Source organism: Lycium barbarum, chromosome 11 (genome assembly GCF_019175385.1).
Source record: "Lycium barbarum isolate Lr01 chromosome 11, ASM1917538v2, whole genome shotgun sequence".
NCBI lineage: Eukaryota > Viridiplantae > Streptophyta > Magnoliopsida > Solanales > Solanaceae > Lycium > Lycium barbarum.
Window position 1 is genome coordinate 30,127,302 of NC_083347.1, and position 72,089 is coordinate 30,199,390.

Here is a 72,089-nt window from a genome sequence, read left to right on the forward strand (position 1 = left end):
TCTCCATATCATATTATCACAAATCCAAGAGGAATTGAAGAGTAAGCACCAAGAAATTATTAGAATCAAGTGCAAGGATGTTCAATAGGGCTTGTGGAAACCAAGAATCTCTTTGGTATTGAAGTAGGGTTTTCTCTCAAGTGGAGTATTTTCATCCAAATCCCATTCCTATGTGATCAAAGGTGAGTTTCACATTTAATTCATGTCACTAAGAATATTGGGTAGTTAAAAGGCTTGGATTATGGAAGAAAGTAGAGTATGAAGTTCAAATATGGAAATAGTGGAATTCTTGAATGGTAACTTAATTTGAGTCATAGTTCTTGACATACCATGAGTGTAATCTTGTTGTGAATGATGAAAATAATGTTAAAAGTGTGTTATATGAGAATGAATATGAAGTTGTGCTGCAATTATGATTATGGGTGACTTTGAAAGGGAATGTTAGGAATTGAATAATGTTTAACTTAATGAAGTTTATCGATTGTAATATCGTGGGTGTTATTATCGACGTTTGGGAGTTGTTATATTATATGGAGAAGTTGTATAAAAAAAGGAGATGATGCCCAATTTTCGTTAGCTTAAGCTTAAGTATGTTTACGATTATCTAATCCTATTACGAATTCTCTTGAATGTAGAATCGTGAAAATTAGATGAAAGCGATTAATTGATAAATTTAGAGAGACTTAAAGGTATGTGAGGCTAGTCACTTATTTTCCAAAGGCATGATTCTTATATATATATATATATATATATATATATATGGTGACTTCTTCGTGGTAATTTTCATGACCTTCTTACATTCCAAAAGATGAAAGCTAGAGAGTATTAACAGTTTCCCAAGAGATAGAGATGAGATATGTTTCGTGATACTGATATGATGCTATTATGATACTAATGATCTTGACATGATTCCTTGATGCTATTCATTGTTGATTCCCTCGCCTTATAATGCTAGTTCCTTCAAGGTGAGACATGATGATCACGACTACTCCATAATGGAATCGGGGGTTCTCGACCTTACGTTACCCGATAGAGTTGTAGTATTTAATTAATTTCTAATGCATGCATTATGATAAGTATATAATGATGAGATTACACCATGCCTAGTTGGCCGGACATGACACTATTAAGGCGGGCGTCTTATGATTACACCGTGCCTAGTTGACCGGACATGACACCGCTAAGGCGGGCGGCTTATGAATACACCGTGCCTATGTGTCCGGACATGACACCGCTAAGGCGGGCGACTTATGATTACACCGTGCTAGTGGGCGGCGTGCGATAGTTACCCGGACGCGGGCTAACGATGATGGTATATTTGATATGCATAATATGTGTTTTCTTTAAAAGTTAAGCAGACATAGTATTCGTCCAAAGAGGCAATTGACGTTCAAGTTTTATCTTCGCCTCATGTTTCATTATTTCTTTATTATGCAAGTATTATTCATGCATTACATACTCAGTACATTTTTCGTACTGACGTCCTTTTCTTTTTGGACGCTGTGTTCATGCCCACAGGTAGGCGGGGACGACCCATATTTATAGGAGCTACTGAGCAGATTTATAGGAGCACTCCACTACTCCGGAGGTGCTACTTATGGTCATATTATTTTGTGTATATATTTGGGTATGACGGGGTCCTATCCCGTCCTTATGTCTCAGTACTCTAGTTGAGGCTCGTAGATACGGATGTGTGGGTAGTTGTTGTCTTATGGATGCTTCAGTCTATATTCTTGTATATCTTTTTGCAGCCGTGAGGGCTTATGTATATTTATGTATTGCCTTGGGAATTATATGTGGCTAGGATGATTATGATGACTAGCGTAATGAGTGGTACTCGATAGTCACCTCCGGGTACCCGTCATGGCCGCTAGACGGGTCATCACAAAACAACAATTCTAGATAAGACAACAATTTCAAAGGGAAACAAGAGGAAATTGAAGATAACAATGGATATCGTACCGGATATTTGCACAATCTGGATTACAGAAACGCAAAATGCGTTCTTCAGCTGCAACATTCGATCTAAATGGGTACCGATCTAGAGTATCTTTATGAAAGAAACTCAAATAACTGAGCTTAGATGGGAGAATTTCTATAGATTTAGGTTTCCATTTTTGTGTGGTTAGTTGAACTGCACTTTCCCTTTTGTTTTTTTGTCTTGTGGACCCTTTGTTTTAATATTAATAAAATCAGCCCCTTTTGGGGCCTTTTTTTTAAAAAAAAATAAGTTATAATTATTAGTATGTTTAAGCATAATCTTGTTATGAGGGATAATAATGATGTTAAGGAATTGTTGTATACGAGTATATAAGGGGTTGTATTAAGTTGTTGTTATGGATTGATAATGAAAAGAAGCTTTGGGATTGAATTGAGTATAGTTTGAATGTAATATTTTGATTATGGAATTATTGTTGTTTTATTGGAGGGAGTAGAAGATATAGGGGAGATGTTGTGCGAATTTCGGCAGATTCTAAAGGGTTTTAGTTTGAAGCCTTAAGATAAGCATGTGACGATAAGCCTAACAATAGTATGAATTCTCTTGAATGTATATTTACAAGCTCGGAAGGATAAGCATTGAGTAGTTAAGGAGACCCAAAAGGTATGTTAAGGCTAGTCCCTTTCTTTCTAAAGCCATGATTATTTTCTTATGAACCCATACATGTTTTCCATAATATCCTTATTCACAAAAAGCTACAAGTTCATGATTCTCAAAGTTCTTATATTGCTAAAGATAGATGTTTCCTAGGATGATAATGATGATCCCATTTCTAGAAATTCCAAAGTTTATGGCTTTGATGCTAGTATGAGATTGTCGAGTTTATTTCATGAGTTTCTTGATTTTGTCCATTGTTTTTTATCTCATCTTATGTTACTTGTTCCTTCAAGGTGAGATATAGCGATAATGATTGTTCCATAATATAAATCGGAGGTTACCGACCTTTCGTCACTCCGATAAAGTAGTAGCTTTTATTTGGGTTATCATGCATGCTACTTATATTAAATATGTATATATGGGATATGGGGAAAGGGCAGGCATTATATACGCATAACCACCTGATCAGTTGATATATTATGATATCGTCCCGGACACGGGATTTATGGTTAAATGGATCGGGCCGTTCGTTCCTCGGCAACATATGTAATGATGATATGATATATAGAATGGGCTGCATGTTCCGCAACACTATTATGTTATATATGTATGAAAAATAATTTTTTTAAAAAAAAGAAAGCTAAGCATGCATGATGTTCGCCTCAAGAGGCAATTAGATGTACAGGTTATCCTTATCTCATGTTATGTTCTGTATCTCTTGTTATGTTGTTATTCATGCCTTACATACTCAGTACATTATTCGTACTGACGTCCTTTTTTGTGGACGCTGCGCTCATGCCCGCAGGTAGGCAAGGAGACGGATCAGATCAGTGGGTGCTTTATCAACGGATTCTCAGGAGCACTCCACTTACTTCTTAGCTGCAATCTATTGGTATTGGTCTTTATGGTCACTTGTATTCTATGTAGAGGCTCGTAGACCTGTGTGTACAGTTAGACGTTTCATAGCCCTACCGGTTCATATTGTTGTATAATATTTTAGTAACCTGGTCTGCTAGTGATGACAGGCGTAGTTGTTGAGGATTATATAGAGATGTGCTATTATGTTGTGATATATGTCCTTATAGATTATGATATCCATGAGCTATCTTTATGGTCCTCCCAAAAATGATTATGAGATGTATGCTTAGAGGTGCTTGGTATGTTAGCTCTGGCTGTCCGTCATGGCCCTTTGGTTGGGTCGTGACATATATATCATGAGAGAATACTGATAATATACATGTGATAACATCAGGGAGGACTCAAGATCTTGTCGCCCAGCTAGTGTATAGATGCGGTTATGAGGACCGCTCAAACTATATGCTCCTTCTCTGCCTCTACCACGACTTACTGGTATCTATGAACTCTGCCCCAGAGGCGCACCGACGATGAAGAACCGGTTGCTGACCCCGTGGGCTGAACCATACCTCTACCACCTTTCGATGGACAGTCACACATCATATGGCCTATCTGATCGCAAGCATAACAAGCATATGAACATAAGTGGCACTGTCCTGAAGGCAGCCTACCACACTGAGTGTATCGTGGTAAAGGTGGTCTCATCTGGACGGATCACCCCTATACTGAGAATGCGAATCTCTGGAACTCTAGCCTGGTCCGGAATAAATAGGGCGATCAAGTCTCTTGCCTACAAATTGAGGAGGTGCACTAGCCGCTGATGGCTAGAGTGCCTAGAATACTGCTGCCTCTGACCCCCTTTGAAGTCACTAATAACACCTGGAAATCTGGCCCTCTTATTGTAACCCCTACCATAATCACGCTCACTCCTGCACTTCTGCTGTCGTTCGTCCAGATTCTGGGCATGGGCCTGAATACGAGAAATATCCATACCCGCCTAAAGCGAGGCCATCAAACAATCATCAATCAAGTAGGGTCCCAATCCATTCACAAACCGATGAACGCGATCTCTCATATCAGCAACCATAGCTGGAGCACACCGAGCCAAGGAATTAAAATAAAGGCTATACTCCCGAGCACTCATTTTCCCCTATCTGAGGTTCAGGAACCTATCGGCTCTAGCCTGTCAAACCTCTAGCGATGAATAGTATCGGAGAAAAGCATCTACAAACTCTTGCCATACCAGTGGAGGTGCATTTGGCCTTCTAGAAGATACCCAGGTACTATACCAATGAACATCCACATCTCGCAATCTATAAGAGGCTAACTCTACTGACTCAATATCTAAAGTGTGCATTACCCGCAATGTCCTCAACATCTCATCTATGAAGTCCTGCGAGTCCTCGTTCGGTTTTGACACAAAGAATTCTGGAGGGTCCAAACTAATAAAACACAGACACTGGCACTGACAGCTCTATCTCCATGACCCATACCTTGCCGCTGAGGCTGAGCGGCTACTAACTGGGTCAGCAACTGAATAACCTCCCCCATCTCCTGACCTGAAGCATCCGGTGGAGGAACCAGGGGTGCTGGAGCTGGGGCTGAGGCTCCTCCATGCTCCTCTAGAGAGGGAGGAGTGTGAGAGGTCCGAGATGTAACCTCATTCTAGGACTCGTCCTCCTCTATATCTGTAAGCGGTACCCACTCAGTCCTCCTACCTGCCACTGACTTGCCCTTCTGGGCCGCCGTAGCTTTTCTCTTCACAGACATCGCTGAAAACATAACTCACAGTTGGGAAAGAAGATTCCTTATAACATGACTCTATCGCACGATCTAATATGAGATAGGAAGGTCAATCATTCCTAAATGCCCTACAGCCTCCTGTTTATAAGTGTTGCGCACTACACACCTACTCTATTGGACCTGGCTAGTACACATACCCTAGGACGAACTTCTCTGATACCACTTTTGTCACGACCTAACCAGAGGGACAGGACAGGCACCCGGAGCCGACCTACCGAGCATCTCTTAACATGATTCGCATTATCATTCTAGGTTGACCATAAAAGATAACCTATGAATATTATAATATATAAGGGCATAAATCCACAAAAATAATAACTCATCTATATGATCATCATCAACTATGCCCCTATATATATATACAAGCCGACAAGGCCACTAAAAATGATATATAGAAAATTAACCGATGAGGTTATGGAGCATCAAGCTATATACATCTGCCTGCGAGCCTCTATAAGAGTGCATAACATCATAAAGACGGGACAGAACCCCGCCGTGCCCAAATATGTACACAAAAGGATAATACCACTAGAATGCAGCTCCGAAGCAAATGGAGCGCTCCTATGTAACAGCTAATGAAGCACCTAGGGATCTGATCCGTCTCCCTGCCTACCTGCGGGCATGAACGCAGCGTCCACAAGAAAAAGGACGTCAGTACGAATAATGTACTGAGTATGTAAGACATGAATAACAACATAATAATGATATGGAAGGTAACATGAGATAAGAGAGATAACCTGTACATCTGGATACCTCTTAAGGCGGATGTCATGCATGCTTAGTTTTTTTTTTAAATAACATTTTTCATACATGCATATATATATATATATATATATATATATATATTGCTGCGGAACTTGCAGCCCGATCCATGTATCATATCATCCTACGTCTGGGGTAACATCATATTCTGCCTACTCCAGTGGTGTGCACATCTACGTGCCTGCTTGGCCGACTATAGCGCGGTGCTGTGTGAGAAAATACATACGTATATATAAAGCATGCATGAGAGCCCAAATAAAACATTGTAACTCAATCAGAGTGATGTAAGGTCGATAAACCTCCAATTTTTATTATGGAATCATCATCATCGCTATATCTCACCTTGAAAGAACAAATACCATAAGATGAGATCAACAATATTGAGTAAAATCAATAATCATGGACCAACTCAACAATATTATGAAAACATTAAGATCTATAAACTTTGGTATCTTTAGAAATTGAATCATCATCATCATTATCATCATCAATATAGAGAATATTTGTCAACAATGTCATGAGAACCTTGAGAATTATGAGCTTTTAGCGTTTCTAGGAAATAGGATATTATGGATATCATGTATGGGTTCACTATAATGGAATCATGCCTTTAGAAAGAAAGAGTTAGCCTTACATACCTTTTCGTCTCCTCAACTACTTAATGTTTCTCCTTCCAAGTTCACAAATCTAAATTCAATAGGATTCACACTAACGTCAAGTCTTAGAATACTCATAAGTTCAAACTAGAATAATTAATAAACTAGCGAAAATTGGGCAACACTTCCCCTATTTCACCTACTTCCACCAAATTCCAAATCAACTCCCAAACAACAATGACAACTTCAAAAATACCATGATTAAGAGATTTCATTCATATTATATCCAATACAATCACCAAAAGTTATTCTCATAATTAATTTGTAACAACAACTTCAACACAACCCCTTATACACTTGTATACAACACTTCCCCATCATCATTATTATCCCTCATAAGAAGATTATACTCAAAGCATTCTAATAATTATAACTCAAGTTAATTTACTACACAAAATATCCTTAAATTCATATTTGAACTTCCTTTTTCTCTTTCTTTCCTCAATAAAGTTGTATAACAATCAAACATCTTCAACAACATGCAATAGATGTAAAAACTTACCTTAATCACACAAGAGCAAGCTTTAGATCAAATTATTCCACTCGAGTGAAACCTCCAACTTCAACACCAAAGGAATTCTTGGACTCTACAAACCCTAGCGAGCCTCCCAACACTTGAATCTCTTGATTTTCACCTTTTAATCCTTGATTTCACTTGGGTTTGGTTAGATATGTTTGGAGGAAGATTCTATAGCTTTCATGGACTTGGGAAATGTTGGAAATGGGCTAAGATAAATAAGGCTCAAGTATATAACATAAACAAAACTGCCACCGCCTCATATATACGGTCCAATATACGGATCGTAAATAATTTACGGTCCGTATATTTGGACCGTAAATCCCCAAAAGAAAACACCAACCATTGATTCAATTCTATGGTGGAGATCATTGAATTTATGGTCCGTATAATATATACGGTTCGTAAATCCAACCTTAAATCCCAATTTTTTGCCGGAACGTATTCTCAGTCGATTCATTGATCCTCTAATCCTTCCAATACCATCTAAACATGAACTTAACCCCTTATAACTATAAGATAAAAATTTCTAATCTCATTTAACCTTAATAATCCTGGTGTCCAAGACTAGAACCACTACCACACTACGAATCTCAATGTACAAAGCCACGAGGTGTAACACATACGATATTGAAATATTTGCACCAAAGTTTAAATTGACAGACAACTTTAAAGTAACATTCTGTGTAATATTTTAGCATATTGCTATTATGAAGGGAAAATGTAGTAAACATACCTCACGTAGAATTGATAAAATATAACTCAGATCTAAAGATTAGTGTCATGACCCAATCGGAGGGCCACGACGGGCGCCCGGAGCTAACCTACGGAGCACCTCTTAACATATCCTCATAATCACATCTAGGTGTGCCACATGGCTAACTCATATTTACCATGTACCAATTAACACAAATTTTCATCGAAAGTAGGCACCTTTATATAAACATCACTAGCAGTGCCCATATATACACAAGCCGGCAAGGCTATCAAAATGATATACAAAATATGAGCCGGTAAGGCTATCAAAATGATATACAAAATATGAGCCGACAAGGCTGAGGGATATCTAGCTATAAACATCTGTCTACAAGCCTCTATGAAGAGTATGTAACATCATAAAGATGGGACAGGACCCCGCCATGCCCATATATGTACGCAGCTCCGGATCAAAAGGAGCACTACTATGCAATCTCTGATGAGGCAGCCTATGGGTTGAGCCTGTCTCCCTATCTACCTGCGGGCATGAACGCAGCGTCCATAAACAAAAGGATGTCTGTACGGATAACGTACTGAGTATGTAAAGCATGGGTAATAACATGATAAGAGTATAAAGGATAACATAAGATATGAAGGCCATTTATATCTCTCGAGACGTTCATCATACTTACTTAACATTTTTCTAAAGAAAGCTTTCCATACATGTACATATAATGATACCATACTCGATCATGTAGGTTCGGTGTTATCCATACCCGGCCATAAGAAGGCTTGGTGTTTTCCGTACCCAACTGCAGTGGTGTACGCACAATAGATATCATACCCAGCCATATAGGCTCGGCGTGACAACATAGCTTTATACATATATATTTACACATAAGAATACATAAGTGAAAACAACGTCATTAATATCATTATCACAATATCTTTCCTTAGAGGATTAACTATCGTAGGATGAGATTAATGATATCATGAGAGTATCAAGAACTACGAGCTTTAGCACTTCTAGGAATGGAGTCATCATGGAAGACATTATGAATTTCTTGTATAGGCTCACAACAACAGAATCATGCCTTAAGAAAGAAGGGTTAGCCTTACATACCTTTACGTTTCCTTAACTACTTAACGCTTCTCCTTCCAAGCTCACAATCTACATTCAAGAGGATTCACACTAACGTCAAGTCCTAGAAATGCTCATAAGTTCAAGCTAGAATAATTAGTAAGCTAGCGGAAATTGGTCAGCACTTCCCCTATTCTATCTACTTCCACCATATTCCAAATCAACTCATTACAATCCTTATGCACTTGTATACAACACTCCCTCATCATTATTATTACCCTTCATAACAAGATTACACTTAAAACACTCTAACAATGATAACTTAAGTTAATTACTACTCAAAATATCATCAAATTGTCACACCCCAATCTTGATAGGGCATGATGGGCACCCGACCCTTACCTAGAGCCGACCGAACCCGCTGGTTCTCGTTATACTCATAGTCTCACTGGACTCTTAAATCATGAGATGAAATGCATGATGAAAGCTTTTAAAAAACACATTCTTTCTGTCTTTCTGAAATCAAGTGAAATCTGTAATGTAATGCATAATGATATATCGGCTTACATAGCTGCTTACAAGGCTGACGTACTGCATACATGATTCTGTCTGCAAAAGTCTCTAACGTAAGGTATGACATCAAAACCTAAGTTGGGACAGGACCCCAACATACCCATAATGTATATAACTCAGCTCATACGAGAATACTCCGACGCGGCATCACTCCGAACCAAATGGAGTTTACCAATCCAGCTGATAGCCTGGAACATCTTACAATCAAACTCCTGGATTACTTTCCTGCAAAGCAATATAGGGCTGTGTAGCATGCAACACAGCGCCCCCAGGCAAAGGGACGTCAGTACAAATAATGTACTGAGTATGTAAAGCATGATCAATAACATAATGAAAGCATAAGAAATAGCATAAGATGTACGAGTTATGAAATGAAAGAGCTAGGTATACCTCTAGCGACGTTCGTTAAATTTACTTATCCTCTTTCTAATGGGAAACTTCCATTTCATACATTTGTACATATAGTAGTATCATACCTGACCATAGAAGTTCGGTGTCTTACGTACCCGACCATAATAAAGCTTGGTGTTATCCGAACCTAGCCCTACCAAGGCTCAATGTTATCCGTACCTGGTCGTACCAAGGCTCAGTGTCATCCGTACCCCTGCAGTGGTGTGGGCGCGTTAGATATCATACCCGACCATACAAGCTCGGTGTTATGCAATAGCCATACATACTTATATATATATATATATATATATATATATATATATATATATATACACACACACACACACACACACACACACACATACATAGGTGTGCTTAAGTCATGTCAACATCATCATCATCCTTGCCATTATTACTATTATCATCATCGTTATTATCATCATCACTTTGAAGAACTTTCGTCGGAGGTATTTTAAAATATCGAAAGTCATGAATATTCTAACATTTCTAGGAATAGAACGTTTCGAATATCTTAGATGGAATCCCTAGAGTTCACCTTGTCATCATAATCGTTATCATTATCATCACGAGAAACATTGTCAACAATATCAAGAGAATCTCGAGGGTCATGAGCTTACAACATTTATAGGAATAGGAGTAGCGTAAATATCTCGTATAGACGGAAAATGAGGAAGACATGCCTTTAGAAAGAAGGGTTAGCCTTACATACCTCTTGTCTTCTTAACTACTTAACGTTCACCGTCGTAGCTTGAACAATCTACATTTAGAAGGATTCATACCATAGTTAAGCCTTAATGATATTCTTAAATTCAAACTAGAATAATTCATGATCTAATGAAATTTGGGCAGCATTTTCCCTATTTTTTCAACTTCCACCATAGTACAAAACAACTCCCAACAACCACAATAATGCCCACAATATCATAATCAAGTAATCACATTCCATGGAGCTTTCAAAATTGATTCTCATGCTCAACTTATACTAATAACTTCACACCCATTTTTAGCACATTTTCCTACAATGCATCCTCATCACCATTATTACCTTCCATAACAAGATTATATCCATATCATACTAAGAATCATGACTCAAGTTAGCTTACTAATCAAAAACATCATAAAAGTTGCATTTAGCCCTCATTTTCTACTTTCTTCTTCTACCCAAGTTGTTCAACAACCAAGCATTCATGATAGCATGAAATAAGCATGAAAACTAACCTTTTATCTCATGGTAATGAGATTTGGAGCAACTATCAACTTAGGTGAAAACCCTAGCTGAAATACTCAAGAATTCCTTGTAGTCTACTAACCCTAGCAAGACTCCTAACACATGGGTACCTTGATTCTTGATCTTTGTTTTCTCTTGGATAGGGGTGGAATATGCTTGGAGAAAGGTTTTGAGCTCTCAAGACTTGTGGAAGATGAAAAATGAAATAAATGAACAAAGGCCATCTATTTATACAAAACATAAAAATTCAGCCCGATGGACTTATATGGACCACTTATACGGTCCGTATAATATTATACGGTATGTATAAGTGGACCATATAACACCACCATGAAAATGACCCTTTATGTAAAGGTCCTGTTATACGGACCCTCCTTATATGGACCGTATAAAGTTATGCGGAACGTATAAGTGGTCGTATAACTCCCAGTTGTACGAAACTTTCTCTCGTTGATTCGTTTGACTTCCAATCCTCGTGAAACCTTCTTGGCACTTACATAAAACTTCATTAACCATAAAATGGGGTCCTATATCAGCCACTAAAGAGATTACCAAGTTAATATTAGCTCCATCATAGCGAAAACCTTTCCGAACACGACTTACATTTCACTTCCTTCAACAAACTAAATTTCACATGTTCGTATGACTTCAAAATCTTATAGTATGGCACTTTAGGCTATCTAATACTTACCTCAATCTCGTAAGGATTTCATAACCACCTTGAGCTCACATTTTCCTATCCACAACGCAAACAAATCCGAAATTTTTGAGGTGTAACACAAATCCACATTTGAACTTCCTCTTCCACTTTCTTCCCTCAATCAAGTTGTTCAACAATCAAGCATTCTTAATAACATGAAATAGATCTGAAAACTAACCTTTTATCAGATAAAATAAGATTTGGATCAAATTATCCACTTGAGTGAAACCCCAACTTCAACACCAAAGGAATTCTTGGATTCTACAAACCCTAGTGAGCCTCCCAACACTTGAATCTTTTGATTTTTGCCTCTTGATCTTTAATTTCACTTGGGTTTGGTTAAATATATGTGGAAGAAGGTTCTAGAGCTCTCAAGAACTTGGTTAATGTTGAAAATGAAATAAAATGAGTAAGGGTCGGATATATAACTTAAAAAAATTTCTCAGCTGACCCGAATTTACGGTCAAATTTACAGACAGTAAAAATTATATGGTATGTATAACTGGACCATAAATCCCACTAGTAGTTCACCCTTTTCTGGAATCAATTTATGGTAGAGGTCAGCCAGATAAACAGTCCATAAAAATTATACGTTCCGTATATCTGATCGTAAAACCCATTTTTTTCCGAAACATATTCTCGTCAATTTGTTTAACCTTTCATCCTTCTAATACTTACTAACTATGAACTTAACCCTTTTTAACTATAGGATAAACTCGTCTAACCTCATTTAACCATGGTAACTCCCGTATCCAAGGCTAGGGCCACTAACACACGACGAATTCTAATGCACAAAAACCACGGGGTGTAAAAATCAGAGTCTTGTGGAGTAAGCCAAATGGCTTCTATTTGAGCAATTCGTGTTGATAATGTATTGTAAATTGAAAGAAAAAAAGACAATAAAAAACAAGATATATAGACAAGAGATATGGGAGAGAACACCTTTATTATTTATTTCTTCTGTGTTCATAAAAGGATGAGGAACATCTCTTTTATAGGATATGCAACCACCGAATGTTACATCTCTTTATGAGAATATTAATAAGATATGTTAGATAAGTATTAATGTAACACCTCGTACCTCCTAATTGAGTTACGTTCATGATTCAGGACTTAGAAACCAAGACGGGAAGTGTTACGATTAGAAAATTTGCCCCATAATGATAATTGTACGCTTTATGTCAATCGTACGGGCCGTACATTATTCCACGGGCCGTACTTTTAGGATGTACATTGCATGTGAAAATCAAAATTTGCTGGAATTTGCCAATCAAGATACGGGATAGATGTACGGGGCGCACATCAATGGATGAGACGTACTTGTGTCCCGTACTAGTCATGCTAAAAATCACCGTCACTGAATTTTGACAATCCAAGTACGGGCTACAAGTATGAGCCGTACTTTAAAGTACTGGACGTACTTTGAGCCCTGTACTTTCTCCGCTTCTGTAAAAAGTATAAATACGTGGGTTCAGTTTTTATTTCCACTTTTCACAGTCTCAAGCCCTAGCCCGAAGTTATCTTCTTCCCACCATTAGAATACATCAAGGTAAGCCAATTCTAAGCATCTCAAGTGAATTTTAATATATATTCATGAATATTAATTAAGGGTTCATCATTCCTAACCTAGGGTTTTCAAGAAAACCCATCTAAAGGATTCAAGACTAAGGCTTTTGGGATTCTTCTCAAGTTCAGACCATTAGTTAAAGTTTTGGAGCATTAACATGTATGTAGGGTTTCTATCTACGTGTGGGAACATTATTGTTCTTTCCCACACCACATTCTTCCAAGATTATACAAAAGTTTACCAAAAACTAGGGTTTTAGACATGTCCATGATAACCTTAATACATGTACTAGGATATACCATATTTGTATAATTACTTCGTTATTGTGTTTTTGATACTCCATTTTGGTTATTGAGAATTTATCCGTAATCCATGAAAACCCATGCTTCGCATTCCATAGGTGCAAGATATGAACCATTACGTCTATGATCATGAAATTCTACATGCTTCATGTTCTCATACAAGTTATACTATGTATCTATATTCATGTTATATTACAATCAAGAATCATGTTTACAATCAGGATTATATAATTCATGGGCTATTATGCCAAGTATATCCATGTTCATGTTTTGGGAGTTGTACAGATTACCGAGAAGGCTCAGATAGCCTAAAACTACGAATGCCAGCGTAGGATAGGATAGCTCCGCCCAGTTAGGACGACACCTTGATGTTTACCCCTTGCGGGTTATTGGATCCATTTATGTTCATGTTCATGTCTTGTACCCCGGCAAGGTACGGGATGGCTTAGCTGGTCGGGCAGAGATCAGATGCCATGTACTTACGTGGTGGTTACATATCGGTTATACTAAGGCTATCCACTTAAAATTATTTTACTCATGTTATATGTATACTCATGTCAGATATGCTCATGTTCATGCGCCGCTTACAGTTTAAGTTTTAGTTCTATTATTTCATATGTCATGCTTTATTTCATTCAATTTCTTTACATACCAATATAATTCAAGTGTACTGACGTCCTCTTTATTTTCCCGGGGAACTACATTTCACGATGCAGATTTACATGACGACGGATCGGCACGTTAGGACTGCTCGTATCAGCTTTTGGTGAGCCTCATTCTATTTAGGGTGTTATCTTAATTTATGTTTATTTAAGTCATGCAGTTAAGGTATACCGGGGGCCTTATCCCGATAAATATTTTAGCAGTCAGACTCATGTCAGAGGTTTCATAGACTAGTCAGTCATGTTTATGCCAGATGTTTAGAGTCGTATAGCCAGCATTGGATCAATATTTATTATGTTATTTTCAGATTATTTCCGCACCATGTTTAAACAATATTTTCAGTATTACTATGACGTCACATGTTTTACTCAGACTATCCATGTTTTATAGTATATTCTGCATTAGCTCATGCCCCATATTGATTTAGCAAGCCATGTGGTTTGCTCAGTCACATGCATTAAGGCACCGAATGCCGTGTAACGCTCAGGTCATGATTCGGGGCGTGACAAAGCTTGAAATCAAAGCCTAGATTCAAATGTCTTAGGGAGTATATGAAACCGTGTCTAGTGGGATCACCTTTACATGTTTGTGGTGCCCACACATATAAACAGTTGACCACCAAGACATCTAGGATTGTCTCACTTCTTCATACTCTAGATCGTGCAGTTAGAACTATGCTTTTAGGAACTCTTCTAACTCGTGTGTATTACGTATTTTAGACAATGCCTGCGAAAAAAAAGTACACCAAGAGGACTACAGCTACCAACCAGAAGGCTACCACTGACGTTGCTCTAGAAGTGGAGCCTTACACTCAGAGGGTTGCATCAGATACTGCACCCCCAGCTACAGAGAGGACTGCGAAGGTCCGTTCCCCAGTTAGTCCATAGCACGATGCTTCTGACATAGATATTAGGAGAGCTCTCCAGCTGCTCACCTAGATTATTGTTAATCAGGCACAACGTCAGGAAACGGCTCCTAGTACAGGTGCTAATGGAGGGCAAAACAGTTCTGGGACCAAGGAATTTCGTAACATGAAGCCTTCAGTGTTCACAGGGTCTATCAAAAGAGAACATCCCCATAACTTCATCGATGGGCTTCAGAAAGCCTTTAGTGTTATGCATGCTACGGAGATAGAGGCAGGAGAGTTGGGAGCTTATCAGTTACAGGATGTTGCATATTTGGTATGAGACGTGGGAACAGTCCCGCAGGAAAGATGCATCTCCAATAACTTGGGATGAGTTTGTTGATTCTTTTATTGATCACTTCCAGCCGACTGAGGTTAGAGAGGCGAAGGCCTACGAATTTGAGAGACTCAGGCATAATAGTATGAGCGTGAATGAATATTATCTCAAGTTTGTTTCCTTGTCTATGTTTGCTCAGTATATGCTTCCTAACATGAGGGCCATAGTTAGGAGATTTGTGCTAGGCCTTACACCCGACTTGTATAGTGATGCAAATATTGCTACTCAGAATGCGAGGATGACTATCACCAAGATGGTTGCCTTTGTTCAGGGTCTAGAGGACTAAATGAAAGAGAAGGAGGCTCTGTAGAAAGAGAAGGAAAGGGAATTTAATAAAAGAGGGAGCTGGAGGCAGGAAATTCTTCAAGAACAGATCATTAGGACTCGCTCCATTTGCAGCCAGTGCCCCAGCCCCAAAGTTCAAGAATGACAAAGAGAGACAGAATTTCAAGCCAACTTACTCCTATTCTCAGGTAGTGTGGGTCAACATACTTATGATAATCTGGTTTGCAGCAAGTGTGGTAAGAGGCATCTAGGGGAGTGTCGTATAGGTATGGATATATACTATGGGTGTGGCCAGCAGGGCCATTTTCAGAGAGACTGTCCATCAGTGAGACAAGGTACTAGAGGTAATGTGGCCCGGTCCACAAATTCAGCAGCTTCTCATAATTCTCAAGCCCAGTCAGGGCATAGTGCAGTTAAGTCTGGAAACACAGCCGAAGGACGGAACCATTTGTATGCATTAGCAGGTCGTCAGGATAAAGAGGCACGTGTAAATGTTTTCACAGATACACTAACAGTCTTCACTTTCGATATTTATACCCTTATTGACCCAGGATCCACCTTATCTTATGTAACCCCATTTATTGCTATGAAACTTGGGATCAAACCAGAAAAGTTGCACGAACCCTATATTGTCCACACCAGTAGGGGAATCAGTTATAGCTAGACGTTTTTATAAGGGTTGCCCAGTTTTAGTCTATCTTCGCAGAACCATAACAACTTAGCAGAATTAAAGATGGTAGACTTTGATGTAATCATGGGTATCGATTGGTTAGCCTCATATTATGCCACAGTGGGTTGTACAACCAAAATTGTAAGGTTTGAATTTCCTAACGAACCAATCATAGAATGGAAGGGTAATTCAGTAGCACCCAGGGGTAGATTTATTTCCTATCTTAAAGCCAGAAAGTTAATTTCCAAAAGGTATATCGATAACTTAGTTTGAAGGAATTCAGATACCCAGACCCCAACTCTCCAGTCTGTACCAGTCGTTAATGAGTTTCCAGAAGTCTTTCCAGAAGATCTTCTTGGAGCTCCTCCTGATAGAAAGATAGACTTTGGAATTGATCTACTTTCCAGCATTGAGCCGATATCTATTCCGCCATACAGATTGGCTCCAGTAGAGTTAAAAGAGTTAAAAGCCCAGTTGAAAGATCTCTTTGACAAGGTATTTATTAGTCCTAGTGTCTTACCTTGGGGTGTGTCAGTCTTGTTTGTCCGAAAGAAAGATGGTTCCTTACGTATGTGCATTAATTACTGTCAGTTGAATAAGGTCACCATTAAGAACAGATACCCTCTTCCCATAATAGATGATTTGTTTGACCAACTTCAGGGTGCCCAGTGTTATTCTAAGATTGACCTCAGATCAAGATATCATCAGTTAAAGGTTAAGGAAGTAGATATTCCGAAGACCTCTTTCAGAACCCATTATGGTCATTCAAATTTCTTGAAATGTCATTTGGGTTGGCAAATACCATCTGCTTTCATGGACCTTATAAATAGGGTTTTCAAGTCGTATCTTGATTTATTCGTTATTGTGTTTATTGATGATATGTTGGTGTATTCCCGTAGTGAGACAGAACATCTCAAAATAGTGTTGCAGACACTTCAGGATCGTGAGCTTTATGCGAAATTTTCCAAGTGTGAATTTTGGCTCAAGTCTGTGGCATTTCTTGGCCACGTGATCTTAGGTGAAAGTGTGAAAGTTAATTCTTAGAAGATTGATGCCGGAAAGAATTGAGCTAGACCCACCTCAGTTTTAGACATAAGAAGTTTTTTGGGTCTGTCAGGCTATTACAGACATTTCATAGAGGGGTTTTCCTCTATCTCATCTCTATTGACTAAGTTGACACATAAAAAGTCAAATTTCAATGGTCAAATTCATGTGAGCAAAGTTTTGAAGAGTAGAAGAACAGGTTGACTTCTGCTCCAGTTTTGACACTACTAGAGGGAATCGAAGGGTTCGTAGTTTATTGTGATGCTTCAGGAATTGGTCTCGGATGTGTCTTAATGCAGCATGGTAAGGTTGTAGCATATGGATCCTATCAGCTTAAGGCTCATGAAAAGAATTATCCAACTTGGAATTGGCAGCCGTGGTTTTTGCACTTAAGATATGACGTCATAATTTGTATGGATTGCATGTTGATATTTTCACCGATCATAAAAGCCTACAGTATATTTTCAAGCAAAGAGAGTTGAATCTTAGGCAGAGAAAATGGCTCGTATTGCTTAAGGATTATGATTTAGATATTCTCTATCATCTGGGGAAGGTGAATGTTGTAGCTGATGCTCTTAGTCAGCATTCCATAGGAAGTTTAGCTCACATTGAGGCAGCTAAGAGAGTTATGACAAAGGAAGTTCATCGTTTAGCCAATCTAAGATTTCGACTCTTGGACTCCGAAGAAGGTGGTGTTGTTGCTCAGAACAGAGCTTATTCCTCCTAAGTGGTTGAAGTTAAAGAGAAACAGTTTAGTGATCCCTATTTGTTACAGCTGAAAGAGGGGATTGACGAGCATAAGACAACGACTTTTGAACAAGGGGGAGATGATGCTACCTTGAGGTACTAAGGCAGATTATGCGTTCCAGATGTTGATGAGCTTAGAGAGCAAATTATGTCCAAAGCTCACAATTCAAGGTTGTCACGACCCAATTAGTCGTGAGTGGCACTCACACTAATTCTCCTAGTGGGTGAACCATCCCCTTAACCAATCACTTAATCATTTAAATAATCATAAATCAATAACCAGAATTAAATCATAAATCAATAACCAGAATTAAATCATAAATCTGTCTAATCATGCCATAAATAAATACACTGCGGAAATCCTATCTATTATAACTCCAAAATCCAAAAGTCATCGTACAAGGGCTCTAAAACATAATTGTCTAAAGAATGAACAATTGTCCGAAATAATCATAAATGTCTAAAATGAAATAGACATCCAAAATAAGAAAGATCTTCAGGCGGTATGGAATGGATGGGAGCTCACCCTCGGATCTGATCAGGAACTGGCCTCAAGCTAAATATGAGGTCTGGACGAAATCTCTGCCACACAATCTGCACTCAAATAAAAAGTGCAACATGGTAGTATCAGTACAAACACTATGTACCGGTAGATATCATCGGCCGACTAAAATTAGTATCATGCATATGTTCATAAAATTAATAAGATATGTAGATAGGCACAACAACACATCACCAACTAATGTAATCAGCAGAAATCAGCTAACACAGGAATATGATAAGTCCAGCCACAACCATCAGCAGGAATAATATAAGTCTGATGCAATGCAATGATAGTATCTCAACTATACACACACGCTATTGGAAATTTTTGCTCAATAGTCATGACCTGCAGGGGACCCATGGTGTCCATGTATCAGTCGCTCTGGAACTGACCTCGGATCACGAGCCCATAACTAGGCCACATCCTCACCCCTTGTCAAATGTGCCTTTATATATATATATATATAATCTTTGCATCTGATCACAATATGAATCCCAACGTATTTTCAGTTCAACAGTCAATATGGAATATGATCAGTCAATAAGTTCAATGTCAGGAATTACAAGGTACCATGCCACAAGTCATAACAAGACTCAGATTATTCAATTCAACAACAGAAAGAATATGCAACCATCTCAATCAATAAGAAGAGTATATATTGACTCTTTCCTTCTCAAAACACAACAATTTCATCTCAAGTTTCGATATATGAAGAAATGGCAACAAGGCCCACACAATCAGAATTCATACTAACCAAATCATACTTTCTCCTATCAACTTTACTATATATACAATCAACTAACCAAAGTCTAACTCAAGTAAATCGTAACCTACCTCAGATGCAGAACTGGAACAATGCAAGCTACTATGCAATAGCTTTTCCCTTCCGTAATGCTTCGGAACGTTCAAAGTATAGCAATGTAATGCTAAGTGAGTAATGAATCATCTACTCAAACAAGAACAACAATTGGGGAAGAAAACCCAATTACTTCTACCTTTTTCAAATGGGTGAACTATAACTTATTGCAATTTCATCATAACCTTGGTCCCAATGATCATACTATCCCCAATTCATGGGTTGCTAATCAATTCAACCCCTTTCAATGGATTTTAGGCTAAAGCTTCCATTTTTATGCAAACCTTAAGTCTCAATATGCAATTTCCACCGTAAATAATCAAGTTCATCCTAGAAAGTGATAATCTACACTCTTAGATGAACAAACAACAATAAAATCAACCACCCATAAATTATAAGGGTCTACAACTTCTAGGGTTCTACCATTTTTCTCCACTATTAGAGGACCTTCAATTAATGTAGGAACTTAAGATGGATAAGGAATGAATAATGAAAAGGGTTGAGACTTACCTTCAATGGAGAACCCACCAAGACTCCAGGAATTTCGCCACTTACTTTCTAGGAAACAGTTTCTGTTGTAAAGTGGTGAATGACTCGAAATCCTACAATATAAAATCAGTTTCTGCCTTCCATTGACCGCTGCAGCGGTCTTACTACAACGGAACTTCTCCCACTACGGCGGACCTCATTAACTCCCCGACTCCCCACGGCGGCGACAATTGCCCCGCTATGAAGGGCTCGCTACAGCGGTATGACACCCGCTGCAGCGGTCACATCCGACTAGTGAGTTCTAGCTTTTCAACAGATTTTTACCCAAAATCCCACATCAATCTGAGGCCCTACAGACACAAACCAGACATGCACATCAATGTAAAAACATGCCACGGACTCACCCGTGGCCTCAAAATTCCTAACGGTGGTCAAATTTACTAAGTCACCCCCCAATGGAGATGAAATAAGTTTTCAAACAATGCACAACATACTCACAAGGATAAATCAAGGCCTCAATTTTTAGACTTCTAACTCTTTGAGCTTTCATTAGGCTCATTCCTAGTCTCGGAAGGGTACGGGTAGGGGTAAAATGGTCAAAATTCCCATAACGACCTAGCTTGTCGTTACATCAAATACCAATTAAACAATCGTTCGTCCCCGAATGGACAAGGAAAGGAAACAAGGGGAAAGGTACCTGGCTCAGTGAAAAGTTGGGGATATTTATTATGCATATCTGATTCAGTCTCCTAAGTAGCATCCTCAATGGAGCGGTTCTTCCACTGAACCTTAACGGACGCAATCTCCTTAGACCTAAACTTACGAACTACTCTATCTAGAAGAGCAATATGTTCTTCCTTATAAGAGAAGTTCTCATCCAACATGACTGAATCCCAACGAATGATAAAAGAACCATCACCATGATATCTCTTCAACATAGTGACATGAAACACCGGATGAATGCCAGACAAACCTGATGGCAAAGCCAACTCATAGGCTACCTCCCCCACACGACTAAGAATCTCGAAGGGACCGATGAACCTAGGACTGAGCTTGCCCTTCTTCTCAAACATCATCACACCATTCATGGGTGAGACTTTCAACAAAACTTGTTCCCCAACTATGAACACAAGATCTCGGACCTTCCGGTCCGCATATTCCTTCTGTCTACTCTTTGCCGACAAAAGCTTTTCTTGAATCACCTTAACCTTGTCTAGTGACTCTCTCAAAAGGACAGTTTCCCATGGTCTTAACTCAAATGCATCAAACCACCCAATAGGATATCTACATCTCCTCTCATAAAGAGCCTCAAATGGGGCCATATCAATGCTCGAGTGGTAGCTGTTATTATACGCAAACTCCGCCAATGGTAAAAACTGGTCCCAATGACCACTGAAGTCTAAAAACTGGTCCCAATAACCAATGAAGTCAATCACATAAGCTTGGAGCATATCCTATAGAACTGGAATAGTTCGCTCAGACTGACCATCTGTCTAAGGGTGAAAAGCTGTACTAAGATCCAATCGAGCTCCCAGCTCAGACTGCAAAGTCCTCCAAAATTAGGACGTAAATTGCATGCCTCTATAAGATATGATGGAAATAGGGACCCCATGCAAATGACCAATCTCACGGATATAAATCTGGGCCAACTTCTGAGCTGTATAGGTGATCTGAACGGGTATGAAATGAGCAGACTTGGTCAATCTATCAATAATGACCCAAATCGAGTCAAACTTGCCCAAGGTCTTTCGAAAGACCAACGACAAAGTCCATGGCTATTCTCTCCCACTTCAACTTGGGAATGAGCATCCTCTGAAGCGTACCCCTGGGTCTCTGGTGCTCGTACTGAACTTGCTGGTAATTTAGACACTGTGAAATGAACTCAATGATATCACGCTTCATCCTAGCCCATCAATAGTGTTGTCTCAAGTCACGATACATCTTGGTAGCACCAGGATAGAGTATTAAGAACTATGGGACTCCTCCAGAATTGTCCGAATCAAGTCATTAACGTGAGAAACACAAACACGCCCCTTGATCCTCAAGACCATTTCACTATCAATTGTTTACACCTAATTTTTGACCTCCCATAATTTGCTTTAATTACCCAGAGTCATTGAATATTAAATAGAGTGAAATATGTTTTTTTTTTCAAAAAAAGTCAAAATAATTTTTGTAAAAATTATTTAGAAAATATTTTATCAATTTTGTTTGATGAAATAATTTCTATAATATTATAAATTAATTTAAGTATTTTCACAATTATAATATGTTTGCTAAATTAACCAGAAGAGAGGATAATTTGCCATAATTATTCACTTAGTTGTCTAAATTAATTAAAGTGTCAATTTGCAAAGTATTTTACTGTGTTTGATGCAAGGGATCTGGTTAATTAAATAAATTAATCATTTTACCCTTCAATTCTTGTTTAATAAATTTATTAGAATTTATCATAATGAATTGAGCATTTAATTGTGATTTTTTCTGTAAACTACCCATTAAATGACTATAATTGAAATAATCAATTAATAGTCAAAATTATAACCGAATTGAAAGTCAATTCTATGAATTGAGGTCATTATTGTAAAAATTAGCCTTTTTATTTATTGTCATATGGTTTAATTTTGACCTTATATGAAAGGGCCAAAATCATTGGTCTGATTAATTAAGGTCAGTTTTGCAAAGTCTCTTTAAAATGGCTAATGTAGACCAAATGAGGCTATAATTGAAATAGCTTGGTCTTAAGACTAAGTCAATTTAAGGACGTATTTGCAAAATTATTTTTTTTTTGTTTAAATTAATCTTTTTAAACATGATTTAGAGTCTAACTAATTAGGCTTTGCCTAATTTTAGTTATTTATTAAAATAAGTGTCGAAACTCGGTGTATATACACATGTACACACGGATATACATGTGATATACATGTATATCACATGTATACATGTATATATATTAAAGGGGGCCCTTTGTCTTTTTATTAATAGACCGAGTCCAGCCCAGTGCAGGGCATGACCCGGCCCAACGTGTGGATAAGAGGGGAAACGGCCCCTTCCTCTTATATTTTCCGCCCTAAACTCACCCTGCCTCTTCCCTTTCTCTTTTCCTTTTGCTAACCCTAGCTGCCAACCCTTGTCTCTTTCCTCGTCACCATGCCTAAAAATGGCAATATGGCAGGTGTACGATGCTTTTTCAGTGATTTGCAAGGCCGAAAGGGGAAATAATGAATGTTTCCACCTTCTCTCACCTAACGTCACCCCAAATAGGGTGCTATCTCGCCTTTTTCACTATTTTTTCTTTATTTTCTGAGTCTTAAACGGTACTACTCCACAATTCCTTAATTGTTTTTGGTTGTTTGTGGATTTGAATCCATGAATCTCATTGGTTCATGAAGAACCAAATGGATCGACCACTTGAGGGTGAAATCTGACCCTTTGTTCATTTTTGCACTTAAATCCTAACCCTACAACATGGGATGTGAGGAGGGAGTCCCATCTTTGGGAGTTATCCCACATTGATGTGATTGGGGTTTTGGGGATTCCTACTTAAAGGACCCTATTTCTTTGTTATTTGACAAGTTTGAGCATATAAATTTTGATATACTCAAAAGAACTCGAAAATACCTGAGATTTCCAAAATATTGGAAATCCTTAACTTTTTTGAGTTTTAAGTAAAATTTTAAAGAGTTTGTTTTCTCTTGTTTTTTGGGTTTTGTGGTTGAGTTCTTGGGATTTGAGGAGTAAACGAATCTCCAAGTCCAACACTCGACTAAGGCTGCACACGAGAAAGGTAACACTCTTACCCTTTCTCCTTATTATCTTATTTGGTTAGTTTTTTATGCTTGTTTGTCTCTAATATTAATCATTATGTGCTTAGCTTCTGCTTGTTTTTTTATACTGCGGGCACAGTTGAATGTAGATATCATGAACGCAAGGTGCATCTGTTAGCTGCTTATTTAGTTTAATATGATAGTTTAGTGTAAGTCATGCTTGGTGTGATTGGCTTTATATGTTTAGCTAAACATTATGTTAATTGTGTCTAGTCTATTTTGGTTCAGTTTCCCTTGTTTAATTTAGTATAGTAGTATAAAGATGTGCTTGGTCTGTATAGATTGGTTCTGTTAGAGTTAATGGGAGGTTGTTTTTGAATCATACCCATGTTATTGAGATCAAGAGTGTGCTAGAATGCTATAACTATTGGACACAACTCTATTAACAAGTTAATTAACTATTGTTGTGTAACACTAACTGTTTCTACATTAAGCTGTTTGTTTAATCTTAAGAAGGCCAAAAATTGTTTTAGGTGGAGATATGTCTTGAACCTGATTAATTTGCCTAGATCTTATTTAGGTCATGTCTATTTTGAAGAAAATGTGCTATTTGAACACGGTTAAAAAAGTATATTGTCCCATTTTAATTTAATCTTCTTGCCTATTTATGCCTCTGTGTGATTTTTAAAGATAAGATGTGGTTCGTTGAAAGCTCTAAATTGTCCTCATGAACTGTCTAACTATTCAAGCTGGTAAAAAGAAGGTGGTTCCATTTTGTAAAGTGTTTTGAATCAGCCATGAGTTTCATCTGGTATTATTTGGTCACTGGTCTATTTGTTTGAAAGTTTTCTGGATATCCAAGTCCTTTACATGATAATATAAGGAGTCTTGAGCAATCAGCTAATCGTTAGTAAACATGTTAAAGGATCAACCAATCACTCTTTGAAATTGGATTTTAAATCAGGCATTTCTTTGTGGCCTATTGCTATATTTAAAATAAGTGTAAGTTGAGCCTGTTTTGAAGATCAACACTTGAGTTATGATATATAAAAAAAACAAGTCCCTTGACAAATTTATGTCACATTCTGGGAAGATAAAAAACTTTGCCATATTAAGAAGGTCTTGTTTGTCTAACAGTAACTGTAAGTTGGAAATATTGGCATGCCTTTTCTCTGTGAAATCCTGAATGTATACTAGCATGGTTTGTTAGATGTAAATTGAGTAATAACCATGAAAATCCTGCTCTTACCTGCTATGTGTCATTTATACTTGTGTCTTGAGCTGGGGATATACAAAGTATACAGGACTTCTATACATGGAAATACATTCAAGTATACTTCCTCAATCAAAAGAAGTTGTCCGTCGTCCAAACTTTCAAGTAAAGGTTGTCTCAGAATAGCTAACAACAAGAAGCCATGAAAATGTCACATCTCAGAAGTAAACCAATTATATCTCTGTATCTTCAATTGCCAAATCTTCATCCATCAAATAAAATGACAATATAATTGTCATCAAGTCATCAGTTTTTTCTTTTGTGTTATGATCAAAGTTGTTGGCCTTAATTAATCAAACTATCTGTGGCATTGTCACAGAGTTTGATGGTATAGTTTAAGGAGGATAAAACACATTCTAGTTCGAGAAAGGAACCATTATGCATCAAATTCAGTATATGTATGCCAGATGTTAGTTAATGATACCAAAATTCTAGCCAATAAACCAACAATATGCAATTTACATTAAAAACAAAAACTATTTACGAAGTCTTGAATTCAAATTCCACGTGTTTCCATGTAGCATTCTACTATCTAGAAATACAATACAGAGCACAGATAATAACAACTAAATCAAAAGTCTGCTTTTCTTTCTCTTTAAGAGCCTATACTTGTTCAATCCACTAAAACTTTTTCTTTTCTCATTTAGTTTCTTAATTTTGGCCTCCAATCTGAAGATTTGTTTAACTCTAGTCCAACACAAATGAGGCATTAAGGGGTCGTTTGGTGCATGGTATAGGCTGGGATATCCCAACACTAATTTTTTGTACCCTATTTGGTAGGAGGTATAAATTTATCCCAGGATAAATTTATACCTCCTACCAAACACGGTACAAAATGAAGCCTTATCCTAAGGGTGGGATATCCCACCTTATCCCACTTATCCTGGGATAAAATAATCCCAAGAAGTGGGATAAATTAGTCTTGGGATTATAAGCCCGGGATAATTTTGGCTAACTACCAAACGACCACTAAGGGAACTGTGGATGGGGAATGAAAGAGACCAAAAAGGGCAGTAACTTACAATCAAGACATCACACGGCAGAGAGCTGAAATTAAGGAAAAAGGTCATTCGCACTTCAAATTTGATGAAACCTTAGTTGAATCACCTAACCAAGGACATGACCTTAAACTACAATCAAACCCTGAAGCCACTAACGCCAGTTATAGAATAGTCAAGTGTACAATAAACCACACAAAAATGGGCAAACCGTAGAATAAAAGAGGGGACGGTGGGTCGTACCTGGGAATCCACCGAAAAAAAAACTACTATGGGAGAAACAGACAGAAAGAAAAAGAGGAGATAAAAATCGTACCTGATCGCCAGTGGGTGGTCCGATGGAGGTTTTGCCGAGGGGGGAGGGGGGTTTACTGTTGAGCGTTAGAGAAAGCGGGGTGGAGAGGGAAAGTTGCTAATGTCCAAGGAAACAACCTTGAAATTGAGTTTCGTCAAACATACAATACTTTGTCAATTTTCACAATGTGGATCAAATCATGTTTTCTTAGTTAGCGTTTGGCCATAGATTTCGTAACAAAATTTGAAAAATCTGATTTGGTAAAGTTTTTCAAATTTTAAAGATGTGTTTGGGCACAATTTTTCAAAATATATTCCACATTTTTATTTAAAAAAACATGCAACATTACTTATACCCATAAATTTTAAATAGTTTAAAAAAACTTTCAAAATCTATGGCCAAACTGGGAGCTTAATGAACGGGAGCTCTACAAAATGTTATAGTAAAAGCTTGTAATGATCTACAAGTAATAGTCTGTTTGGCCAAGTTTCTAAAATTAGCTTATTTTGACAGGTAATTTTTTCAAAAGTGTTTTTCAAAAAGTACTTTGAGTGAGAAACAGTTTGTGTTTGGCCAATTAATTTAAAAAAACACTTTTGAGTAGCAATTAGTGTTTGACCAAGCTTTTAAAAAGTGCTTCTATTCTCAAAAGTACTTTTCAAAAAAAGTATTTTTAGGGAAAAATTATTTTTTTAGCTTCTGAAAAACTGTTTGTGCTACTTCCCAATAAGCTTGGCCAAACAGGCTATAAGTGTATTTTCTCAAAAGTACTTTTCAAAAAAGTTTTTTTAGGCAAAAATTATTTTTTTAGCTTCTTAAAAACTGCTTCTGCTACTCCTCAAAAGCACTTATTTCCTCCCAAAATCTTGGCCAAACACCTTACTTTTTTAAAAATAAGGACTTATTGAAAAAATAAATACTTTTGGGGGAAACATAAACTTGGCCAAACAGGCTATAAGTGTATTTTTTCAAAAGTGCTTTTCAAAAAAAGTGTTTTTAGGGAAAAACTATTTTTTTAGCTTCTGAAAAACTGCTTTTGCTACTTCCTAAAAACACTTATGTTCTCTCAAAAGCTTGGCCAAACACCTCACTTCTTTGCAAATAAACACTTTATGAGAAAAATAAGCACTTTTGAAGAAAAATAAGCTTGGCCAAACAGGCTATAAAGCATCCATAATTTTGGCAGCAGGATCAACTAAGCCTTGGTCCATCTAGTGACGTATCTAGAATTTTTAATAGCGATGTGAATAATTTTAAAAAGTAAATAATTGAACAAATGATAGTAACAAATGTACATGCAAGTATACGTAGTCGTACAAACAATATAGTATTTAAGTCTAGATATCATACCCACAGAGATTTATACTTTTTAGTATTTAACTACTTCAAATTCGGTTGTAACTCTTCAAGAGAGTAACAATTTCAAGGTTTGTTTTAACTAAAGTAACTATTTAACGAAATTAAGTAAAACAAGAGATTCGTAACAAAATAAAACTTGGACGAAGTTCTTTAAGTTTATCAGAGGAGAATGAGTTCCAGGGTCATGGCTTCCGACAATCCAGTTGTCTTCTAACAATTCTACCTATTTTATTTCCTGGGTTACTAGTTGACGGGCTAGTATTTACTTTATGAGTCTCTTCCGAGCTGCTCACAAGTCTATTCAAGCTACTCCAACACCTATATTCCTATGGTCTTCACAATAGCAAGAACGTATTTAAATCTCCATATTCAGCTAAGCAAGACTAAAGGGTATATTCCTATCCTCATTAGCGAAACGATTACCCTAAGGTGAATACGAAAAGCCATATTTATTCTTATTACGCATGCAAATTCCTATTCCAAGTTCAATTTAAAAGCCCTAGAAGCACTTTTTAAAAGCTTGGCCAAACACTAATTGCTACTCAAAAGTGTTTTTTTTAATTAATTGGCCAAACACAAACTGTTTCTCACTCAAAGTACTTTTTTTAAAAACACTTTTGAAAAAATTACCTGTCAAAATAAGCTAATTTTAGAAACTTGTCCAAATAGACTATTAGTTGTAGATCATTACAAGCTTTTACTATAACATTTTGTAGAGCTCCCGTTCATTAAGCTTCCAGTTTGGCCATTGAAAGTTTTTTTTAAACTATTTAAAATTTATGGGTATAAGTAATGTTGCATGTTTTTTTTAAATAAAAATGTGGAATATATTTTGAAAAACTGTGACCAAACACATTTTTAAAATTTGAAAAACTTTACCCAAATCAGATTTTTCAAATTTTGTTATGAAATCTATGGCCAAACGCTAACTAAGAAAACATGATTTGATCCCCACTATGAAAATTGACAAAGTATTGTATGTTTGATGAAACTCAATTTCAAGGTTATTTCCTAGGACATTAGCAACTTACCCTCTCCTCCCCGCTTTCTCTAACGCTCAACAGTATACCCCCTTCCCCCCTCCCTTGCGGCAAAACCTCCAGCGGACCACCCACTGGCGACCAGGTACGATTTTTATCTCTTCTTTTTCTTTCTGTCAGTTTCTCCCATAGTAGTTTTTTTTTCCGGTGGATTCCCAGGTACGATCCACCGTCCCCTCTTTTATTCTACGGTTTGCCCATTTTTGTGTGGTTTATTGGACACTTGACTATTCTATAACTGGCAGTTAGTGGCTTCAGGGTTTGATGGTAGTTTAAGGTCATGTCCTTGGTTAGGTGATTCAACTAAGGTTTCATCAAATTTGAAGTGTGAATGACCTTTTTCCTTAATTTCAGCTCTCTGTCGTGTGATGTCTTGATTGTAAGTTACTGCCCTTTTTGGTCTCTTTCATTCCCCATCCACAGTTCCCTTAATGCATCATTTGTGTTGTACTAGATTTAAACAAATCTTCAGATTGGAGGCCAAAATTAAGAAACTAAATGAGAAAAGAAAAAGTTTTAGTGGATTGAACAAGTATAGGCTCTTAAAGAGAAAGAAAAGCAGACTTTTGATTTAGTTGTTATTAATTCTGGAAGAGCGCGGGCCCGGTAGGTTTGGAGTGGCTGACTAGGTTGTTTAATGTCATCTTTAAGACGACATTGATGCCTGACGAATGGAGGGCGAGTGTAATGATCCCTCTATACAAGAATAAGGGAGATATCCAGAGTTGCAACAACTATAGAGGTATCAAGCTGCTAAGCCATACTATGAAAGTGTGGGAAAGGGTGGTGGAGATGAGGGTGAGGAGAGGTGTGTCTGTTTCAGAGAACCAGTTCGGATTCATGCCGGGACGCTCAACTACAGAAGCCATCCATCTTATGATAAGGTTGGTGGAGCAGTATAGGGAGAGGAAGAGGGACTTACACATGGTATTCATCGACCTAGAAAAGGCTTATGACAAAGTTCCAAGACAGATCCTATGGAAATGCTTGGAGGTTAAAAGTGTACCTGTGGCGTACATTAGGGTGATCAAGGACATGTATGAGGGAGCCAAAACCAGGGTAAGGACAGTAGGAGGAGACTCAGAGCACTTTCCAGTTGTGATGGGGTTGCATCAAGGATCAGCTCTTAGTCCGTTTTTATTTGCCTTGGTGATGGATGAATTAACACGGCAAATTCAAGGTGAGGTGCCATGGTGTATGCTGTTCACGGACGACATAGTCCTGATCGACGAGACCCGTAGCGGAGTTAACGCTAAGCTGGAGAGGTGGAGACATACTCTGGATTCTAAAGGGTTTAAGCTGAGTAGGACCAAGACAGAGTACTTGGAGTGTAAGTTCAGTGAAGCACCTCAGGAGGCTGGCTTGGAAGTGAGACTTGGTACCCAGGCCATCCAGAAGAAAAGTAGTTTCAAGTACCTTGGGTCTATTCTGCAAAGCAGCGGCGAGATTGACGATGATGTCACATATCGTATTAGGGCAGGGTGAATGAAATAGAGGCTTGCTTCCGGAGTGCTATGTGACAAGAAGGTGCCACCAAAACTTAAGGGCAAGTTCTACACAGTGGTGGTTAGACCGACTATGTTGTATGAGGCGGAGTGGTGGCCAGTTAAGATCTCTCACGTTCAAAAGATGAAAGTTGCCGAAATGAGAATGTTAAGATGGATGTGTGGCCACACCAGGAGTGACAGGATTAGGAATGAGCATATTCGGGATAAGGTGGGGGTGGCCTCGGTGGAAGAAAAGATGCGAGAAGTGAGATTGATATGGTTTGGGCATGTGAAGAGAAGAGACACAGATGCCCTGAACTAGAATGTGTTTTATCCTCCTTAAACTATACCATCAAACTCTGTGACAATGCCACAGATAGTTTGATTAATTAAGGCCAACAACTTTGATCATAACACAAAAGAAAAAACTGATGACTTGATGACAATTATATTGTCATTTTATTTGATGGATGAAGATTTGACAATTGAAGATAGAGAGATATAATTGGTTTACTTCTGAGATGTGACATTTCCATGGCTTCTTGTTTTTAGCTATTCTGAGACAACCTTTACTTGAAAGTAAGTTTGGACGACTGACAACTTCTTTTGATTGAGGAAGTATACTTGAATGTATTTTAAAATCATCTCTGTCCAAGGTCCACCAAGTTTGTTTCCAAGCAGTAAATAGCTTTCTAAATCTAACCATTGTAGTGTATGTTTGATGGACATGACTCCAGGCATTTTATTTTTGTTCTTCTCTTTGGTTACAGAGTAGTATGCTTCAGGGATCATGCAAGAAGTCAATGCTCCATTCTCGCCCTTGATAAGCTATGCTATATTTTGATAAAACAACTATGAGTGACTAAAGATAACAACGGAAGCTGCCAATGTATGTCTAATATGCCTACACAACTCATTGCTACAAAATAACACCGCTTGCGGAATAGACATGCCTCATCCCTTGATCGCCCCCTTTTAAGGAAACACCTATTGAATAGATGGAACCGTTTTAAATGAACCTAGTGACTTGGTGTAAGCAGAGCAAGAAAGCTAGGATTTTCACACTGGCCTAACCAATTGCTTTTAGGCTGATAGTTTTCCTTCATTATTTGTAGCCCACCCTTGTTCTGCCTTGGTTCCATTAATGAGTGCTGTACCACCAGTAGAGTCAGCCACGACCACAGGCTCTTCTTGGCCCTCTTCTTGTCTCTCATTTTGTGAATCATTTTGCCCCAGTTCTTGCACCTCATCACCACTCTGTTCTGCAACCTCGCGGTACATATCTCCATTTTCAATTGGTTCTTCATCCATTCTCATGTTGAAAGCTTCAACTAGGTCAGCCAAAGCTTCTGCTGCTTTCTGGTTAACCTTTCTGAGGTCCTTCTTCCATATTGCAACTATTTCAGAAACCTTACTTGGCAGATAAGATCTAGCCATAAAAGCACCCTCAGGTATCCGGTTGCTATCAATCAGTAGATGAGTGCATTCCTCCACTTTACCCAAAAGGAACATGCAAAGGAATGTGACATTGTTTTTCCCTTTCTCTTTGGCAAGAGTTGCTAGTTCAGTTATTCCTTCAGTATCTCCTACTGAAGAATAGAGTAGCAATAGACTACTCAAGTCATTGGCATACTTCTGACATTCCTCTGCCTTATCCAGCATTCCAGCAGACATGGCTGGTTCACCCAACTGCTTCCACTTGGACTCATTCTGAGCTACCACTGCAATGTCCTTTCAATATCTAATTTCCCCAGCTGTATGGCTAGATCAAATCTGTAGTTAGGCTCTATGGCAACTTCTAATTCTTCATCTACCATACCTCGCGACGCCAAGAAGAGAAACAATATTCTGGTGCTCCTTAGGAATCGATGGCAGCACCTCATTTGCTCTGTCCCAGTCACCACGGATCACAAGTGTCTTGTACTCAATCAGTCTGAGCAGTAAAGTATATCCAATGACATTGAACTCTTTGTCTATCAGAAAAACCTTACTCTGGTTAGCTAGATATCCAAGAAGGTACATAGGCCAGTCTAAATGAAACATTGTGCACCACACAGTAGTCAAGTTTCCAGGAGGAATTATTGTACAATCGCTAAAACCAAATTCCAGTCCTGACCTGTTCATTTATCTCATAAAGGAGTTCAAAAGCTTCTTCAACGCCTTGCTCATCTACTGATCTTCCACGATCTAAATGGGCACCTCACGATTATACTTAAGTATGTAGAAGGATGCATTACTTGCAATTGCCATCAGATCACCAGTCTGCCCAGCAGTCAGCGGAGATTCTTCACATTAACATCAATTCGTCTTATCAACCTGCAGTCAGCCCTATTGTAGAAACAAATAAAATCATTTGAGCACATCGCCAATAGAGTAGTAGAGTACCTCCATAGATGCGCGCAGCTGAGAAAGTAGGGCGGATGCTTTTCTTCTCCTGAAAATGTTTGCTGAAGATCTTAATCCTTGACGTACTTTACCTTACATCATATTCTCCATCAGAAGATCAAACAAATTCCAAGCTGCACCAAATGGTAGAGCAGTATATATGATATACTCTCCATCTCCACAAACAACAGACCTTCCATTTGGATAATGCTTCAAGCTTTGTAGATAGAGGTGACAAGTTCCCAATTCCTTGACAGCCAAAGGCAGCTTTTCTCCATCAGTAACCTCGTAATCCCACCCCCCACCCCCCCACACACACTGTCTCGATGTTGACAGTTTGTACTTCATTGTGTGCTGGCAACTGGTTCTTCTCGGCCAATTTTTACCATGATAGTTCCCTCATCATAACCTATACCAACCCTTCTTGTCCTTCTCATATAATCAACTGCCCAAACTCTTTCAAGGCCGTAACTCAAAATGTTTTCAAGTCTATAAGTGGTTGCATGCCACATACGAACTGTACCATCTTCATACCCCATAATTATAATAGGAAGAGCAGGATCAAAACATACGGCAGAGACATTGTGTGTATGGCCTTCAAGAGTCTGGACACAACTTTTAGTCTGATAGCCCCACACCTTAGCAGTATGGTCATCAGAACCAGTTATCATATAAGGTTTGTCACAACCAGCAAAAGAGTAAACACAATTAACCCCTTTTAGATGCGCATCCAATGTGAAGTTTGGGTCCGGGTAGCCAGGGTTCCAAATCTTTATAGTCTGATCAAGAGATGCACTGGCAAATGTATTGGTGTCTTTCGATTAAATGTGACTTGCATCACATAATGGGAATGACCCTGAAAAATTTGAGAGCATAGCCATCCTTTCTCCCAGTCCCATAGATAAGCATGTCATCAGAAGATGACAGCACACATGGTAGAGTAGGATGAACAGCCACACACGTAATATAATCAGTGTGCGCTTCGAATACTTTGATCTTGTCCATGGTATTGTAATTGTATATATGATTGTACATATCATCAGCACAGGCAAAAACCCATTGCTTGCGTGCTATAAACTTTGCTGACCTAACTGGTAATTCAGTAACCTCGAAAGATTTAGCCATTGTCTACATCTGGTAATTCCAAATGCAAACAGTCCCGGAATACAAACTTGCCAATATCCATGGCTCTGTAGGATGTAGATCCACGCACTTTACCCGTATTGGTAATTGAATGTTTGAACAGCTGCTGATAATTCCTCTTGAATTCAGCAGAGGTCTTTTATGCCGTTAACCATTGAAGTTCTATTAAGTTTCTTGTCGTGTCCTAGGTTTTGATATGCTTTATGGTATTAAAGTATCCATAGAGTTTGGTGGTACGATTGTCTAAGTTAGGATTTGAAAGTCATTATGTACGGTTGTTTCTCTTTTTTGTTGTGCCAATTCAACTTTATATGCTAATATGGAGACCCCTACCTCTCCCCTTCCCTTTCCCGGTGAAAATCCATTCAAGCCTTTGGGTTGGTCCAAATTGTAAATCGAACACAAAAAAAAATTGGTCATCAAAATGAAAATATATTCACTTATCAGGCGGCATTATGCTGTTGACTTGGTAATAAACCAGATGACCAGGCCTATTTGTTAGTAGTCTTGAGATTTCCCAATCCTTACAAATAAAATATTTGGATTTAAAGGTGGATTAACTTTATCAGGTTTTCCTAGTTTTGGCTCAATTACCTTAAATTGAGTGGTATGTAACAACCAAAATTTGACAATTTCAGGTTTCAATTTGTTCTTCCACAACAATCTAAGGTATTCTTCCATCTGAAAGTATTGGTAAAACACCATGAGTTCTCACCAGCCTAATTCAAATGAAGACATTTTCGACTCATCACTGAATTTAGGGGACACAGACTACAACGAAGGCTACTCTGAAGGCTACTCCAACGGCCTAGCCTCTGGTAGAGATGAAAGGCGCGATGTGGGGCTCAAAACAGGGTTCGAAACGGGTGAGGAATTAGGTTTTTACAGAGGTTGCATTGATGTCTGGAATGTTGCAATTTTAGTACAACCAAACTGTTTTTCGTCACGTGTACAGAAAAGCATCAAACAGATGGATGAGTTGCTCCAAAAGTATCCCATTTCTGAACCGGAAAACGAGTTTGCAACTGATATTGTGGACTCATTGAGGTTGAAATTTAGAGCTATATGTGCGACGTTGACTGTCAAGTTGGAGTATAATGGATACCCCAAAGCTTCCGATGTCGGGAATTCAGGATTCTGATTGGTTCAATATCAAATGAAGAAACATGAAGATTTCTTTTCCTTTATTATTTATTAGGGGATGGGTTGACCAAAGTAGAAGGTACTAAAGGGTCAAAAATACCCCTCTACTTTGGAAAAAGGCTAAAAATATCCTTCTGAATTTATTTTGGGTCAAAAATACCCCTCCTGTCCTTAAAGTTTTCAAATATACCCTTGTCTTGGCGAAAATTATCCCTCAAAATAACCCGAAATAATTTTTAAAACCCGCTCTCCAGTCATTTAAACCCGACCCAACTAAATAATAACCCATAAGATCCTCTTATTCCCCCAATTCCCTCAAACTTCATACCTACGTGTTGGGAGAATGAGGGGATCTTATAGGTTATTATTTATTTGAGTCGGGTTTAAATGATGAAGCGGGTTTAAAAAATGATTTTGGGTTATGTGGGGAGATAATTTCCGTCAAGACAGGGGTATATTTGAAAACTTTAAGGACAGGAGGGGTATTTTTTATCCAAAATAAGTTCGGAGGATATTTTTAGCCATTTTTCCAAAGTGGAGGGGTATTTTTGACCCTTTTCCCTTTCAAGAAGCATATTGCACTGAATATACAGATACAAAATTGACTTTGAGTACACAGTTTTTTTCTTTTTTCTTTTAAAGGTACATTGAGTACACAGGTTATTGCTACTCTTTAGGTGCAAACAAAAGAATAAGGAAAAACATGGTTGAGCTATACAAAATTGATAAAGGAAAAAGGGTCTGGAGGAATTGACACCTCAACAGAACCTTCAAGCATTAGTATGACTTTATTCATGCTAGGCCTTAATGCTGGAATTTCTTGAATGCACCAAATAGCAACCATCAAGAACTTCTCAAACCTCTTGATATCTACTAATGCCTCTTCATCATTATCCACACGTAGATGCAATTCGTTTCTTTTATAGCAATCAAAAGCCCACTCCACTAGTATAATTTCGTTCTCATTTTCCACCTCCTGCTCATAATTTTTTCTGCAGCAAATCAACTCTAAGAGCAAGACCCCGAAGTTGTACACATCCACCTTCACATTTATAGGCACGTTTCTGAACCACTCTGGGGCTACATACCCTCTCGTTCCACGTATCCTAGTGGTTGTTCGAGTTTGATTTTTTCTCAGAAGCTTGGCCATACCAAAATCTGCTATTTTTGCTATCAAACTTTCATCCAAAAGCACATTTGGGGGTTTGATGTCACAATGTATAATTTCGGTACTGCACTCTTCATGCAAATAGCCAAGTCCTTTGGCAGCTGTCAATAGAAACTTGTACCCTTTTGGACCAGATAAGCCTGGAATCTTTGAATAGCAAGTGTTCTATTGAGTCGGTTTTCATGTATTCATATACTAAAAGGCGGTGTTGGCCTTTGTTGCAGAATCCAAGGAGTTGGACCAAGTTCTTGTGATTAGTCCTGCTGATTGAATTCACTTCAGCTACGAATTCTTCTTCTCCTTTTGTTACCATTTTGTTTAGTTTTTTGACAGCAACAACTTTCCCATTTTCGTCATCAAGAACCGCTTTGTAAACTGTTGAGAAGGCCCCAGTTCCTAATACTTCCTTGAATCCATTTGTAGCTTCTTCTAGCTCATTGTAGCTAAAACTTCTTAAGTTCACTCCTGGAACAACCACAATCTTCTTTGGCTTTTTCCCTTTAAACTTAAAAACGTACAGAAGGGCGATTAAGTTCATGAAAATTGAACTGGCCAACAACACAGAACCAAAAATTACTGGAGTCGATTGATTTTTCTTTTTTCTTTTTTGGCAAGTTGATGATCCCATTGTGGAGTTGTCTTTCCTTTTTTTTATCAAAGCCTTCCCTACAACTGTTGGATCTTTCCTCCCATTTGAAAGTGGATACCTTTTCTTCCAACAAATGTTATTGCCAATGTAAATGGCAACAACACAAAAACAATCACTCAAACAATTTGTTTGCACCAATCCTCAGAAACCCCCCGTAAGACTCATAATCAGAGTCAGGCCAGTTAGTGTTGTTCATTTCTTGGAAATTGAAAGCCTCGACTTCTCGCGATTCACGGTTACAGTCTTGCTCAGAGAAATTTCGTCTGCAGCTGCCTAATTTGTCGTTCGGATCATTCAACATATATCCGAGTGGAAAATCACATCTTGGCCTCCGGTTAACCACTGAGCAAAGGCTGTTGAAAACACAGGCCCCTCCTCCTATATCTTGGGTTATAGCCAGACAGATGTTTTCAGGAACGTAATACAAAGTAGACCATTCCATCTGCATCCCACTAGAAGTTTTTGAATAGACGTAGTGCCTAAATACTCCATCATATTCAAGAATCGCTCGATGATACATTGATTGGGTTCCTGAGTTTTCCCCATTGGAAAATATCGAATTTAACAGAGTTCCATTCTTGGCTTGAAGAAAAATATAGCCGGATTGGTTGAAGATCACCTGGTAACCACTACTGACGAGGTTACCCAATATGCATCTGTTACATCAACTGCTGGGTAATTGACCTAGTAAAGCACCAGATTTCCATCAGTTTGAAGTATGAACTTGAACCTCCCAATCGATGAATTCGTGTCAGAGAAGCTTGAAACAAGACTGTTATCTAGATTAAGTACTTGACCAGGCACAATCGTATCGGTTGGCTCATTAAAACTCTGCCATGCAGTGGCTGAACTACTGGCTGCTAACACAAAGTTTCCATTGTCAAGCACGGCTCCATAGGCCAATTCAGCAATAGCCTTGGGACGAGCCCACATCTCCCGACCATTTGGATCAGTGAGGACTAGTCTCCCATTTGTGGAGAGCTGAACCTTGGATCCATCTGGGGCAAGACTATTCCTATTGGCTGACCAAACTATGGTTTTCTCTGTGATTTTGTTGAACCATATGGCTAGTAAGAACCCTGATCCATTTCCAATTCTTTGGAAGACAAAAGCGAATTCGCCAGAAGGGGATGGCCAAAAGGTAGTAACATCACTTGTAGTGAGTGATGAACCCAGACTAACATTTTGGTAAGATTGAGCAATGGCTGAAAGGGGAAACAATAATAGACCAACAAGAAACACGGCTACAAAATCCATGTAAGAAAGAGGCAAAGTTAATGGAATTATTACACCTATAAGTTATAAATATAATGTTTCAAGTCTCGTGTAATGTTACAAAGTCAATGACCTTGTTGAACCCGGTCTCCTAAATCAAATGTTGAATTGGTCATTGGCTACCATATTTTCTTGACCTGGAAAAGTTGTGTTGGGCTTTAAAGATGAGTATAGTGTGAATTGGGAAATGGTGGGAAAATAAAATGGAAGGAAATGAAATATTCAAATAAATATCATTTTGCAAAGGCACTTTGTCCCTCATTGGTGGGGGAAAGTACTTGTGTTCTTATATATAGAAGGGAAAAGGGTCAAATATACCCTTGTACTTTGCGAAATGTCTAGATATGCCCTCCGTTTAAAGTTTGGCTCATTTGTGCCCCTGTCCGTGCAACTTTTGGCACATATATACTCCCGAAGACGTTAAATGCCTTGCTGGATTTTCCCAACCTGTTAATTGTAAAAAAAAAAAAAACTAAAATAGCCACATGGCATTTAAATTTTAAAGACCCTCCCATTTAAACCACCCATCCAATACCCGACCCACAAAATAACCCGACATCGCCGGGTGAACCACCATTTCTCTGCTCCTCCACCACATCACTGGCCATCTCACCTTCCTCGATCAAGGTTCAACCATAGAATCACCACAAAAACAGAGCAAAACCACCGCCAGAAACAGCCACCAATGACGGTCGATTCTCCATCACCACCTGAAACCTCCATTGACACAGTCGTCAATTTTCTTCTCCGGTTAAATTAGAGGTATTTCTAGTCGAGCTACGGTCCTAGTTCACTGAAGCAAAGTAACAAGATACCTGGTAATTTGAGTTCCATCTCTACTCTTCTCACTATTTCAAGTCATGCTTCACTTGATTTCTATGGATAATTGATTGCTGAGATTTGTTGTTTGATTGAAATGGATTGGTGTAGTTTTCTGTTGAATTAATTTGAAAATGGGGGCAAGTCTTCTTTATAGGTTTGAGACCCGAATTCATCTTTTTTCTGTGTAATTTGATATAAAATATTGAAAAGTTTCAATCTTTCAGCTAAAATTACAAGTAAGAGATAAATCTTATATTAGTAGTGGAGGTCCAAAGGTTCAAATCGATACTTCAATGAATACCCATTTGTTTACAAAGAAAATTTGGTGTTGTTGATGATGATGAATATGATGTATTAATGGTCTATTTTGCTAGATGAATGTGGTTTTTGCCCATGGGAGTGGAGGTATTGGCAGTGGTGGCTCGAGGTTAGGTGGAGGTGGGATGGAGAATAAACACACCTTTGTTAGTTCATCTTCTAATTTTTAATTGATTATCATAATTGGGTAGTATTTTTGTTTAGTAACTAATGTTGCTATGTTGAATGAAGATGGTTTTGACGATGGGAGATGGAGATAGATCCATGGAGGTAGGTGTTGGAAGAGGGAAGGTAAATGGATTAGATGGGTAAAAGGGAGGGTCGGTCGGGTTATTGGATGGGTGGATTAGATGGGAGGGGTATGTTAAATTTAAATGTCATGTGGCAATTTAAATGCCACGTGGCAATTTATGATGTTAAAAAAATATATTTAATGGTATTGGAAATTCCAGCAATGCATTTAACGTCTTCAAGGGTATATATGTGCCAAAAGTTGGACGGTAAGGGCATAGATGAGCCAAACTTTAAACGGAGGGCATATCTAGACATTTTCGCAAAGTTCAAGGGTATATTTGACCCTTTTCCCTATATAGAATCACCTCTTCTAGCTCTTAAAGAGTTGAGAAGAGGGACTTCCCTCGCACCGCTGCTGCTCAGCTCGATTTTGGTTTTGTCTTCGATCAAATGGTCAGATTGATTGATAATCATTTTGGACCAAATTTATTTCTAAAATTCTACTCCATTTATTTTCCCTTAATAATTTTTTCGTGGAATTTTAATTAAATAAAATTCGCGGAATTGTTATTTTTATTCCCAATGGTAATAACCACTGAATAGACACAACACTTTAACGAACAGACACTTCTGCACCTGTTCAGAACAAAACGTATGGCTATAAATTCCGAGGCTTTGCCTCGGTTTTCGACCACTGAAAATTTGCGTGTTTTACCCCTTCTCTCTTCTGCATTCTGCATATTTTTCCAAAGCAAAACAACTTAAGTGTCCAGTGTGATTTGCTGTCGCTCTTTGAGTTTGCCGAAGTTCTACAATTTGCATTGCCGCTATTGCTGAATAGTTTTTCGTTCTATCTTGGGTGAAATTAATCCTTTAACCTTGGCAACTATGAGGGGATTAGATTTCTTAAGGACACACAAGAAACTTGTGGGCTCGAAAATTTTCAGTTTCATCTAACTTCTGTATTTAACAATTTCTGATTTTATAAAACAGAAATTGATTTTAGTAAATTACTGTTAAATTACTGATTGTAGTAAATTACTGGTTTTAAAAAACTTCTGGTAAATTACTAATTTGAACAGTCAGAGATAACACGCTTAAGATATCTAATTTTTATTGTTTAATCTTTTGTGTTCTGTTTGTGTTGGAGACTAAAATCTTCGGATTTTCTACTTTGCTTTTGAGATTAAAGTTTTCATAACTTTTTACTCATTTGTCTACTCGATTTGAAGATATAAAAACTTCATCAAGTATATAAGTTTGTGCATTTGGTTTGAAGATATAAAAACTTCACCGATTTTGTTAATTCTATTTGTGTTTGTCAACAGAAATGGGAGACCAAACTCCAAATCTGAATGCTACTGCTATTGCCACACGAACCCCCTCGGTTGGCTTTACAAGCAATGCTGCTTCTTCCAGTCGTGCTGCCCCGGCAGAGAAGCCCGGAAAGTTTATCGGGATTGATTTCAAAAGGTGGCAATAAAAGATGTTCTTTTACTTGATGACTTTAAGTCTACAAAAGTATATTGAGGAGGAATTTTCGGTTCTACTGGAACCAACTCCTGAAAATGAACGTTTCATTGTGATCGAGGCTTGGAAGCACTTGGATTTTTTTGTGTAAGAACTATACACTTAGTGGACTGAAGGATGATCTTTACAACGTCTATAGTAATGTGGGAACTTCGAAAGAACTATGGCATGCGTTGGAAAAGAAATATAAAACTGAGGATGCCAGATTGAAAAAGTTTATAGCCACCAAGTTCCTGGACTATATAATGGTAAACAGCAAGTCTGTTGTGTAACACCTCGTACCATTAAACTACACTACGTTCATGATTCGGGACATAGAAAATCAGATGGGAAAATATTTGAGTTGAAAACTGCTTCAGTTCAGCAAAACAAGAGTTATACGACCAACAGTACTGGCCGTATTCTAAGATACAGAGCGTACTTTGGGTCGTATCACGAAGGAGGAAAATTCCAGTTTCTGCCACGTTTTTAAATGCTTAAATACGGACCGTATATTGAAATACGGACCATACTTGGTGGCTGTATATTGAAATACGGATCGTACTTGGTGGCCGTATAATGAAATATGGACCGTATCTCGGTTCGTAATTAGTGTTTGGGAAATTCCAGTTTTTGGAATTTCAAACCATGTTAAATACGGTCAGTTTATATGGACCGTATATCAAAATATGGACTGTATAAATGGACCGTATAACTTTCCGACTCAGTTAAGTATAAAGACGTGGGTTCAGTTTTATTTCACACTTATCTCATTCTTCAAGCCCTACAACGAAGTTCCTCTTCTCCCATCAATCCAAGACATTAAGGTAAGCCATTCCAAGCCCTCCCAAGTCAATTCTAACATGTATTCACAAAATCTAATGAGAGTTCATCATTCCTAACCTAGTGTTTTCAAGAAAACCCATCTCAAAGCTTAAGGTTTAAGCTTTTAGAATTCTATTACAAGTTTTGGAGCGTTTACAGGTATGTAGAGTTTCTATCCACGTGTGGGAGCATCACTGTTCTTCCCCACACCACGTTCTTCCATGATTATATGAAAGTTTATCAAAACTAGGGTTCTAGACATGTTCATGATAACCCTAAGTACATGTACCATGATATACCATGCTTGTATAATTACTTTGTTAGTGTGTTCTTAATATTCTATTCTGGTTATTTAGACTATGTCCGTAATCCATGAAAACCCTTACTTTGCATTCTATGGGTTCTTAAATGCAAGATATGAACTTTTATGTTATTTTCATGAACTTCTGCACGTTTCCATGCTTTTATACAAGTTATATTATATATATTTATCTTCATGTTACAATATAATCACAAATCGTGTTTACAGTCAAGATTATATAATTCATGGGCTACTAAGCTAAATATATTCATGTTTATATTTTTGGGAGTTGCACAGATTATCGAAAAGGCTCAGTTAGCCTGAAACTACATATGCCAGTGTAGGATAAGGATCGCTCCGCCCTGTTAGGAAGATACCTTCATGTTTACCCATTGCGGGTTATTGGATCATGAGTAAAATATTTTAAGTGGGAGAGCCTTAGTGTAACTGACATGTAACCACCACGTAAGTACGTGGCGTCTGATCTCTGCCCGACCAACTAAGCCATCCTGTACCTTGCCGAGGTACAAGACATGAACATGAACATGAATGGATCCAACAACCCGCAATGGGTAAACATGGCATACGTAGTTTCAGTGTAACTGGCATACGTAGTTTCAGGCTATTTTGAGCCTTCTTGATAATCTGTGCAACTCCCAAAAATATGAATATGGATATATTTGGCTTAGTAGCCCATGAATTATATAATCTTGACTGTAAACATGATTCATGATTATATTGTAACATGAAGATAAATATATATAACATAACTTGTATAAAAGCATGGAAAGGTGTAGAAGTTCATGAAAATAACATAAAAGTTCATATCTTGCATTTAAGAACCTATAGAATGGAAAGTGAGGGTTTTCATGGATTACAGACATAGTCTCAATAACCAGAATGAAATATTAAGAACACAATAATGAAGTAATTATACAAACATGGTATATCATGGCACATGTACTTAGGGTTATCATGAACATGTCTAGAACCTTAGTTTTGATAAACTTTCGTATAATCATGGAAGAGCGTGGCATGAGGAAGAACAATGATGTTTCCACACGTGGATAAAAACCCTACATACCTGTAAACGCTCCAAAACTTGTAATAGAATTCCAAAAGCTTAAACCTTGAGCCTTGAGATGGATTTTCTTGAAAACACTAGGTTAGGAATGATGAACTCTCATTAGATTATGTGAATACATTAGATTATGTGAATACATGTTAGAATTGACTAGGGAGGGCTTGAAATGGCTTACCTTAATGTCTTGGATTGATGGGAGAAGAGGAACTTCGTTCTAGGGCTTGAAGAATGGGAAAAGTGGGAAATAAAACTGAACCCACGTATTTATACTTAACTGAGTCGGAAAGTTATACTCATGTCAGATATACTCATGTTCATGTTCAGTTTATAGAAATAGTTCAGTTTCAGTTCTATTATTTCATGTGCCATGCTTAATTCATTCAGTTGCTTTACATACCAGTACAATTCGAATGTACTGACATCTCCTTTGTTTACTCGGGGGCCTGCATTTCACGATGCAGATTTACAGGACAATGGATCAGCTCGTTAGGACTCAACATGTATCAGCTATTGGTGAGCCCCATTCTATTCGGAGTGCTAGTTTTATTTATGTTTATTTCAGGCATGCAAATAAGGTATACGAAGGCCTTGTCCAGGTAAACAGTTTAGCAGTCAGACTCATGTCAGAGGTTTCATAGATTAGTCAGTCATGTTTATGTCAGTTGTTTAGAGTCATATAGCCAGCATTGGCTCAGTATTTATTATTTTATTTTCAGACTATTTCTGCACCATGTTTAAAAATATTTTCAGTATTACTATGACGTCACATGTTTTACTCAGACTATCCATGTTTTATATTATATTTCGCATCAGTTTATGCCCTATGTTGATTCAGCAACCCATGTGGTTCGCTCGGTCACATGCAGAAAGGCACCGAGTGCTGTGTTACGCCCAGGTTATGATTCGGGGAGTGACATGTTGTTACTCAAGTTCAAGAGTTGCAGATTATCATCCACAATCTCCTTGCTGAAGGTATAAGTCTAAGTAACACTTCTTTTGAAAGTATTAAGTGTATTATTACTTACATATTATTTATTGTAGGTTTGGTGATTAATGGCACGTTTCACGCTGCAGCAACAATTGAGAAGTTGCCTTATTTACAGAAGGACTTCAAAAATTACTTGAAACACAAATGAAAGGAGATGACGCTAGAAGATCTCATCGTTCGGTTGAGAATCGAGGAAGATAACAAGGCGGCAGAAAAGAAGGCTAATGGGAGATCGACAATAAGGGGAGCACATATTGTTGAAACTGCTCCAACAAATCCGAAAAAAGAGGGAAAAGGATTCAGGACCAAAGAACCATCCCAACAAGAATAAATTCAAGGAAAACTGCCACAATTGTGGAAAAATTGGACATAGAGCTGCAGGTAGTCCTGCTCTGAAGAAGGAAAAGAACAAGGGTCTAGCAAATATGGTTGAAACAAATGAGGATATTGATGATTTGTGCGCAATGTTGTCTCAGTGCAATTTAGTGGGAAATCCTAATGAGTGGTGGATTCATTCTGGAGCACTCTCCATGTTTGTGCAGTTAGAGAAGCATTTGCTTCATATGCTCTCGCCGAACCAGACGAGACCATATTTATGGGAAATTCTGCAACAGTCAAGATTGAAGGATATGAAAAGATATTTCTAAAGATGACCTCTGGCAAGGTGGTGACTCTCAACAACGTCTATCATGTTCCGAAAATAAGAAAAAATTTATTCTCTACCGGATTTCTAGTGAAGAACGATTTTAAGTGTATTTATGTTTCCGACAAAGTTGTTGTAAGGAAGAACGATGTGTATGTGGGGAAAGGTTACCTTACCAAGGGCCTTTTCAAACTAAATGTAATGGTCGTTTATAATAATAAGATTTCTGCTCCGTCTTACTTACTTCAGTCAAATGATTTATGGCATTATCATTTAGTACATGTCAATTATAAAACCTTGTGAAAAATGATTAATTTGAATGTATTGCCTAAATTTGAATGCGATAATTTAAAATGTCAAATCTGTGTGGAATCTAAATATGCTAAACATCCTTAAAAGTCAATTGAAAAGGAATTATCAAATCCTTTAGACTTAATTCACATAGATATTTGTGACATGAATTCAACTCCATCTCGCGGTGGAAAGAAGTATTTCATTACTTTCATTGACGACAACACTTGTTATTGTTGCGTTTATTAGATAAAGCAATTAATGCATTCAAGCAATACAAAATGTAGTTGAAACACAACTTTCCAAGAAAATTAAAATGATAAAAAGTGATAAGGGTGGTGAATATGAATCTCCTTTTGAACAAATTTGTCTGGAATATGGCATTATTCACCAAACAACTGCCTCTTACTCTCTACAATCCAATGGGATTGCAGAAAGTGTTAAGTTCTGGTTTACCCCAGAATTTGTGGGGGGAAGCTATCCTTATGGCTAATAGAATACTTAATCGAGTTCCCCATAGCAAAACACAATCTATTCCATATAAGAGATGGAAAGAAAGAAATCACAGCTTGAAATACTTCAAAGTGTGTGTGTGGGGGGGGGGGGGGGGGGGGGGGGAGGGGTGTTTAGCCAAGGTACAAGTTTCTAAACACAAAAGGTAAAAATAGGACCGAAAACCGTAGATTGTGTTTTCATAGGATATGTCACCAATAGCAAAGCATATAGGTTTCTGGTTCACAAATCAGAAAATCCCGACATTCATGTTAATACGGCAATGGAATCAGATAATGCAGATTTTTTTGAAAATATTTATCCGTATAAAGAGAAATGTGAGTCGTCTAGCGAAAAAATCTAAACGACCTCAGGAAGAGACAAAGGAAAGTTCTTCTAATGAGGAGAACCCAAGACGGAGCAATCGTCAAAGGACATCTACTTACTTTGGTCCAGATTTTTTGACATTCTTAGTAGAAAAAGAGCCTCAAACTTTTAAGGAAGCGGTGTCTTCTGCAGAAGCATAATATTGGAAAGAGGCAGTAAATAGTGAAATAGAATCCATTTTAAGCAACTATACTTGGGAGTTGGTTGATCTTCCTCCAGGGAACAAATCTTTAGGTTCCAAGTGGATTTTCAAAATGAAAATGAAAGATGATGGTACTATTGACAAATATAAGGCAAGACTTGTTGTCAAAGGTTTTAGACAACGAGAAACAACGAGAAAGCCTTGATTATTTTGACACATACTCGCCGGTAACGAGAATTACATCTATTCAGGTATTAATATTGTTGGTCGCCGTGTATTGCCTTCAACTTCATCAAATGGATGTTAAAACCGCCTTCTTAAATGGAGATTTGGAGGAAGATATATAAATGGAACAACCTAAAGGGTTTGTGGATCCTGGAAAAGATAAGAAAGTGTGCAAAATTGTTAAGTCACTTTATGGACTTAAACAAGCACCAAAACAATGGCATGTGAAATTTGATCAAACAATGTTCTCAAGTGGATTTAAGATTAATGAGTGTGATAAATGTGTCTACATTAAGAACATTCCAAATCATGTGGTTATCGTTTGCTTGAATCTTGATGACATGCTAATAATGTGTAAAGAAATTGCCGACATAAATGCTACTAAACGTATGCTTGCTAGCAAGTTTGATATTAAAGACTTAGGAGTTGCCGATTTAGTTCTAGGAATTAAAATCCACAGGACTCATCAAGGCCTAGCGTTGTCTCAATCTCATTACATCAAAATGGTACTTGAAAAGTTCAAACATTTGGACTTCAAGGTAGCATGAACTCCCACTACAAGAAAAAATATATGTGGCAACAAAATTATTTTTGTTGCAATAGATTGATTATTGTTGCAAAAAGTACTTTTGGCAACAATTTGTTTTTGTTGCATAGACTTTTCCCAACGGCTGTTATTGCAACAACGTGCAACAACTTTTTTTTTTGGTTGCCAAAAGTACTTTTGCAACAATAATCAATACTATGGCAACAAAATTAAATTCTGTAGCAACAAAAAAGTTCTTTGCCAACAATAAAACTAAGTTGTTACCAAAATTAAATTTTTTGTTGCCATTTCTATACTTTCTTGTAGTGTGATCCAATTGACTCAAACCATAATTTTGTGAGAAATAAAGGTCAAAGTAAGTCTCAATTGGAGTATGCTCGAGTGTTGGGAAGTTTGATATACATCATGAATTGTACACGACCATATATAGCTTGTGCGATAAGTAAATTAAGCCGATACACAAGTAATCCAGACCAAACTTATTGGAGGGAAAATGAAATGAGTTTTGGGGTATTTAAAATAAAAAACAAGACTTGGCTTTGCACTACAATTTGTATCCCGCAGTAATAGAGGGATATTGTGATGAAAATTGGATCGCCGGATCAACTGAAACTAAGTCCACAAGTGGATACGTTTTTACCATTGGTGGAGAAGCAGTGTCTTGGAAGTCAGCCAAACAAACTTATATTGCCCGCTCTACAATGGAGTCTAAGTTCATAGCTTTAGATAAAGCCGGTGAAGAAGCTGAATGGCTCCGGAATTTCTTGGAAGATATTCCATTTTGGCCCAAACCGTTGGCACCTATATGCATACATTGCGATAGTCAAGCAACAATAGGAAGGGCTGAGAGTGTTTTGTATAACGGCAAATCTCGTCACATACAATGAAGACATAATACCGTTAGACAACTACTCTCTAGTGGAATTATCATAATTGACTATGTAAGTTCAAAGGAAAATGTGTCAGGTCCACTTACAAAAGGCCTAGCTGGAGAGGCGGTTGAGACATCATCAAAGGGAATGGAACTATGGCCGAGGACAAGTCAACATGGCGATAACTCTACTTAGAAGACTAGAGATCTTAAGATCTATATTCAAGAATATCAACAAAGTTATGATTGACGGTTCAACATTGTCAAACAAATTTTGGTTCATTCTTATGATGAAGACAATATTCATTACCATGGATAAAGCATTAAGGCCTTTTAATGATTTCTAAGTTTGATACTGGGTATATCAAATAATGTTTCTAAAGGATTACATGTTTAGGAACCACCTATGTAAGGGTGAAGTGTAAGCCGCTTCAAAGAGAACTCTGTAAGGCCAATTCTCTACCCACTTATGAGACCAGGCGTGGTTCATGGCTGAAATGAACACAACAATGAGAACCAACAACGGTTAAAGAGTTAATTGTGTGACATGTGGTTGATTAGGTATACACTAAAGTTCGACGGTTCAAAGATATCAAATCTACTGATTGATCGAGTATATCTGACATGTGTTCACTATTGAAAGTTCAAAGAGAAACCTACTTATCCAGATGCAATTAATCCTTGCTGGCAAATCACACAATTTTTTCATGCATCATATAGCCATTTCCCATTCATGTGGGGGGATTGTTGAGCTTTAAAGACATGGGCTTTAAAGATGAATGTAGTGTGAATTGGGAAATGGCGGGAAATAAAAATTCAAATAAATTTCATTTTGCAAAGGCACTTTGTCCCTCATTGATAGGGGAAAACACTTCTTGTGTACTTATATATAGAATCACCTCTTTTAGCTCTTAAAGAGTTGACACCCCTCGAGGTGTCATCGTCGCTCGGCTCGGCTTCAAATTTGGTCAAATGGTTTGATTGATAGATAATCTTTTTGGACCAAATTTATTTCTAAAAATCTGTCATTTATTTTCCCTTAATAATTTTTTTCGTGGAATTTTAATTAAATAAAATTCACGGAATTGTTATTAAATAAAATTCACAGAATTGTTATTTTTATTCCCAATGGTAATAACCAATGAACAGACACAACACTTTAATGAACAGGCACTTCTGCACTTGTTCAGAACAAAATGTATGGCTATAAATTCCGAGGCTTTGCCTCAGTTTTCGATCGCTGAAAATTTGCGTTTTTTACTCGCCTCTCTCTTCTGCATTCTGCATATTTGAGTTCGCCGAAGTTACGCAATTTGCATTGCCGCTATCGCAGAATAGTTTTCCGTTCTATCCTGGGAGAAATTAATCCATTAAACTTGGCAATTGTGAGGGGATTAGATTTCTTAAGGACACACAAGAAACTTATGGGCTCGGAAATTTTCTGTTTCATCTAGTTTCTATCTTTAACGTTTTCTGATTTTATAAAACAGAGACTGGTTTTAGTAAATTACTGGTTTAAGTAAATTTCTGGTAAATTACTGATTTGAACACTTAGAGATAACAAGCTTAAGAAATCTAATTGAAATTTTATTGAAATTGTTTTGATCGTAATTAACTGATAGCGACAAAATATGGATTTTTTAATCGAATTTCCCCTCTATAAAGGCATTTTTCCTATAGTGATTCTTGCAACCAGGCAACGACATATTTGCCACATGAAACAAAAATAACTGAAGCCATTTATCAATTAGAAAAAGCAAAGCAGAGACAATTTACAACTCCAATCCTAAAATAATTATCGGCTCAAAGAAATAAAATTCATCTTTTAACATTTATGTTTTATGTTAAACTCCATACCCTTAAGAAAAATAAGGTATCAATTTATGTTTTATATTGGGAAAATGTCTAAAAGACACTCCAATCTTTGCCTGAATTTACTGTAACGCACCTAACCTTTACCCCTATTAGCCCCTGGATATATTTTTAAGGAATTCATTTGGCGTGTATTGAGTGAGCAGGATAACAATTCAAACACATGCTGAATAAAATTCCAAAAAACAAAGGAGTCCAGTCATTTCACTCTTCGAACAAAACAAAAAATTAGAATTCTCTCTTACACTCTTAATATTTTTTCATGGAAAAAGCAGTTGATTCTCTTGGAATTTGATCTTGTGAATCACTATATTCTTTCATAATCGAGTCTTGGCTTGTGTCGCGTTGGATTCTGATTTGATTTTTCCAGATAAATGCCAAAGAAATTCTTTAAAAATATATCCAGGGGGGTAATAGCACGACCATAAATGTCAGGTTTGTTACAGCAAATTCGGGCAAAGGTTAAAGTGTATTTTAGACATTTTCCCTTTTATATTTGATGCAAAATAATTATGTTTTTTGTATTTAGAAAATACAGATCCAACATAAATTAATTTGGATTAACTGTACTGGTAGGTTGTAGCCTCCATTTAAGTTAATTGACTATTTTGAAATTATTTAACTAGTAGCCAATGTTGACAACTTTAGGCGAAAACATGTTTGTTGCTAGAAAATAAAAATAAAAACATGTTTGTTTCTCCTCTTCTTAGTTCCTTCTCCATGCCCATATAGTCTAATAATTGTAGATACTCTTGTTTGCAACAATTTTTTATACGTGGAAAGTAAATTGCAACCACAGATAAAATACGAAGAAATAAGTATTATATTTATAAACAGTGAAGCTAAGGTACAACTCTATTTATCTCTTGATTCTTCTCTCCTATATTTCTCCGTAATTCGAGGGTCGTTAGGGTATGGTTCACTTTTACGCGAGGCATAAAAGTTACTTCATAATTGTGGACTCTTTTTGAATTTTTTATTTTTTAGAGTCGTCACTTAATTTGTTTATGGAAATTAGAAAAACCGATTTAAGGTTGTTATTTATTAAAACCTTATTTAGTACCAGAGTTCGTGTAAGAGTTCAAGTGATTTCCCGAGGAAGGTGTTAGGCACCCCAGTATTAAGAATCCATAGAATGCGGTTGACCTTCTGATTTTAATAGTGTGGCTTTAGTAAATACTTGCTTAAAAGGTGTGTTTAAAAAGATGTATATAAAAGTCATGGCATATCAAAAATGGTTTTGTGGTAGTAAAGTTCTTTCATTCTCTTAAAAAAAAAAGAGTTGGGTTTTTTGAAAATGCGATTTAAGATTAGAATAGTTTATTTCACTTTCTGGACCAAAAAACATTTAGGGTTTCCCCCAAGTATAGTTCTACATGATTTAATCCAAAGTATTATACTCCTATTTATTTCTATAAGTTTATAAATATTCAAGTGTATGTCCTTTGTTTAATATGCCATAATTTCATATAAAATTTGGTATAAAAGACTTATTCCTTTTGCAAATGATATCCTTTTGAAACAAAGCCATAGGTTTTCCCCTTTTAATAGAGGTCAACCGCATTCTTTATCCAGATTTCCTTATCCAAACTCAAGTTAAAGTACAATTTCCTTTGTTCATTTAGCTTTACATGGGCTAAGCCCAAAAAGACCGTACCAACTTAAGCCTTTTGTGTTTTTCTTTCAAATGATATCTATTTTGAAATCAATCTTTTTTCTTAAATTCCTTTTTGTAGAAATTCCCAAGTTAGCAGAAGAAGTTGATTTTCAAAGTATGCTACTGTTTATCGTCTTCTATTTTTTCTGTAAGGGAGCATAATATTTCTTCTTTTATCATTTTACGAGAAAGGTATCCTTTTTTTTCGTTGGGTCCAAATCAAAATATAGCGGGGTTCTTATTCTTCTAATGATATTAGCATCGTTTGCCTATTTCATATAAGTTCTAATTACAAGTCTCAATATTTAAAAGCATACAATATACATACAAAATAAATAAAGGAAATGGGCTGGTGGGTTTCCTAAGTCCACCATTTGAATAATGAACCATTTTCACCCATGGTTGGGCCTTCATTTTTGTATTTGGACTCGATGAAGGAAGTGTTGGGCATTTGGCCCAACGGAGACGGCTTCAATGCAGATTTTGGGCCATTAGGCCCATGCGATGATTGTTCATGCAAAGGAAAAGGGGAAAAGGAGAAATATGGTTAGAATGCATCTATACTTGACAAACTATTTAACGAGGAATTTTAATAGAAGCACATTATTTAACACGGTTAGGAGAGAAGTATATGGCTATATACTTGTATATACACAGAATACACAATTGACACTCTTCAGCAAAAAGGTGTCTATCACGATACACAATAGGCCCAAACAGATAATGCACGGAAATAGTGTCAAACTAACCCAAAAGATCTACATCATATGTACAAGCAATATTACGGGCTTCAAGTCCAGTGCACTCATACACAAAGAGCTGAATAGGAGAAAAAGAAAAAGAAATAAACAGTCCCGACCCAACAACAACGTAAATGGTCTAGATTTCATGATATACGTTGTGTATATGCGATACACCCCTTTATATACCAAAGCATACATGAGGGTGTATGCTCTGTATACCCATCATATATCGTGCCATATTACTTTAAGAAAAGAGAATAAAGGGGAAGTTCGAACACATAACTTCTTTATCCATACCAAACCAGTCTAGTATAAACTAAATATACCATAATATACAGGGGATATACTCCGTATATACTCAAAGTATACAAGGTATACACATCTCTGCATACACAGTATATGCTTAATGCATACAAAACTTTCACTCAAGCGGTCAATACAGCACAAAAGGGAACCCAGACATGGGAAAACACTTCACTCTTCACATAGAAATTCAATGCATGCCTTTGTCACACAACAGTTAGAAGGATGTAACCACTATAGCTAAATCTCAAATACATTAAGTCTAAAAAAGATACAGGTAAAGCTGTTTATGCCCAATTAAGTGTGCAGTCCAAAGAAACAGAAAAAAACAAGAGAAGCAGTTCATGCTCACTATTAAAGATGGTTGATTTATCGAAATAGAAACTTCATACTAAAGATAGAACAAGAGACATCATGCATATATATCATCATTGAACTCTAGCCTAGAGCTATGAATGATTAGGTAAGAATGACACAGAAAACCTTTGCAGAAAATTTAGATTCACTCTCATGTATCAGGGGAAAATGACACAACCAACTTTAAAGGGAAAGGGAACAGGGAAGATCATAAAATTAGCAGACATCTTTTGTATCATTCATTTATACATTCAAGTTTATTTCAACACTTTTGAGCTTAAGCTTGCAATTCAGGAGAAAGAGGGGATGTGTAAGTGGTCTTTCAGATGACATACCTAATTATAAAGTAAAGAAAATCAAATAGTAGTCAGCCTTTTCACAGAGTCTTTGAAAGAAAGGAAACAATTTGAAGGGGCCTTCACAACCTTGAGAAATTGAAAAGAGGAACCCCAACAACCAAAGTGTGCCAAGATGAGGTTAAATTGGACACTCAAAGCCTCTTCTCAAGCCCTCTAGTCCTAGGACATCATTCAATTCTATTCCAAGGTGGGTGGCACTCTTCATACAAACATACTACACAATTACAATTCTCATTTCTATACTTTGCACTTATAAACCATATCCGTTTTACTGTTTTATAAGACAATTCAAGAGAAAAAAAAGACAACACTACTTCAAGCTTCCAAGGACACACATTAAAGTCATAACGAATGATACATTTTCTTGCAAATCCACAGCCTTATCTAGGATATCAAACCAACAGATAGTCCCTCTTAAGCTCATATTCATACAATCAAATAGTCTAACAATCATTCTCAAAACATAGTGGTTATAGTAAGTCAAAGAATGAGTGAAGAAAGAAAAAAGGAATCATGTCCATGGAAACCCAAACTCAAACATTCTATATGCTTATAGAAAATTTAGGTTGGCAAAGCAAAGTCGGTTAATGGGTCGTTATGTGCATTTAGACCATTTTCCCCCTGTTGATCCATTCCTAAGACTTTAAGCTAGTATAGTCAAAACTGAAGGATTTAGAATCCTTAAGTGAAAGTATTTGACCAATAGTTGACTTTTGGATAAACAGACTTTTTTTGGAATTCTGTCGACTCTGTGAATTCTGGAGGGTCGATTATGACTTAGCGGGGTGGATGATTCGGTTCCAGGGGTGTTTGATTGCATTTTGAGTACTTGGTTGGAAACTTATTTTATTTCATTTGGGGGTTGACTTGGGAAATTAGGCATCCGTTGTAAATTCTGAGGCCATGGCTAAATTTGTAGCGTGTTTTTATATGTGTGTGCATATCTGGTTTGTGTATGTGGGGCCTCAGATTAATATTGGGATTTCGGAAAATACTTGTTAAAACCTGATTTTTGCTGGTTTTGGTGTGACCGCCATGGCGAGGTCTCGACCGCCATGGCGAGAAACGGGCACTTAATGATTATCCGCCATGGTGGATGGTATGGTCTCCACGGCAGGATCGCCATGGCGATCCTTGCGACCCCTGTGGCGGAATATCAGGAACATAATCCCATTTATTCTCTTAAGTCCGAATTCCTTAGTAAAAACACTCCTAAATCCTATCCTAAGAGGTTAGAGAGGCGATTTTTGAAGAACTTGGGGGAATCATCCTTGAAGGTAAGTTCTAAACAATTCTCTTTTTCATTTTCATTTCCCTTTAAGTTTCCATGATAGTTCAAGTTCTAAAAATGGTGGGTTGAAGACCTAGAATTCTAAATCATGAAACCTTAGCTTGAATTGGTTATCATAGTTTAATTCACTATTTATATCATCTAGAAGTGTAGGTTAATACCTTCTAGGATGGAATTGTTCTATAAATTCAAGTATCTATTTGAGACTTAGGGTTTCACCCAAATTTGGGGGTTTTGACTAAATTAAGAATTGAAGGGCCTAAAGTGATTGAAAACCCATGAATTTGAGGATTATGATTGTTGGGACTAAGGGTAGGGTAATTTCACCCTTAATTTCCTATTTTACCCATATGATTCGTTAGGGGTATTTTTACCCAAATCGATTTTTCATCTAATTAGATGTCCTACTACTTACTTATCATTATAATTGCTAGACTTTGAGCGTTCAGAGGCATTACATAAAGGGAAAGCTAAGCTGGAGTAGCTCGCGTTCCAATTCTACATTCGAGGTAGGTTACTGTCACGACCCAACCGGAGGGCCGCGATGGGCATCCGGTGCTAGCCCACCCGGGCACCCCTTAGCATACCTTCACATTCACATCTAGGTTAGCCACATATTAAATCATACATTCTATCCATCAATTATACTAATCCCTTTGGTCAACCAATACATTTATATCATCATTTGCAACAATGCCCATATCAATGTACATAAGCCGACGAGGCTAACAAAATGATATCCAAAATATAGGCCGACAAGGCCAAAGACATCTAACTATATACACATGTCTACGAGCCTCTAAGGAGAGTATGTCATATCATATAGGCGGGACAGGACTCCGCTATGCCCATAATTATGTACACAAAAGAATCAATACCAAAAGTTATAGCTCCGAATGAAGTGGAGCTCCGCTATGTAGTCCCTGAGAAATATAGCTATGGATCAAGCCTGTCTCCCTAGCCACCTGCGGGCATGACGCAACGTCCACAAACAAAAGGATGTCAGTACGAAGAATGTACTAAGTATGTAAAGCATGATCAATATCATTATAGAAGCACAATAAGCAACATATGAAATAGCATAAGATGGTAGATAAGGAGTATCATCGTCATAAGCACTTACTTGCTTTTCATAGGGACTTTCCATTTCTAATGCGATATTGTGTACATATGCCCGTATTCGTATCCGTACTTACATCCGTACTCATTTACACTTCATATCCATAGTCGTATTCATATACATAATCCTATTCGCATTTGTATCATATTCTTATTCATACTCATATCTATATCATATACATATCCATATCATATACATAGCATTTACATAGCATACCCGACCACGAAGGTTCAGTGTTTCACGTACCCGACCATGGCTAGGATCCGTTATCACACATACCTGGCCAACCAAGGCTCAGGGTTCACATACCTGGCCTTACCAAGGCTTCAGGGTTGTTCGTACCCAACTGCAGAGGTGCGCGCACGTTACATAAATAAATATATATATTCTACCCGGCTATATAAGCTCGGGGTTCCATAATAATCATACATAGACACATACACATAAAATCTTATAAGCATCTTTAGCATCATTACTATTATCATCGTCATCATTATCGTCATCGCTATTATAGTCGTTCGTTACATCTATCCCTATAGGATTACTCGTCATATGGGAATTTTGTACAATCGTAACATCTCGAGAATCATAAGCTTAGTAGCCTTTGAAAATAGAATCATTTGGAGGACATCATAGGCTCATAGAAGAATAGATACTTGTCCAAAGAACCATGCCTTATGAAAGAAGGGTTAGCCTTACATACCTATCCGTTCAACTATTCTATCACTTGCACGTTCTCCTTCAATGCTCACGTTTCTACATTCATTAGAGTTATACTATCATTAGAAAATTGATAGCTGACATACATGACTAAAGCTAGAGAAATTGGATAGCATCTCCTTTATTTATACGACTTTCGCCATATCGCATATCAACTCCCAAACATCAATAATATCATTCACAACATCATAATAATAGTCTTTATTTAACTACATTATCCATATTCCTCAATTCACTTCAAGTCACCCATATCCATGGTCATAGCACACTATTACATTCACTCATATACAATGTCTATCCCATGTTCTTAATGTCATTTATAACATGATTATAATCATAACAGATCAAGAATCATTACTCAACCCAAACCCTTACTCAAAAATGACACTATTCCCACATTCATGACCCATTTTCTATCTCCTTCTACAATCCAATTGTTTCAACTTCTCAATACCTTAAATAACATGGAAAGATCATGAAACTTACCTTAGATGTTGTAGGAATAAGCTTTGGATGGAAATACTTCACTTGAGCAAAACCCTAGTGTCACGACCGAACCCCGTAGGCCATGACTGGTGCCCGACCTGGACACCCGTATACATATTCTTTAGTTACATATTCATTTCTCAACAAACTCAATATGGATCTTATAATGACCAAACCATGGTCTCAGGACTGTCGCATAATTATTCATAAAAAGGCAAGCCGACAAGGCTGCTACCACAACATGATAATAACTGCAAGCCGATGAGGCTGCTACAACGATAGAACACACGTACTGATAATACACACACAACTGATTACGTCTGAACCCGACCCACACACATGTCCACAGACCTCTAAGAGTTTCAACAATAAAATTATGACGGGACAGGGCCCCGTCGTACCCTTAACAACATATGCATATATTTAGATCAAGAAGGATCTATACCAAAGTCTGGGCTCCGGAACAACGGAACTCTCCAAGATAGCAGGAGGGAAGTCTTAAACTGGCGGTTCACCAAAACGCGTATCTGTACCTGCGGGCATGAAACGCAGCCCCCCGAAGAAAGGGGGTCAGTACGGAATATGTACTGAGCATGTAAAGCATGAAATACAGTAAAAGGATCATAACTAAAATATGGAGTACAGTAAATGTGTACAATATCCAGAATACCAAAACACTTACCTTTGAAACATAAATCGTGCATGTTCGTATCATATATCATACTCAACCCGTTTTGAGACGTAGTAACATAATTAGATAACCATTTTGTACGTATGTATATAGAACATGTCCCGGCCCTATAATGAGGGACTCGGTAAATAGAATCATATCATCATCATGCATACATATATATATATAACGTGTCCCGGCCCTCTAGTGAGGGGCTCGATGGATAAATTCATCATATGCCCTCCTGGCCGCCATCACCGTGTCATCATATCATCATGCCATCATATCATCATATACATATACATATAACGTGTCCCGGCCCTCTAGTGAGGGACTCGGTGAACAATGCAGTGAAGCTGTGCACGAAAACATATCCTGGCCCGGGACTCAGTGAAAGACATATTGAGCATGCACGAGTAGAGTAGTGAGAAACCATATGCAATTTAAAAACATTTTCAAGGACTCAATAGAATAGTCAACACGAGTTACCATTTGAACATCAGGACAATAGTCGTATCAAATCCCTTTCGAATATCACTCGGAACATATCAAACATCCCTTGAATGTCATTATAAGTATATCACAAAGTCTTAAAGATCATAGTCATATTAAATACCTTTCGGGTGTCCCTGTGGATTATATCAAAATGAAACTTTGAAATCATATGTACATATCAAAGACATAATAAATCAAATTCTGAGAATCAAGAACATTAGCCATCCTAGTGGCTCTAAGAATAGGAATTCCTTTGGAATCGTATATATATATATATATATATATATCGTATATTCGTTTTACAACGATCATGCCAAAAAGAAAGAAGGGTTAGCTTCACATACCTTTAGCGCTTATTCGTCTCACAATATGTATACGCTGCCCAATAATATCTCAACCTATATTAACATGCCAACAACTACGTTTAAGTTACGGGGAGAGTCAAAACGTATTCTAACGTTAGTAACTCCTTTCTAGATGTTTAGGCGACGTTTTCTCTTGTATCCAAACCAAGTACATCTAACCAGCCCAACTTCAATAATTATATGTTCAATATCAATCCGGACAACCCACACAATATTCCAAACAACCCACATTCACAACATGCAATAACGATTCACATACGGCTACTACATTCTCAAGTTATTTCTAATAGTTCGTAGCCTTAACGTTTGCATGTAACAACTTATAACAGCCCATCCAACATACAATACAAAGCATAATCTTAATTATCATTAATCTTCCAAGTTCAATAACAACAATGTGTCAAAACAGCCCGCACCTTACAACACTAGATAATAGTGTACATGCGATTATGACACATCCAATTTATTCTTGTTAGTCTATAGTCAAATTATTTCGTCGAAACGATTCTATAACAGCCCAACCACTATGACAACATGATGTATACTCTTAACTAAAATTATATTTTCCAACTTGCTGAAAACAACAAGTCCAAAACAGTCCATTACCACAACATATCAAAAACAGTCCAACAACATGTCCAAAACAGTCCCTAAAAAATGTTCGGAATTCTTGCAAACATTTACGAACATACTAAGAAAACCACATATGATTCTTACACATTATTTCATGTCTTATTTTCATATAATTTCAGTAGGTTATGACCAGCTATCCACACGACAAGTACAACATCAATTCATACGCAACTAAGCTACATCGTCATTTTTACAATTCTTACAACAACTCACAAACGACTTTAGTTTCATCTCCAACCATTAAACACCTTCATTACATCATAAAATTCATGATAATAACAATCAAAATATCATGTAAAAACATTTCACTAACTTCCTCACAAAACAGTCCACAAACGGTTTCAACATGCTTCAACATCACTTCACATAAAATCATAGATTCAATCATTTTCATACTATCATAACTTCACCTTTAACCTTCCAATTCTTTTCATTATTTTTACCATGATATCTATGATAGTAACAACCATATTTATTAAATAAAATCAGTCCATTAATTCCACCAAAACAGTCCCTACGGCCAACTAACATTCCAACACCAACTTTCATGATTTTATAAATACGATTCATGTTCATCAAGTTACAACCATACTTCAACATCAACACATATAAACTCATGGTTACTATCATGTTCGAACATCGTCACACCTTATTTCATACATACAACTTATATCTACTCATCTACATCACCCTTAATGCATGAAAAAGAAAGTTAGATCTTACCTTGACAACTTGACTTCTCTACTTGGCTAGAGTTGGTGACTTGAGATGAAAATGGTTCTTGTTGCTCCAAAGACTATATTCACTTTTTAGGGACCTTCTAAAGGGTTAAAACACCTTGGAAAATAATTTTTGGATCAAGACTCAAAGGGCTCAAAAATCAATCCTTTGGCCGAGACTTTTTCTCTCTAGAATTAGGTTTTTCTTTCTTTGTGTTGTGTAGTAGAAATGAATTGTGATGGCTGATCTCTTGGTCATTATTTGGTTCAAATCTGATTCTTACAAGTTGGTCCCATGCTCCACTTATGGCATGAGTCATTCCATTAACTTTACACTTAAATGTTTTTCCTAATTCTTTCCCTTCACTTTCGGCTAGCCTACTTCCCTTGTCTCTCCTTTCTTCATTCTTTTCAATTGTTTACAAGACAATTGTAAGTGTGGTGAATGATTCATACATCACCCTTTTTCTATTGTAATCATGCCAAGATGGATGAGCAATATTTAATGTAAAGTGATCCCTCCACCATGTGATGTCTTCCTAAAATAATGTATACTTTCATAAGGTAGTAGATGCTCAAATATTCAATTGTATGCTCCAACTTTTCTCCTCCAAATTTCAGTTTTATGGCCGAATATAACTTGTATTTTCCTTCCAATTTAATTGTCCACAATATATTGAAAATGTAGTGGATGAATCAACATTTAATTGCACATTTGTATGTCTTCCATTAGCCTTATTTTAGATGACTTTGAGTCATCCTTTTGACCTTGGACGTTTGATACTATTGTTGGCTCATTATTGTCACAAATTTTTACTTAACACCACAATTAAGTAGTTCCTAATCTCCAATAACATTTTTATACTAAGTAAAATTTATAACCGATTAGTTCTAGTTTAGAATTTAAGAATCCGAGGTTTCTATCTCACGTCGATTCCTTCGCGAATAACTCGACGTATAAAATACGGGGTCTAACACCTAGTTTCACCCCCAATGAGATTTCTTGACTTGGATGATCTTTAATGAGTTTCTTACACTTGGTTTGCTTAGTTTGATGAAGTAGATAATAGATTTCTCTTGTGTTCTTGTAGATGAAGAGTGAAGAGGGTTTCTAGAGAGTTCTTGAAGTGTGGATGAAAAATGAAATGAAAATAATGACTTGGTCCCTTTTTAATATCATGAAAAATCTGATATGTTAGGTAATTATACGGACACTTATACGGTCCGTATAAGTGACCATGAAATCGCCCCTCTTTCCACTCGATTCTGTGACCATTTGATGACATTTTATACTGGTCGTATAATTTTATACGGTCCGTATAAGTGACCGTAAAATCTCCTCTTCAACACCTTGCTCTGTGACCGTTATACGGCACATTATACGACCGTATAACTTTATACAGTCCATATAAGTGACCGTATAACCTCACCCATGAGGGAATTCACTGTGACAATCCTGCAGTCCATTATACGGACCGTATAACATTATACGGATCGCATAATTGACCGTATAACTCATCTTTTCACTGATCTTTTTCTTGTCACTTCGTTTGATCTCCAATCCTTATGGAACCTTCTTGACACTTGTTTATCACCTCATTAACAATCTAAGGGATGTTATAACACTCCTCCAAAGCATCATTAAATCATCATTAACTCGTTACTCGTAATTCCTTTTCGATGCCTATCGCATGCCTTGCCTTCTCTTGGAAAACTTTCTCCTCTTACCACGAATGTATTTGAAATCTTAATTAGGGTCATCAAATGTCATTCCTCACTCATTGAAATACTGTATATTCCGTGCTCTTCGTTATTCTATTCACTGTGCATCAACGAAATTTTTTTCGAGGTGTAACAATTACGGCTTACTTGAGTTAGAATTTGATTAGTAGATTGCATATCTAGTGTAATTAACGGGAGAAAGCATGATTAGGCTTTTGGGCATAAAGTCTGGTAGGATATTTCCTAGGTTGGTATGAATTCTGATTATATAGACTTGTCACCATTACTTTATGTATTGAACCATTAGGTATACTTGTTGTGTTATTGGAAGGAAGGGGTTGGCATATATACTCTTCATGTTGATTGAGATAACTTGTATGATTCATGTTATTGTTGAGTTGATTTACCTGAGTCTTGTTGTGGCTTATGGTATTGTGACTTGCACTTCCTTGACATTGGTATTATTGATTAATCGTGCTTACGTTAGAGTGGTGCTTCATATTTAGTTCTAGACTTAAACCATATCTTGAGATTCATTGTGGTGTACAAACATATATATGAGGCACATCTGACCCGGGGGGGGGGGGGGGGGGGTGAGGATGTGACCTAGTTATGGCTCGTGATCCGAGATTAGTTCCGGAGTGAGTGGTACATGAACACCATGGGTCCCCCGCGGGTCATGACTATCGTGCGAACAAGGCCTTTAACATATATGTACGGTTGAGTTACTTATCATTGATTGCATTGCATTTGACATCATCTTATATCTGTGATTCATTGTTGATTGGTATTGTTGATATTGTTGTTGTTGTGGTTGTGATATTGTGCCTATCTATTTATCTTGCTGGTTTTACGAATGTATGCATGATACTGGTCTTAGTTGGCCTATGATATCTATCGGTACATAGTGTTTGTGCTGATACTACCTTGCTGCACCCTTTTTGAGTGCAAATTGTGTGCCAGGGATGTCTTCTAGACCTCACATCTAGCCCGAGGCTATTTCTTGACCAGATCCGAGGTTGAGCTCTTTTCCATGCCATGCCGCCTGAAGATCTCTCCTTATTGATGTCTATTTCATTTCTAGACATTTCTGTTATTTTCAGACATTTATGTACTTCTTAGACAGTTTTATGATTAGAGTCCTTGTACAATGACTTTAAGATTTTGGGGTTGTAATAAGTAGTATTCCATACTTATTTATTATCTATGGCATGACTTAGACTTATATTTATTGGTTCTGTGATGTTTAAGTTGTAATTGGTTAAAAGATTGATTAATTGGTTAAGGGGATGGTTCGCCCACCAGAGGGTTACTGTGGGTGCCATCACGACGGGTTGGGTCGTGACAAAGTTGGTATCTGAGTCCTAGGTTCGTTGATCTCATTGTACAAGGAAATGTCTGGTAGAGTCTTGTAGATCGGTACAGAGACGTCTGTACTTATCTTCGAGAGGCTATGGGACAATAGGATAATTCAAACTCTTTCTTTCCTTTGTGCTACTTGATTCCAATTGGTAGCTGGATGATTAAATTGGTATCTGACTTTTCATTCTATGCTCTCACAGATGGTGAGGACTCGTGCTAGGGCAACCGTTGATAAGGTATCTCAGCCGGCCGCCGGGGCCAAATATCATGTTAGAGGCTAGGTTAGATTCCATAGATGCGGTAGAGGCCAGGGAGCAGCACTAGCCAGGGGCGGGGCTCCTGTGGCTATTCAGGCTCGTGGTAGTTCAGTTTCCCCCGTGCCTCCAACAGCTCCGGATGAAAGGGCAGAGTTTACATTTGTGATACCAGTGCTAATGTTCCATCGCTTGAGTTGGTCCTCGTGGTGTGTGAGTTCACGGAGGTGTTTCCCACTGACTTTCCAGGTATGCCACCTAACCGTGATATTGATTTCTATATTAACTTGGAGCTGGGGACTAGACCTAATGCGCTGTATCAGATGGTGCCAACCAAGTTGAAAAAGTTAAAAGAGCAGCTTCAGGACCTTCTTTGCAAGGGATTTATTAGACCGAACGTCTCTCCTTAGGGCGCTCTTGTGCTTTTTTTGAAGAAGAAGGATGGGACTATGCGGATGTGCATTGATTACCGCCAGTTGAACAAAGTCACCATTCAAAATAAGTACCCCATTCCTCATATTGATGATCTACTCGATCAGCTTCAGAAGGCTTCTGTGTTTTTCAAAATTGATTTGAGGTCAGGTTATCACCAGTTGAAGACTCAAGCCGACGATATTCCTAAGACAACCTTTAGGACTCGGTATGGTCATTATAAGTTTCTTGTCATATCATTTGGGCTTACCAATGACCCACCTGCTTTCATGGACTTGATGAATGACATTTTTAAGGCATACTTGGATTCCTTTGATTATGTTCATTGATGATATATTGGTCTACTCGAGGAGTAGGGAGGATCACGAGAAACACTTGAGGATTGTTCTTGGTTATTTGAGAGACAGGAAGTTGTATGCCAAGTTCTCCAAGTGTGAATTTTGGCTTGAGTCTGTATCCTTCTTAGGTCATGTGGTATCAAAGGACGGGATTATGGTTGATCCTAAGAAGATTGAGGCCGTGAGAAATTGGGCTAGGCTCACTTCAGTTACAAAGATTTGTAGCTTTGTGGGTTTGGCCAGTTAATACCATCGATTCGTGAAGGGGTTTGCTTCCATTGTTTCGCATTTGACCTATTCGACTCAGGAAGAAGTACCTTTTCAATGGATCGACGAGTGTGTGGAGAGATTTCAAAAGCTCAAGACTTTATTAACTACATCTCTAATTCTAGCATTGCCCATGGAGGGTAAGGATTTTGTGGTATATTATGATACTTCTCTTTCTGGGTTTGGTGTTGTGTTGATGCAGGAAAAGAAGGTTATTGCTTATGCTTCCAGACAACTGAAGATTTATAAGAAGAACTACCCTACTCACTATTTAGAGTTGGCTGCAGTGGTATTTACTTTGAAGATTTGGAGACACTATCTCTATGGTGTCCATTGTGAGGTATTCACTAACCATCGCAACCTTCAGCATGTGTTTACTTAGAGGGATCTCAAACCTAGATAGTGGAGATGGATGGAGTTGCTTAAGTATTATGACATTACCATCTTATATCATCCAGGAAAGGCAAACGTGGTAGCGGATGCCTTGAGTCGAAAGTCAGTTAGTATGGGCATTTTGGCTCAATTGATCGCTTCAGAGCATCCTTTAGCCATGGAGGTTCAGACTCTGTCTAACATTTTTGTGAGTCTTCACATTTCAGATTCGAGTTGTCACGACCCGACTAGGGCCATGACGGGTATCCGCAGCTAACTGCCGAGCACCACTCGTTAAGCTAATCATCATACTTAACCTGACCATATACAATCTCCAAAACAGCATAAGCCTATATATATAAGCCCTCAAGGCTGCAAAAATGATATACAAGAGTACAATGTGATCATCATGGGGTATCAACTACCCACACGTACGTATCTACGAGCCTCTACAAGTGTACTAGACATAAGGACGGGACAGGACCCCGTCATGCCCATACAAAATAAGATCTCAAAAATGGCACCTCCAGAATAGTGGAGTGCTCCTGTAAATCTGCTGAATAGCTCCTAGGAATCTGGGCCACCTCCCTGTCTACCTGTGGGCATGAACACAACGTCCAAAAAGAAAAGGACGTCAGTACGAAAAATGTACTGAGTATGTAAGGCATGAATAATACTACCATAATAAAGAAATAACATTGCATGAGGCAATGATATAACCTGCTTAACTTTTAAAAAAAACACACGTCATGCATATCAAATATACCGTCATCATTAGCCCACGTCCGGGTGACTATCGCACGCCACCCACTAGTGGTGTTATGTCCAGCCCTTTAGGCACGGTATAATCAAAGCATCCTGCCTTAGCGGTTTCATGTCCGGCCATCTAGGCACGGTGTAATCATAAGCAGCCCGCCTTAGCGGAGTCATGTCCGACCAACTTGGCACAATGTAATCTCATCGTTCTATACTTATCATAAAGCATACATAAGAACTCAAAGACAACTATAACTCTATCGGGGTGACGTAAGGTCGAGAACCCCTGATTTCGTTATGGAGTAATCATAATCATCATGTCCCACCTTGAAAGAACTAGCACTATAAGGTGAGGCCATCAACAATGAATAGCATCAAGGAATCGTGTAAAGATCATTAATATCATAATAGCATCATCTCATTATTGTGAAACATATCCCATCTTTATCTCGAAGGAAACTTTTAATACTCTTTAGCTTTCATCTTTTGGGATGTAAGAAGGTCATGGAAATTACTGAAAGGAAGTTACAATACATGAGAGAATCATGCCTTTGGAAAAGAAGGGACTAGCCTTACATATCTTTGTATCTCTTTAACTATATCGTCTAATTGCGTGTCTCACAAGCTTGCGATTCTACCTTCAAGGGAATTCGTACTAAGATTAAATAATTGAAGATATACTTAGGCTTAAGCTAAAGCTAACGAAAATTGGGTAACATCTCCTTTATTTCGATGACTTCCTCCACATAATAAACAACTCCCAACACTAATAACAACACCCACAATATCTTAATCAATAACTTCATCAAGCTAGACATTATTAAATCCTCAACATTCCCTATCAAAATACTTCATAACTCTAGCTATGGCACCATACCGTATCCATCCTCATACAAGGCCTCTACAACATCTTTAATACTATTCATAGCAAGATTATACTCATTACATATCAAGAACTATGATTCAAGTCAAGTCGTGATTCAAGAATACTACTATTTTCATATTTGCACTCCATATTCTCCTCCCTTCCATAATCTAAGTCTTTTAACCTCTCAATACTCTTAACAACATGAAATAAATATAAAACTCACTTTAGTCACTTAGGAATAAGCCTTGAATATATCTACTCCATTAGAATGAAATCCCCCCACTTGTATACCAAAGAAATTCTTACTCTTCACAAACCCTAATAGGCTTCCTAGTACATGAATCTCTTAATCTTGGCTTTTGATCTTGGTTTCTTAGTATAGATTTGTTGTAGAAATAGAGGGAGGGTTTTGGAGAGTTCTAGAGAGATGTAGGATCTATTTTGGGGAAAATAATGGAATAAAAATGTGGGATCTTATATTTATAATCAGGGCTGGAAAATTCCAGATCCGCGGGTCGACGGTCCGTCGACATGCCTCGTGGAACTATTGCTTGAGATGTCTGATTGTAGAACCCTATCGAAAGTGCCATACGATGGTTCATCGACGTGTCGACGATTGTCCTTTGGGCCGTCGACGTTGACTGGTTTCAGCAGTTTTTCTGAACTGCTCCGTCTTGCTCCGATTCGATTCGTTTCACTTCTAATTCCCTCGTAATGTCAAGAATACATACGTATACTCCTGTACACAAACAAGGTAAAGTATCTCATGTGAAAAACTCTGGTGCAGATTACCGAACCGAAGGTACACACCACCAATAAGGAAAAATCTCCTTGCAATAAAAACGGAAGGTGTAACATTCTTCCCCCCGTTCTCAAATGTTAAGTTATCAGGAATTCTACAGAAATTTCGCCAGAGTTTCCCCTGTAATAGGGCACTACCATCCTGTCACAACAACCCACAATAACAACGCCTCATAGGGCTACAACACAATAGCAAGAAATTATGGCCACACACGACCAAAAGCATGAAAAGAAAGCATACATACCTCATAATTTGATGTCTCATCTTGGATCTCTTCTGGCGGCTGAAATAAGTGTGGGTACTTGAATTTCATGTTTTCCTCCGCTTCCCAAGTCATTTCCTCTCAATTATTATTCCGCCACAAGACCTTAACTGAGACTACCTCTTTGTTTCTAAGCCTCCGTACTTGCCTATCTAGTATGGAAATGGGTATCTCCTCATAAGTTAACTTTTCCGTCACTTGAACATCAACTACCAGCACGATTCTAGTAGGATCTCCGACACACTTACGGAGCATTGATACATTGAAAATTGGATGGACTGATTCATGTTCTGGAGGTAAGTCTAGTTCATATGCTACTTGGCCTATCTTGCGGACAATCTTATAAGGTCCAATGTATCAAGGACTTAATTTTCCCTTCTTACCAAATCTTATCACGCCTTTCATCGGTGGGACTTTTAAGAATACCCAATCATCAACTTCGAATTCTAAGTCTCGCTGACGGTTGTCCGCATAAGATTTCTAGCGACTTTGGGCTGTCAGTAATCGATCTCGGATAGCCTTGACCTTTTCCACTGCTTATTGAATCAACTCAGGGCCTGTTAGCTGTACCTCTCCTACTTTAAACCACCCAATTGGGGATCTACACTTTCTTCCATATAGAGCTTCATACAGATCCATCTGAATACTGGAATGATACCTGTTGTTGTATGCGAACTCAATGAGAGGTAAGTGGTCATCCTAACTACCACCTAAATCTAGCACACATGCCCGTAACCTATCTTCCAGGGTCTGAATAGTGCGTTCAGCCTACCCATCAGTTTGTGGATGAAACGATGTGCTAAGCCTTACCTGAGTACCCAAACCTTCTTGAAAGGATTTCCAGAATTTAGCTGTAAATTGTGCTCCTCCATCAGTAATAATGGACGCCGGGACACCATGAAGTCGCACAATCTCTTTAAGATACAACCTTGCATAATCTTTTGCCGAATATGTGATTCTGACTGGAAAAAAATGAGTTGATTTCGTGAGTCTATCCACAATCACCCATATGGAGTCATACTTGCGTCGGGAACGAGGTAACCCTACAATGAAATCCATGTTAATCACTTCCCATTTCCAAGTTGGAATTTCCATTGCTTGGAATAATCCTCCTGGCTTTTGATGCTCAGTTTTCACTTGTTGGCAATTTGGACATTGAGCTACAAATTTTGCTATGTCTTTCTTCATTCCATCCCACCAATACATTAACTTGAGATCGTGATACATCTTTGTATCTCCTGGGTGAATGGAATACCGAGAATAATGAGCTTCTTCTACAATCCGACGACGTAGTTCTGCAATATTTCGAACACATAGCCTGTGTCGGTACCTAAGAACTCCATCTGCAGAAATTTCAAATGGCGACTTCTCTTTCTCGGGTAATGTATCTCTATAGTGACTCAACTGGGAGTCCTCATATTGGCTCCCTCTCACTTCCATGTCTAAAGACGAAATAACTGGGTTCTGAATACCAATTCCTGCATTGCCTGAATCAATTAGATGAACTCCGAGGCTGGCTAGCTAGTGGAGCTCACGAATTAATTCTTTCTTATCCAGAGGAACTTCACATAGACTACCCATTGATTTGCGGCTAAGTGCATAAGCTACTACATTCGATTTCCCGGGGTGGTATAAGATACTCACATCATAATCGTTCAGTAGTTCTAACTACTGCCTCTGCTGAAGATTCAACTCCTACTGTTTGTGATATGTATAAATATCAACATGAACGCCATACAAATAGTGTCTTCACATCTTTTGTGCATGAATAACTGCAGCCAATTCGAGGTCATGAGTTAGGTAATTTTTCTCGTGTTTCCGCAACTTCCTTGAAGCGTAGGCAATGACTTTACCATGTTGCATCAACACACAGCCTAACCCAACACCAAGGGTATCACAATACAAAACATAACCATCTGATCCTTCAGGAAGTGTCAGGACTAGGGCCGAAGTTAATCTATCCTTCAATTCCTGGAAACTGCGTTCACAAGCATCAGTCTATTGAAATTTTGCTGATTTCTTAGTTAGCTTCATCAACGGTGCTGAAATGGAAGAAAATGTTTCCACAAATCTTCTATAGTAACCTGCTAATCCAAGAAAACTATGGACTTCTGTAGGCGCTGTAGGCCTTGGCCAAGGCTTCACAGCCTCTATTTTTTGATATCAACTCGAATGCCGTTTGCTGAGACAATATGGCCCAGAAAAGTCACATAATTTAGCCAAAACTCGCATTTTGAAAATTTTGCATACAACTCTTGAGTCCGAAGAATTCCAAGGACAATACGCAAATGGTCTGCATGCTCCGCTTCTGTTCGAGAGTATACTAGAATATCATCAATGAACACAATCACAAACAGATCTAAAAGAGGCCTGAATACATTATTCATCAAATTCATAAACACCGCCGGAACATTAGTCAACCCAAATGACATCACCCGAAATTCATAGTAGCTATATCTCGTTCTGAAAGCTGTTTTGGGAATATCCTCTTCTCTAACTCTCAATTGGTGATACCCGACCTTAGATCAATTTTGGAAAACCATTTGGCACCCTGCAATTGATCAAACAAATCATCGATTCTTGGAAGTGGATATCTATTCTTGATTGTCACCTTGTTCAACTGTCTATAATCTATGCACATCCGTAGGGAACCATCTTTCTTTCTCACAAATAGGACAGGTGCTCCCCACGGTGATGAACTAGGTCTAATAAATCCTTTCTCAAGCAAATATTTCAATTGAGCCTTCATCTCTTTCAACTCTGCCGGAGCCATTCAGTAAGGAGGAATAGATACAGGCTTGGTGTCCGGCAATACATTGATAGCAAAATCAATCTCTCTTTCCGGAGGAAGGCCTGGAAGCTCATCGGGAAATACGTTCGGAAATTCATTCACTACCAAGACTGATTGAAAAGTCGGCGGCCTTGCTTCGGTTTCATGAACTCGGACTAGGTGATAAATATATCCCTTAGCTATCATCTTCCTTGCCTTAAGGTAGGAAATAAATCTACGTTTTGGAGACGCTGTATTACCTTTCCATTCAAGTACTGCTTCTCCTGGAAACTGAAATCAAACCATTTTTGTTCTACAATCCACATTAGCATAATAAGAAGCCAACAAATCTATGCCCATAATTACATCAAAATCTAACATTTCCAGCTCAATTAAATTAGCAATAGTCTGACGATCGCATACCACAATCACACAATTTTTATACACTCGTCTAGCTACTACGGGATCACCAACCGGAGTAGATACCTCAAAAGGCTTTATTGGCTCGGGGTTCACCCCAATACGATCAGCAATATACGGAGTGATGTAAGACAACGTGGAACCTGGATCAATCAGCGCATAAACATCATGAGAGAATATAGTCAATATACCTGTAACCACATCTGGGGATGACTCAAGATCCTAGCATCCGGCTAAAGCGTAGATACGGGGCTGAGTACCCCCTGAGCTGGATGCTCCCCCTTTGCCCCTACCACGGCCTGCTGGAGTCTGGGGAGTCTGCCCTATCGGGCGCACAGACGAGGAAGAGCTAGCTGCTGATCCTGTGGGCTGAACCCCACCTTTACCGTACCCGTACCTTGAGGGACAATCACGTATCAAGTGCCCAGTCTGTCCACAAACATAACAAGTATCTGAACCTTGGCAACACGGGCCCGAATGTTACTTTTTGCACTGACTACATCGTGGAACCGGTGATCTCCTCTGATTATAATCACCTCCAAATTGGGAACCCGAAGCTCTCGAGCTCTGACCCTGTCCTGAATGAATGGGGCGGTCAAATGTCCCGCCTGTAAATCGAAGAGGTACACTAGTCGCTGACTGACCTGAATATCTAGAATATGACTTCCTCGATCCCCCTCTATAGTCGCTGCCGGCGCCAACAGATCTGGCCCTTTTACTCTTCCCTCTATCAATATCGCGCTCACCCCTTTGCGGATGTTGCTACTCTTCTATGTTCTGGGTGTGAGCCTGAATACCGAAAATATCCATCCCCTCTTGCAATGAATTTGTTAAACAGTTTTTGAACAAATGTGGCCCTAACCCACTCACAAATATGTGTACTCTATCTCCCATATCGGTCACCATAGTCAGAGCATATCTAGCCAATGAATTAAAGTGAAGGCTATACTCCCGAGCACTCATATTCCCTTGCTTTAGATTAAAAAATCTGTCATCATGGGCCCTTCGAACCTCGGGTGGCAAATAGTGACGAAGGAAAGCATCTATAAATTCCTGCCAAACCGCGGGAGGTGCATCTTCCTTTCTTGAAGATATCCAATTATTATACCAAAGAACCGCTACATTCGGGAGTCTATAAGATGCCAACTCCACAGATTCAGTATCAGAGGCATGGACGATTCTCAATGTCCTCAACATCTCATCAATAAAACCTTACGGGTCTTCATCCGGCTTTGACCCAAAAAATGCTGGAGGATTTAAACTCATGAAATCACGGGCTCTAGCACTAGTCGCCCTATCACCTGAACCCGTCCTCTGCCGTTGAGCTTGAACGGGACCTAGTTGTGTCAATAACTGAATAACTTCGGTCATTTGTTGACCCGAAGCACTCGGTGGAGAAACTGGAGGCGTAGGAGACGGAGCTGAAGCCCCCTCTTGTTCTTCTAAAATAGGCAGAGTTTGAGAGGTATTGGATGGAGCCTCATTATGAGATTCACCTTCCTCTACATTCGTTGGCAGCTCCTTCTCTATCCGCCTTTCTGTCATAGCCTTGCCCTTCTGGGCGGCTGCGGCTTTTCTCTTTAATGGCATCGCTAAAATCATAACACACAATTAGGGAGGGGAAAATCTTATAACATGGCTCTATGGAACGATCTAATAAGAAGAAGAATGGTCATCTTTTCCTAAATGCCCCACAGCCTCTCGTCTATAAATGTGGCGTGCTTTAT

The 72,089-nt window shown here is 38.0% G+C and overlaps 4 protein-coding genes and 1 pseudogene across 5 annotated transcripts; 1 reads left to right on the plus strand and 4 right to left on the minus strand.

The window, feature by feature from the left end:
- Positions 1-21,035: 21,035 nt before the first annotated feature.
- LOC132619664 (uncharacterized) lies at positions 21,036-21,608 on the minus strand. The gene is made up of 2 exons (XM_060334499.1): positions 21,368-21,608; positions 21,036-21,172 (listed from the first exon to the last, which is right to left on the minus strand). The coding sequence occupies exons 1-2, from the start codon at positions 21,606-21,608 to the stop codon at positions 21,036-21,038; spliced, it is 378 nt and encodes a 125-aa protein (XP_060190482.1).
- Positions 21,609-23,759: 2,151 nt separating this feature from the next.
- On the plus strand, positions 23,760-35,953 carry LOC132618029 (uncharacterized). 2 transcript variants are annotated; one of them, XM_060333092.1, is made up of 2 exons: positions 23,760-24,073; positions 34,672-35,953. In XM_060333092.1, exon 2 carries the CDS (start codon positions 34,737-34,739, stop codon positions 35,172-35,174), a length of 438 nt encoding a protein of 145 aa, XP_060189075.1. In that variant the 5' UTR covers positions 23,760-24,073; positions 34,672-34,736; the 3' UTR covers positions 35,175-35,953. The 2 variants fall into 2 exon arrangements, with proteins under 2 accessions (XP_060189075.1, XP_060189076.1); XM_060333093.1 differs by lacking the exon at positions 23,760-24,073 and adding an exon at positions 28,928-29,103.
- On the minus strand, positions 31,348-34,275 carry LOC132618028 (coatomer subunit beta'-2-like; annotated as a pseudogene).
- On the minus strand, positions 35,889-36,972 carry LOC132619665 (G-type lectin S-receptor-like serine/threonine-protein kinase LECRK4). Its single transcript, XM_060334500.1, has 2 exons — positions 36,586-36,972; positions 35,889-36,491 (listed from the first exon to the last, which is right to left on the minus strand). Exons 1-2 carry the CDS (start codon positions 36,970-36,972, stop codon positions 35,889-35,891), a joined length of 990 nt encoding a protein of 329 aa, XP_060190483.1.
- Positions 36,973-37,105: 133 nt separating this feature from the next.
- Positions 37,106-38,991, minus strand: LOC132619666 (G-type lectin S-receptor-like serine/threonine-protein kinase LECRK3). The gene is made up of 4 exons (XM_060334501.1): positions 38,882-38,991; positions 38,678-38,715; positions 37,690-38,198; positions 37,106-37,612 (listed from the first exon to the last, which is right to left on the minus strand). Exons 1-4 carry the CDS (start codon positions 38,989-38,991, stop codon positions 37,106-37,108), a joined length of 1,164 nt encoding a protein of 387 aa, XP_060190484.1.
- Between the last annotated feature and the right edge of the window lie 33,098 nt (positions 38,992-72,089).

Coding starts and splice junctions, on each gene's coding strand:
- LOC132619664 (XM_060334499.1), bottom strand. CDS start 21,608: ATGGCCCCATTTGAGGCTCTTTATGAGAGGAGATGTAGATATCCTATT. Junction 21,173..21,367: donor GAAAGTCTCACCCATGAATG/GTGTGATGATGT, acceptor GTTGGGATTCAG/TCATGTTGGATGAGAACTTC.
- LOC132618029 (XM_060333092.1), top strand. CDS start 34,737: ATGAGTTCTCACCAGCCTAATTCAAATGAAGACATTTTCGACTCATCA.
- LOC132619665 (XM_060334500.1), bottom strand. CDS start 36,972: ATGGGATCATCAACTTGCCAAAAAAGAAAAAAGAAAAATCAATCGACT. Junction 36,492..36,585: donor GGACTAATCACAAGAACTTG/GTCCAACTCCTT, acceptor TGCTATTCAAAG/ATTCCAGGCTTATCTGGTCC.
- LOC132619666 (XM_060334501.1), bottom strand. CDS start 38,991: ATGGAGGTTTCAGGTGGTGATGGAGAATCGACCGTCATTGGTGGCTGT. Junction 38,716..38,881: donor TTGAACCTTGATCGAGGAAG/GTGAGATGGCCA, acceptor TACAATTAACAG/GTTGGGAAAATCCAGCAAGG. Junction 38,199..38,677: donor GGCATTTAACGTCTTCGGGA/GTATATATGTGC, acceptor TTCCCCTTTCAG/CCATTGCTCAATCTTACCAA.